We start from the raw sequence: 72,089 nt of genomic DNA, 5'->3' as shown, positions 1-72,089 counted from the left end.
TGTCCCCCTTTCCTCCTGCTGAGTTATAAGGAGTGTCCAATCCCATCATACAGGGTTTACTCTTCCCTTTATCATATACACTCCAGTTTTTCTTTGCATTTTATGATTTCATCTCTACATTTTACAGCCTGTTTATTTCACAGTTTGAAAGGAGCATGACCTTGAAGGCAAGCTAATATTTTGGCAGTTATCTAGGATAGATGTGGGTGGGGGTGGATAATTAGCAGAGTTTAAGTAATTGAGAAAATAAAGTAGCAGGCCTTAGCAGGGGTCCCTTGTTTCCTGCTCATTTACAGATAGAAATAAGCTGGCTTGTGGCATCTTTGAAAATAGTCATCAGATTTCATGAATAATAGGAAAAAAATCCTTCCTTTCTACCCATTTCATGCCTTTAAAAGTATCCCTCCCTACACAATGGAGTGGATATACACAGGCTTTACCCCAGACCATTATCTCTGGCTTTCAAATGCTACCCTTCAGAGTCATCGTGAGACATCTTCTACATAACCCTGTTGTGGGTACAAAATGATCTGCTCGAATTGTGTTGGTTATTCTTTATATATATATATATTGTATATATCTTTTCATCTTTTTTAATTTATTTTTTATTAGGTATTTTCCTCGTTTACACTTTCAATGCTATCCCAAAAGTCCCCCATACCCACCCACCCCCAATCCCCTACCCACCCACTCCCCCTTTTTGGCCCTGGGGTTCCCCTGTACTGGGGCATACAAAGTTTGCAAGTCCAATGGGCCTCTCTTTGCAGTGATGGCCGACTAGACCATCTTTTGATACATATGCAGCTAGAGACAAGAGCTCTGGGGGACTGGTTAGTTCATATTGTTGTTCCACCTATAGGGTTGCAGATCCCTTTAGCTCCTTGGGTAATTTCTCTAGCTCCTCCATTGGGGGCCCTGTGGTCCATACAATAGCTGACTGTGATCATCTACTTCTGTGTTTCCTAGGCCTCGGCATATTCTCACAAGAGACAGCTATATCTGGGTCCTTTCAGCAAAATCTTGCTAGTATATGCAATGGTGTCAGCGTTTGGAAGCTGATTATGGGATGGATCCCTGCATATGGCAATCAATAGATGGTCCACCCTTTCGTCACAGCTCCATACTTTGTCTCTGTAACTCCTTCCATGGGTGTTTTGTTCCCATTTCCAAGAAGGGGCAAAGTGTGCATTCATTCACATATGCGCATCTGCACACAGCATGTGGAAACCAGAAATAGATGGACATCATCACTCATATGCGATCCCTCTCCACTTTCTACTTTTTTTTCGTTTTATGCTTTTTTGTTTTTTTGCTTTTCGAGACAGGGTTTTTCCGTATACACCTGGCTGTCCTGTAACTCACTCTGTAGACCAGGCTGGCCTAGAACTCAGAAATTCGCCTGCCTCTGCCTCCCAAGTGCTGGGATTAAAGGCGTGCGCCACCACGCCCGGCTTCTACTTCTTTTTTTTTTTTTTTTTCTTTCCATTTTTTATTAGGTATTTAGCTCATTTACATTTCCAATGCTATACCAAAAGTCCCCCATACCCACCCACCCCCACTCCCCTACCCACCCACTCCCCCTTTTTGGCCCTGGCGTTCCCCTGTTCTGGGACATATAAAGTTTGTGTGTCCAATGGGCCTCTCTTTCCAGTGATGGCCGACTAGGCCATCTTTTGATATATATGCAGCTAGAGTCAAGAGCTCCGGGGTACTGGTTAGTTCATAATGTTGATCCACCTATAGGGTTGCAGATCCCTTTAGCTCCTTGGGTACTTTCTCTAGCTGCTCCATTGGGAGCCCTGTGATCCATCCATTAGCTGACTGTGGGCATCCACTTCTGTGTTTGCTAGGCCCCGGTATAGTCTCACAAGAGACAGCTACATCTGGGTCCTTTCGATAAAATCTTGCTAGTGTATGCAATGGTGTCAGCGTTTGGATGCTGATTATGGGGTGGATCCCTGGATAAGGCAGTCTCTACATGGTCCATCCTTTAATCTCAGCTCCAAACTTTGTCTCTGTAACTCCTTCCAAGGGTATTTTGTTCCCACTTCTAAGGAGGGGCATAGTGTCCACACTTCAGTCTTCATTTTTCTTGAGTTTCATGTGTTTAGGAAATTGTATCTTATATCTTGGGTATCCTAGGTTTTGGGCTAATATCCACTTATCAGTGAGTACATATTGTGTGAGTTCCTTTGTGAATGTGTTACCTCACTCAGGATAATGCCCTCCAGGTCCATCCATTTGACTAGGAATTTCATAAATTCATTCTTTTTAATAGCTGAGTAGTACTCCATTGTGTAGATGTACCACATTTTCTGTATCCATTCCTCTGTTGAGGGGCATCTGGGTTCTTTCCAGCTTCTGGCTATTATAAATAAGGCTGCTATGAACATAGTGGAGCATGTGTCCTTCTTACCAGTTGGGGCATCTTCTGGATATATGCCCAGGAGAGGTATTGCTGGATCCTCCGGTAGTACTATGTCCAATTTTCTGAGGAACTGCCAGACTGATTTCCAGAGTGGTTGTACAAGCTTGCAATCCCACCAACAATGGAGGAGTGTTCCTCTTTCTCCACATCCTCGCCAGCATCTGCTGTCACCTGAGTTTTTGATCTTAGCCATTCTGACTGGTGTGAGGTGGAATCTCAGGGTTGTTTTGATTTGCATTTCCCTGATGATTAAGGATGTTGAACATTTTTTCAGGTGCTTCTCTGCCATTCGGTATTCCTCAGGTGAGAATTCTTTGTTCAGTTCTGAGCCCCATTTTTTAATTGGGTTATCTGATTTTCTGAAGTCCACCTTCTTGAGTTCTTTATATATGTTGGATATTAGTCCCCTATCTGATTTAGGATAGGTAAAGATCCTTTCCCAATCTGTTGGTGGTCTCTTTGTCTTATTGACGGTGTCTTTTGCCTTGCAGAAACTTTGGAGTTTCATTAGGTCCCATTTGTCAATTCTCGATCTTACAGCACAAGCCATTGCTGTTCTGTTCAGGAATTTTTCCCCTGTGCCCATATCTTCAAGGCTTTTCCCCACTTTCTCCTCTATAAGTTTCAGTGTCTCTGGTTTTATGTGAAGTTCTTTGATCCATTTAGATTTGACCTTAGTACAAGGGGATAAGTATGGATCGATTCGCATTCTTCTACATGATAACAACCAGTTGTGCCAGCACCATTTGTTGAAAATGCTGTCTTTCTTCCACTGGATGGTTTTAGCTCCCTTGTCGAAGATCAAGTGACCATAGGTGTGTGGGTTCATTTCTGGGTCTTCAATTCTATTCCATTGGTCTACTTGTCTGTCTCTATACCAGTACCATGCAGTTTTTACCACAATTGCTCTGTAGTAAAGCTTTAGGTCAGGCATGGTGATTCCACCAGAGGTTCTTTTATCCTTGAGAAGAGTTTTTGCTATCCTAGGTTTTTTGTTATTCCAGATGAATTTGCAAATTGCTCCTTCTAATTCGTTGAAGAATTGAGTTGGAATTTTGATGGGGATTGCATTGAATCTGTAGATTGCTTTTGGCAAGATAGCCATTTTTACAATATTGATCCTGCCAATACATGAGCATGGGAGATCTTTCCATCTTCTGAGATCTTCTTTAATTTCTTTCTTCAGAGACTTGAAGTTTTTATCATACAGATCTTTCACTTCCTTAGTTAGAGTCACACCGAGATATTTTATATTATTTGTGACTATTGAGAAGGGTGTTGTTTCCCTAATTTCTTTCTCAGCCTGTTTATTCTTTGTGTAGAGAAAGGCCATTGACTTGCTTGAGTTAATTTTATATCCAGCTACTTCACCGAAGCTGTTTATCAGGTTTAGGAGTTCTCTGGTGGAATTTTTAGGGTCACTTATATATACTATCATATCATCTGCAAAAAGTGATATTTTGACTTCCTCCTTTCCAATTTGTATCCCCTTGATCTCCTTTTGTTGTCGAATTGCTCTGGCTAATACTTCAAGTACTATGTTGAAAAGGTAGGGAGAAAGTGGGCAGCCTTGTCTAGTCCCTGATTTTAGTGGGATTGCTTCCAGCTTCTCTCCATTTACTTTGATGTTGGCTACTGGTTTGCTGTATATTGCTTTTATCATGTTTAGGTATGGGCCTTGAATTCCTGATCTTTCCAGAACTTTTATCATGAATGGGTGTTGGATCTTGTCAAATGCTTTTTCTGCATCCAACGAGATGATCATGTGGTTTTTGTCTTTGAGTTTGTTTATATAGTGGATTACATTGATGGATTTTCGTATATTAAACCATCCCTGCATTCCTGGAATAAAACCTACTTGGTCAGGATGGATGATTGCTTTAATGTGTTCTTGGATTCGGTTAGAGAGAATTTTATTGAGGATTTTTGCATCAATATTCATAAGAGAAATTGGTCTGAAGTTCTCTATCTTTGTTGGATCTTTCTGAGGTTTAGGTATCAGAGTAATAGTGGCTTCATAAAATGAGTTGGGTAGAGTACTTTCTACTTCTATATTGTGAAAAAGTTTGTGCAGAACTGGAATTAGATCTTCTTTGAAGGTCTGATAGAACTCTGCACTAAACCCGTCTGGTCCTGGGCTTTTTTTGGCTGGGAGACTATTTATAACTGCTTCTATTTCTTTAGGGGATATGGGACTGTTTAGAAGGTCAACTTGATCCTGATTCAACTTTGGTACCTGGTATCTGTCCAGAAATTTGTCCATTTCGTCCAGGTTTTCCAGTTTTGTTGAGTATAGCCTTTTGTAGAAGGATCTGATGGTGTTTTGGATTTCTTCAGGATCTGTTGTTATGTCTCCCTTTTCAGTTCTGATTTTGTTAATTAGGATTTTGTCTCTGTGCCCTCTAGTGAGTCTAGCTAAGGGTTTATCTATCTTGTTGATTTTCTCAAAGAACCAACTCCTCGTTTGGTTAATTCTTTGAGTGGATCTTCTTGTTTCCACTTGGTTGATTTCACCCCTGAGTTTGATTATTTCCTGCCGTCTACTCCTCTTGGGTGAATTTCCTTCCTTTTTTTCTAGAGCTTTTAGATGTGTTGTCAAGCTGCTAGTATGTGCTCTCTCCCGTTTCTTCATGGAGGCACTCAGAGCTATGAGTTTCCCTCTTAGAAATGCTTTCATTGTGTCCCATAGGTTTGGGTACGTTGTGGCTTCATTTTCATTAAACTCTAAAAAGTCTTTAATTTCTTTCTTTATTCCTTCCTTGACCAAGGTATCATTGAGAAGAGTGTTGTTCAGTTTCCACGTGAGTGTTGGCTTTCTGTTATTTTTTTTGTTATTGAAGATCAGCCTTAGTGCATGGTGATCTGATAGGATACATGGGATAATTTCAATATTTTTGAATCTGTTGAGGCCTGTTTTGTGACCTATTATGTGGTCAATTTTGGAGAAGGTACCATGAGGTGCTGAGAAGAAGGTATATCCTTTTGTTTTAGGATAAAATGTTCTGTAGATATCTGTCAGATCCATTTGTTTCATCACTTCTGTTAGTTTCAGTGTGTCCCTGTTTAGTTTCTGTTTCCATGATCTGTCCATTGGTGAAAGTGGTGTGTTGAAGTCTCCCACTATTATTGTGTGAGGTGCAATGTGTGCTTTGAGCTTTACTAAAGTTTCTTTAATGAATGTGGCTGCCCTTGTATTTGGAGCATAGATATTCAGAATTGAGAGTTCCTCTTGGAGGATTTTACCTTTGATGAGAACAAAGTGCCCCTCCTTGTCTTTTTTGATGACTTTGGGTTGGAAGTCAATCTTATCAGATATTAGGATGGCTACTCCAGCTTGTTTCTTCATACCATTTGCTTGGAAAATTGTTTTCCAGCCTTTTATTCTGAGGTAGTGTCTATCTTTTTCTCTGAGATGTGTCTCCTGTAAACAGCAAAATGTTGGGTCTTGTTTGTGTAGCCAGTTTGTTAGTCTATGTCTTTTTATTGGGTAGTTGAGACCATTGATGTTAAGAGATATTAAGGAAAAGTAATTGTTGCTTCCTGTTATTTTTGTTGTTAAAGTTGGCATTCTGTTCTTCTGGCTGTCTTCTTTTAGGTTTGTTGAGGGATTACCTTCTTGTTTTTTCTAGGGCATTGTTCCCGTTCTTGTATTGGTTTTTTTTCTGTTATTAACCTTTGAAGGGCTGGATTCGTGGAGAGATACTGTGTGAATTTGGTTTTGTCGTGGAATACTTTGGTTTCTCCATCTATGGTAATTGAGAGTTTGGCTGGGTATAGTAGCCTGGGCTGGAATTTGTGTTCTCTTAGTGTCTGTATAACATCTGTCCAGGCTCTTCTGGCTTTCATAGTCTCTGGTGAAAAATCTGGTGTAATTCTGATAGGCTTGCCTTTGTATGTTACTTGACCTTTTTCCCTTACTGCTTTTAGTATTCTATCTTTATTTAGTGCATTTGTTGTTCTGATTATTATGTGTCGGGAGGAATTTCTTTTCTGGTCCAGTCTATTTGGAGTTCTGTAGGATTCTTGTATGTTCATAGGTATCTCTTTCTTTATATTTGGGAAGTTTTCTTCAATAATTTTGTTGAAGATGTTTGCTGGTCCTTTGAGTTGAAAATCTTCATTCTCATCCACTCCTATTATCCGTAGGTTTGGTCTTCTCATTGTGTCCTGGATTTCCTGGATATTTTGAGTTAGGATCTTTTTGCATTTTCCATTTTCTTTGATTGTTGTGCCGATGTTCTCTATGGAATCTTCTGCACCTGAGATTCTCTCTTCCATCTCTTGTATTCTGTTGCTGATGCTCAAATCTATGGTTCCAGATTTCTTTCCTAGGGTTTCTATCTCCAGTGTTGCCTCACTTTGAGTTTTCTTTATTGTTTCTACTTCCCCTTTTAGGTCTAGTATGGTTTTGTTCATTTCCATCACCTGTTTGTATGTTTTTTCCTCTTTTTCTGTAAGGACTTCTACCTGTTTGATTGTGTTTTCCTGTTTTTCTTTAAGGACTTGTAACTCTTTAGCAGTGTTCTCCTGTATTTCTTTAAGTGATTTATTAAAGTCCTTCTTGATGTCCTCTACCATCATCATGAGATATGCTTTTAAATCTAGGTCGAGGTTTTCGGGTGTGTTGGGGTGCCCTGGACTGGGCGAAGTGGGAGTGCTGGGTTCTGATAATGGTGAGTGGTCTTGGTTCCTGTTAGTAGGATTCCTACGTTTACCTTTCGCCATCTGGTAATCTCTGGAGTTAGTAGTTATAGTTGACTCTGTTTAGAGATTGTTCTTCTGGTGATTCTGTTACCGTCTCTCAGCAGACCTGGGAGACAGATTCTCTCCTCTGAGTTTCAGTGCTCAGAGCACTTTCTGCTGGCAAGCTCTCTTACAGGGAAGGTGCGCAGATACCTTGTTTTTGGACCTCCTCCTGGTCGAAGAAGGCCCAAAACAGGGCCTCTCTCAGAAGCTGTGTTGCTTTGGCAGTTCCCAGAAGCTGTCAGCTTCTGTGGTGCAGACTCTCACCTGTGCAGGCTAAAATCCTAAGTTCCAGGGAGTCCTGGAACCAAGATGGTGACCGCTGCTCCTGAGGCTGAGGCCGCCTCCCGAGCCAGGCGGACACCTGTCCTCTGGTCCGCATGGTGGCTGGCTGTCTGCGGCCCGCCAAGGGTGCTGCCTCAGCGGCTCTGTGCTTCTGCCCGTCCCAGCAGCTGTCCGGTTCTCTGGCGCACCCTCTAACCTGTTCAGACTAATTTCCTAAGTTCTACTGAGTCCCGGAACCAAGATGGCGACCGCTGCTGCTGAGGCTGAGGCCGCCTCCCAAGCCAGGCGGACACCTGTCGTCTGATCCGGATGGTGGCCGGCTGTCTGCGGCCCGCCAAGGGTGCTGCCTCAGCGGCTCTGTGCTTCCGCCCGTCCCAGAAGCTGTCCAGTTCTCTGGCGCACCCTCTAACCTGTTCAGACTAATTTCCTAGGTCCCGCGGAGTTCCGGAACCCAGATGGCGACCACTGTTGCTGAGGCTGAGGCCGCCTCCCAAGTCAGGCGGACACCTGTCCTCTGGTCCGGATGGTGGCCGGCTGTCTGCGGCCCGCCAAGGCTGCTGCCTCAGCGGCTCTGTGCTTCCGCCCGTCCCAGAAGCTGTCCGGTTCTATGGCGCACCCTCTAACCTGTTCAGACTAATTTCCTAGGTCCCGCGGAGTCCCGGAACCCAGATGGCGACCACTGCTGCTGAGGCTGAGGCCGCCTCCCAAGCCAGGTGGACACCTGTCCTCTGGTCCGGACGGTGGCCGGCTGTTTGCGGCCCGCCAAGGGTGCTGCCTCAGCGGCTCTGTGCTTCTGCCCGTCCCAGAAGCTGTCCGGTTCTCTGGTGCACCCTCTAACCTGTTCAGACTAATTTCCTAAGTTCTGCTGAGTCCCGGAACCAAGATGGCGACCCTTCTGCTTCTTTTTTTTTTTTTTTTTTTTTTTCCATTTTTTATTAGGTATTTAACTCATTTACATTTCCAATGCTATACCAAAAGTCCCCCATATCCACCCACCCCCACTCCCCTGCCCACCCACTCCCCCTTTTTGGCCCTGGTATTCCCCTGTACTGGGGCATATAAAGTTTGCAAGTCCAATGGGCCTCTCTTTCCAGTGATGGCCGACTAGGCCATCTTTTGATATATATGCAGCTAGAGTCAAGAGCTCCGGGGTACTGGTTAGCTCATAATGTTGTTCCACCTATAGGGTTGCAGATCCCTTTAGCTCCTTGGCTACTTTCTCTAGCTCCTCCATTGGGAGCCCTATGATCCATCCATTAGCTGACTGTGAGCATCCACTTCTGTGTTTGCTGGGCCCCGGCATAGTCTCACAAGAGACAGCTACATCTGCGTTCTTTCAATAAAATCTTGCTAGTGTATGCAATGGTGTCAGTGTTTGGATGCTGATTATGGGGTGGATCCCTGGCTATGGCAGTCTCTACAGAACATTTTATCCTAAAACAAAAGGATATACCTTCTTCTCAGCACCTCACGGGACCTTCTCCAAAATTGACCATATAATTGGTCACAAAACAGGCCTCAATAGATACAAAAATATTGAAATTGTCCCATGTATCCTATCAGACCACCATGGCCTAAGACTGATCTTCAATAACAACATAAATAATGGAAAGCCAACATTCACGTGGAAACTGAATAACACTCTTCTCAATGATACCTTGGTCAAGGAAGGAATAAAGAAAGAAATTAAAGACTTTTTAGAGTTTAATGAAAATGAAGCCACAACGTACCCAAACCTATGGGACACAATGAAAGCATTTCTAAGAGGGAAACTCATAGCGCTGAGTGCCTCCAAGAAGAAACGGGAGACAGCACATACTAGCAGCTTGACAACACATCTAAAAGGCCTAGAAAAAAAGGAAGCAAATTCACCCAAGAGGAGTAGACGGCAGGAAATAATCAAACTCAGGGGTGAAATCAACCAAGTGGAAACAAGAAGAACTATTCAAAGAATTAACCAAACGAGGAGTTGGTTCTTTGAGAAAATCAACAAGATAGATAAACCCTTAGCTAGACTCACTAAAGGGCACAGGGACAAAATCCTAATTAACAAAATCAGAAATGAAAAGGGAGACATAACAACAGATCCTGAAGAAATCCAAAACACCATCAGATCCTTCTACAAAAGGCTATACTCAACAAAACTGGAAAACCTGGACGAAATGGACAAATTTCTGGACAGATACCAGGTACCAAAGTTGAATCAGGATCAAGTTGACCATCTAAACAGTCCCATATCACCTAAAGAAATAGAAGCAGTTATTAATAGTCTCCCAACCAAAAAAAGCCCAGGACCTTCTGCTTCTTTTTAAAGACAGGATCATTCACTGAAACTGAAGCATGCCCACTGAGGTAAACTGGACAGGCTGCAAGCTATTCTAGTCACACAGGAGCTGAGATCAGTGTGCTATGGATCGCTGCCTCACAATTGCACAGCCAAAGCTAGCATCCCAGACTCGAAAACCCCAAGACTGTTCCCCTCTGACTCCTACATCAGCAGAGCCATTCTCTACTGACCACCAGGCTGGACCTCTTCCCTGATGCTTATAAAGCTTCTTACCTCCAATATTTACCCCAGCAAGTCTGTTCTCGGGGACCTTAAAGCACAGGCCACTGGGGTCCAGGAAGGACCTGAAATCACAAGGGCCAGCTACTACGAGGCTTAAACCTGTTTCCATCCCTTCAGAGGACAGGTCCAGCCAGCCTCCAGGCAGTGGACAATCACAAATGCTTGCTTTCATTTCCTCTCCATTAGGCTTCATAACTTGGGAGCACACGCTGTACCTTAAAACTTCTTTGTGTTTCTGGTTCTTGGCACCTGTCTACAGCGGCCCAGTTAGCTCTTTAAATGCAAACAGTGCTTCAGCTCACAGTAGAACAGGCATGCCTAGCAGATGAGTTTAAGAGGGCATCTCTGCAAACTATTAAGATGCCAGTAAATTGGGATGTCAATACGAACAAAGCAGGCTCGTCTCTCCAAAACTTTTCTTCCTGGAGAACAAGGACTGGGCTGCAGAGCTTTGCCACCACACAACACCCAGCAACAATTATAGCTGTGGAGATCGGGCCTTCCTCTGAAGGGGACATTTCTCAGTGGGGAAAGCTGCTACACTTCTACACTATGGCTCCTGCTCTACCAGGGAAGTACATACCGACCCTAAGAAAATGAGAACTGCCCTAAGATCACATACACTGGTCACTGAGACCTCTACTGAGATGACAGGGCAAGGAGATGCTTTCATTGAGAAGCTGACTGGAAATGTTGACTTAATCTCTCATTTAACCTAGATGAAATTTTCCTGCGGTGGTATCCCCTCAACAGACTCCTAATCTAACACTCACAGGAGGCTATGCTGTGTGTATGCAGCCAACACAGCAAAGCGCTACATCCTTTCCTGTATTTCCACATGGACTCTGCTTCCTTTGGCAAGGGATATGGAGAAGGCAAGTGAAAGATCTGGCCACTGAGGCCTGCTGTTCCCCCAATGGCAAGCTAATGAAACACTATGATCTCAAACCTACTAAGGGCACTGCCTCCTGATCAGCCACTGTCTCTGGATCCAGGGGACCCACCCCTCAGCAGGTCCTGTCATGAGACACCTGCCACACCTGACTCAGTCCCGCAGGCAAGACTCATAAAAGTGGCTCTCTTTCTTTAACAATTGGTAAGTTACATTCACACACAAAAGTACCTGTGGTGTCCCTAAAGGGATCTGAGACACCCCATCCTTACTCACCTTGGCTCCCCAAGACCATCTGACCTTTGTAACACTGGGTGTCTGGCTCCTTTCATTCCCAGCTACACCATTTCCTCCAAGCTCCACCCTTGCCCCCCCCCTGCCAACTCACCACACATGGACCCCTGGGAACCAATCCTATGCAATTGACTTCATGCTACCTTTTTTAATGGGTACATGGTACACCTCAGTAAAATCCTTACTATTATCTATTATCTCCTCTGCACCCCCCACAGCAGCACACACAGAGATGACTGACAGACTGTTCTCATGTGGACCGAAGGCTCTACACTGGTCCAGGCTCAGGGGAAAGGTGACCAACTCACCGGACAAAGGTAACACTTGCTGCTACTAAAAATAATTACAGAGCAGCTGTGCTCTGTCCCAGGCCCATTGAGGGCTAGCTTCTCTTCAGCCAGACTTCTCAGCTGTAAAGTGACACTAAGGCGTGCTCTGCTGCCCGAGAGGACTGGTATAACAAGCACATATGATAATGTAAAGGGGGCTGGAGAGATGGCTCAACAGTTAAGAGCACCAATTGCTCTTCTGAAGGTCCTGATTTCAAATCCCTGCAACCACAAAGTGGCTCAGGATCATCTGTAATGGTACCTGATGCCCTCTTCTGGTGCGTCTGAAGACAGATACAGTGTACTTAAGATATAATAATAAATAAATCTTCGGAGCGAGCAGAGGTCCTGAGGTCAATTTCAAGCAACCACATGATGGCTCACTACCATCTATTCAGATAGATAGATAGATAGATAGATAGATAGATAGATAGATAGATAGATATAGAGTAGAGAAATAGATAGATAGATGATAGATGATAGAGAGAGATGATAGATAGATAGATAGATAGATAGATAGATAGATAGATAGATAGAGATAGAGTAGAGAAATAGATAGATAGATAAATGATAGAGAGATGATAGATACATAGATAGATTGTAGATAGATAGATAGATAGATAGATAGATAGATACATACATACATACATACATACATACATACATACATACATACATACAAAGATACATAGATACATAGATAGATGATAGATAGACAGATAGATTACTCATATACAAAAAATAAATAAATCTTAAAAAATACACTACAGGGAAAACACACCATAAGCACTGGACAGAGAATAGTAATCATGTCTTCATTTCAAGTGGAAAACAGTTCACACAGGGCCTAGCTGTGGGGGGGGCCAAGGGTAAATGTGGCTTTTATTTCCTGTCAGGGAAAAAAGTAAAGGTGTGGCTTTCCCAGGTAATCCAACCTAAGGAAAGGTGGGTGTGCTCTGGAGGCTGGGGCTAGGATTGCCAGATCATTCTGACAGACTCCTCTGAGTCCACTTGCTGGAGCTCCATGCAGGGAGGGTGTGAGTGAGAGTCATTCCCCTGCAGTAGCAGCTCTGTATAGACAGAGGCACAAGGGGGTATGTCCTGGTGTTCACAAAATGGAAGGCAGAACTGGCACCCTGAGTGAGGAATACGACTGGGTGGCCGACCCACACCCAGTGTCTGCCTGGAATGAGGCCTGACTGCTGTGCAGCTCTCCTCCCAGGGCCCTGGGGGCCCAATGAGCATCATTGCGTCCTATGGCTGGTCCCTTAAATGTCCATCTCAACCTGTGACTATTCACCTGTGGAGAGGGGAGACAGACAGCCAATAAACAAGTGGCAAATGGAAGTGCTCCAGTCTTAGGAGGCCAGAGAGAAGGTGTCATCTTTTGTTATTCTCACAGGTCAACTGGAAAGAGCATGCTGAAGAAGAGAAACAGGAGAAGTTGACTGGGCTTGGGAATCAGCTTCCTCAGGAGGGCAGTGACACTGCTCAATTTCCCATGAATCCGATTTTTAATACGTGGTCCAAGGGGTGGAGCTTTGTGTCCTGTGTCCAGTTAAGGAAATTTAAAAGTACACCCACACCAACACCACTACCACGACCTAACTCTATGGAGAAACCAAGCCACTCTTTCAGGGTTAAGAGCTAAAATACCATCAGAATCTAGGAGCTGGCGTCAGTGTGCCAGCAAGGGTAAATGACAGCTGTAGTGGCTATTCCTGGTTGTCAACTTGACAATATTTGGAATGAACTACAATCCGGAATTGGAAGGCTCACCAGTGACCCTTATCTGGAGGCTTGGAGATCCTTATCTGGATCTTGGTTTGAAGATCTTGAGCCACAGTGGCTATGGATTCCAGAAGATTGAATCTCCCAGTTTAAGGAACACACCTTTAATCTGGGCTACACCTTCTGCTGGAGACAATATAAGGACATTGGAAGAAGGGAGTCTAGCTCTTGCTCTTGCTCCTTCGTCTGCTTGCTTCGTGAGACTGAGTAACTGCTAGATCCTTGGACTTCCATTCACAGCTGCGACTGAACAATTGTTGGGAATTGGGCTGCCGACTGTAAGTCATCAATAAATTCCTTTACTATCTAGAGACTGTCCATAAGTTCTGTGACTCTAGAGAACCCTGACTAATACAACAGCCTTCAGTTAACTGTCACAACACCATCATATATCATTTTTGATAAGAGGTGGGAAGGTAAAGGTGAGAGTTCTGTGCAAAGACTGGAGAATCCCTCCACCCTTGAACACGCTGCAGGGACCCACACATGTAGCTTAGCAACCGCTTGTCACATCGCTCTCTGCAGGCAGTCAAATCTGCTTTCTTATTGCTATTCACTTTCCCCGTGTCCATCTTAGTCTAACAGAGTAAATATTGTTTGTCTTGGGCTGCTGGATTCCTGGGGTAATTAGAAATCCCAGGGGCTGGAGAGATGTTTCAGCGGTTAAGAGCACTGACTGCTCTTCTGAAGGTCCTGACTTCAAATCCCAGCAAACACATGGTGGCTCACAACCATTAGTAATGAGATCTGAGGCCCTCTTCTGGAGTGTCTGAAGACAGCTACAGGAATCACATCCTACAGGGCCATGGGGGTGTCATCAGCTCCCTGTCTGAGACTTGAGCTCTGCCTTCAGGGTGGAGAGTCAGAGGTGGCCCCGAGATCAAGAGGATGTGAACATGCTTGTGCAACCCAGCCCCACAGTGGAGAGCTCAGCTGTTCTGCCACTACAACTCGCTCCCACTGGCTGGCAGGGTGGCTGTTTTGATTGTTTTGGGGAGGAGGGGGAACCAGGAAGGACCTAGATATAAATGTCAAAGCTTCCGTGACAATAGGAGGCATTGTCTATCTGTCTCCATCCACAATCCATTTAATGACCAGTAAACATGCCAGGACGTACCCTGGCTTATTTTTTTTTTCAGACATGTAATTTCCTAGAGGAGAAGGAAGTACACCGCAGGGTATTTGATAAATTGTCTCCTTGAATCAAGGACACAGTGATAGCTGCTGGGTTCCAAGAGTGGTACTTTGTGAATGGTGATACAGGGAGACGGGAGCAAAAAATGATGAGAAGTCAAGACACTCTTCAAACACACTGATGGAGAAGGCAGGTAGGCTGACTACAGCAAAACAGAGGAATCTCTACCCTAGTCCTCAGGATGCTGTATGATATTAGTTTCAGGGTTAGAGGAAGCCAGTTACCTACTAAGTTAATCACTATGAAAATTCACTTAAAAGTCACAGGAGAGTTTGTTCAGACACACAGCTGGGCAAGGAATGGTTAATGAGAGGGTGCAGGTAGCCCCCCATATAAACTGTAATTAGTTTCTGGATCTGCTGTCAGGCGGTTCTGATGAAGGGCCTGATCCCCAATTGGTTCTTGGTTTATCAATAAAGATGCTATGGGCCAATTAATGGGCAGAAGGAAGAGGGAGGACTTCTGCATCCACATAGGTGATCTAGCAGACCCAGGGAGAGGGGAAAGGAGATTAGCACTGAAAGACCCCCGAAGGGAGACCCTCACTTAGGCACTCAAGTCCCGGGACAGCCGCGTACCCAAGAAGACACTGAGACCATACATAAAATGTAGAAGGCAAGATTTAATAAAGCAGCAACATGAAAGCACACAGACCAGAGCTCTGGGGTCGAAACTCATACACCTAGTGGTGTAGAGGAGAATCGACGGTCAGCCAAAATTTTTCATAGGCTTATATAGTAAAACTCAAAGGGGGAGAACTGGGCAGGGAAAGTACAAGTTTACATCACTAGGGGGTTCTGCCAAGGGACAAGGGGTTCTGCCAAAGGAATCTACGTAACTAAGGGGTCATGTCCTATCATTTGGCAATGTACCCGGTTCATTTTGAGGTTGTTCCAGGAGGCCTTTATCTCAAAAATGTTCTTGGAACAGTTTTTAGTTGGGAGGGTTCGAATTTTAGGGTGAGGAGTTCAGGAATGCATTCTGGGGTGAAAAGTTTAGGAGTGTTCCGGGAACAATCTCTAGATGGGAGGGGTCGGGCTCTGGGGTGAAGAAGAGTTCAGTAAAAAATTTTTATTCTTCATTCCCCACTTCTTCTAGAAGATAGTTCTAATCTTAGAACGAGTTTTCAACCTCCTGAAGGACCCGATTTTGTTGTTTTAGTACCATAACTTGTACTGCGTTTATCCTTTCTCTAATAAAAGCTACTAGCTTATTAAGGATGCATGGGCCAAAAGTAAGCAAAAGCATAAGTGTAATTAAAGGTCCTGCTATAGTGGAGAGGAGAGTGGTGAGCCAAGGGGACTTATTAAACCAGCTTTCAAACCATCCTTGTTGGCTTTCTCTTTCTCTTTTACGTATATCTAGGCGTTCTCTAAGTTTAGCCATAGAATCTTTGATTACTCCTGAATGGTCAACATAAAAACAACATTCTTCTTTTAAGGCAGCACAGAGTCCTCCTTATTTAAGGAATAATAAGTCTAATCCCCTTCTATTTTGCAGCACCACTTCGGACAGGGAAGTTAAAGATTCTTCTAATTTGGTTATAGACTGTTCTATAGTTCTAAGATCAATATCCATAGCTGCACGTAGTTCTTCATAGTATTGGGGGGTCTTAATTAAGGCAGCGGTTCCTGTACCTACTCCAGCTGCTACTCCCAATCCTAATAGAACTGCCAAAGTTAAGGTAACGGGTTCTCTTTTCCAGCGGACCCGATGTTCAAATTTAGCTAAAAAAGAGCTATCATCATGATACAAGAGTCTGGGAATAAGCTGAACCAAAATGCAGAAATCTTTGGAACTATTAAAAACAGACATAGACACACAAGGAGTGAGACCGGTATTGCAAGCCCACACTGTGTCTAGGGGAGGTACCAAATACTGACCACTTTTGCTAGACTGGATGTTCTGGGTCTGATTACAGAGGTGCCCTTTATCCTGAGGTACCCGGCCCAGACAAAGCCCCCTTCCTGAAACTGCTGCTAGAGTCAGCTTTCTATTTTCTCCCCAAAGGCATTGAGAATGATCTGAAGTAGTATTATAAGTCCTGATCTGAGCTATTCCTTCATAATAAGGGGGGCTAGAGGCATAGCATAACCAGCATGATTGAGTCATATTAGGGTTAGTTCTATTCAGAACTAAAAAAGCTCCTTGGACTAGACTGACCAGACGGTCCTCTGTTCCTAGGGGCGGTGGGGAAGCCAAGGTAGGCTTTCCTAGGGAGGGTACCACTGTGTTGGGCTGTGGAGTTGGTGGAGCTGGTACAGTCGGGACCTTTGGGGGAGCCAGTACGACTGGGGGGCCCTGTTCTATAAGGACCTTGTTGGGCCCTATGAGTGTCACTGCCGGGTCTCTCACTGTCAGTCTGATCGTGAAAATGAACCCAGGATCTCTTAGTGGAATGTATACTCGCCAACCCCACCTATTTCCTTTAAGCCAACTTAGACGGTGTTGTTTTCTGTTCTCGGTGAACCTTATACGTAGGGGGTTGCAGTATTTACCTTTGCATGGTCCTGAGGGTGCTCTGTTTTTAAAAGCGCACCCACTCTCTTGATATTTATAGGGGTTTCTTTCTCCTTCGTTTGACTTATCATAGCCACTACCTCGTTTTACCGTGATTAGGTCCCATTTAGAGGAGGGCTTCCAGTAAGCATCCCCTCTCGTTTCACATGTCCATTTACCACAAAAGTAATCTGATGCCCCCCCGCATTCTTGTTGAAGCCTCTTGTTCTGACCCTGACCAGGGCAAACATAAAAATGTGCAGCTCTAAGATTAGCTCGGTAGAATTGCCCCGAACACCCATATGTGCTCCCTATCCCATTTGGGACACACCGCTCCTCAGGGGGTGGGTTGCTAAGATCAGTATGATCTGAGAGGTCCCAATTGGGGGATCCTGCCACTAACTTACAGACGTCAGGCGTGAGATCAGGCCACCAAGTCCAGAGGGGATGGACTGCAGTGGTTGCCCATACAATGTTTCCCTTTTCATTAAGCACCTCCCAGGACTGTTGAATTGGAGCATGAGGGTTAAGATTCCCTAGGTCTAGAGTGGCGCCTGCGACGCAGACGAAGCTTAAGAGGATTGTCAGTGGCTGCCACTGTCCAATTGTCGTCGTGGTTTTCTTCATCTTGGCTGGCGGTCCTCTTGACGTGGGAGGCGTGGATCCAGGAGGCGATTCCGTCAACTTTTACCGAAGTAGGGGTTGTCAGTAACACCAAATAGGGTCCCTTCCACCGTGGCTCAAGGCTGCCGGTTCGATGCCGCCTGACCAAGACTTTGTCTCCAACTCGGAACCCGTGGGGTACTGCGGTGGTCCCTGGGGTATAGGCTGCTTTCAGTTGGTCCCAAATCTGGGTCCTAATCACTTCTAGGGCCTTTAAATGAATAAGCAAAGAGGAGGGTAAGACAGGGTCAGAGTCGGAAACTAATGTTCCACCAGCTTCCATTAGGGGGGGAGGTCCTCCATACAGAACTTCAAAAGGAGTGAGCCCGAAACGTCCAGGAGTGTTCCGGGCTCGGAAGAGTGAAAGAGGGAGGAGAGCCACCCAGTCTTTCCCGCCGGTCTCAATGGCTAATTTAGTCAAGGTCTCTTTTAAGGTCCTATTCATCCTCTCTACCTGTCCTGAGCTTTGAGGGCGGTAAGCACAGTGTAATTTCCAATCGATGCCCAACTGAGTGGCCAAGCCCTGACTTACCTGGGCAACAAAGGCTGGTCCATTGTCGGACCCGATTACCTTAGGGATTCCAAATCTTGGCAGGATTTCTTCAAGGATCTTCTTGGCCACAATCTGGGCAGTCTCTGTTTTAGTGGGAAATGCCTCGACCCATCCTGAAAAGGTGTCTACAAATACTAACAGATACTTGTTACCATACATTCCAGGTTTAACTTCAGTAAAGTCTACCTCCCAATACACTCCAGGATGGTCTCCCCGTTGTCTCTTTCCAGGTTCTCTGTAGGCTTTAGTTGCATTAGTGAGTGCACATGGTTTGCAGGAGTCTATAATCTTTTGAGCCACTGACTTCAGGTTGGGGACTTGGTATCGGGAATTTTTAATTAGTCTCATCATTTTTTCAACTCCCAGGTGGGTGAATTGGTGTAGTCCTTTCACAAATTTTATTCCTTCTTCGGGAGTTAATTCTATTTTCCCTTCAAAAAAATATGGGAAGGGATCTCTGGTCCACCATAGCTCTTTTATGTTATATCTCTCGTCCTCAGTGCTTCTGGGCGGATCACCTTTTTCAGTTAAGATCATGGCCCCTTGAGCAACTTGTTTTGCTACTGAGTCTGCCATTCGGTTGCCCCTGGCCACCAAGTCTTCTCCTCTTTGGTGGCCGGGGCAGTGGATGATGGCTACCTTCTTAGGTGCATGTATGGCTTCCAACAGGGCCAGAATTTCTTCTTTGTTTTTAATGTCTTTACCAGCCGAGGTCAATAGCCCTCGCTGCCTGTAGATGGCCCCATGGATGTGTGCGGTAGCAAAAGCATAGCGGCTGTCAGTGTAGATGTTAATGATCTTACCTTTAGCCTCTCGGAGGGCTTGAATAAGCGCTATAAGTTCAGCCTTTTGTGCTGACGTTCCTTCAGGCAAAGCGCTTGCCCAAATTACCTTTTTCCCGTCTACCACCGCAGCTCCAGCCTTTCGCTTCCCCTCTATCAGGAAACTGCTGCCGTCCGTGTACCAACTGGGAGCTCCAGGCCAGGGTTGGTCAGTCAGGTCACTTCTGGTCCCAGTTTCTTCAGCGAGGATGTCCATACATTGATGTACTGGGACGGAATCATTTGTTAGAGGGAGAAGGGTAGCTGGGTTGAGGATGGCAGGGGGCGCAAAGGTTACACGCTCATTTAGCAGCAGGCTCTGATAGTGTGTCATTCGGGCATTTGTCATCCATCTGTCAGGTGGCTGCCGCACGATACTTTCTAAGGCATGAGGGGCCACAACAGTCACCTGTTGTCCCATTGTCCATTTGTCAGCATCTTTAATCAACAGGGCTACTGCTGCAATAGCTTTCAGACATGTGGGCCATCCACTAGCAACAGGATCTAATTTTTTTGACAAATAGGCTACAGGTCTCTTCCAGGGTCCCAGTGCTTGTGTCAACACTCCCCTGGCTACACCCGCTCTCTCGTCCACATATAGGACGAAAGGCTTAGTCAAGTCTGGTAATGCTAGCGCGGGGGCAGTCATTAGAGATGACTTGATAGCCTCAAAAGCTCTCTGGTGTTCTTCTTTCCACTCGAAAGGAACCCCTTCCTTAGTCAAAGGATATAGAGGTGCTGCTAGGGTTGCAAAGCCTGGAATCCAGAGTCTACAAAAGCCAGCAGTCCCCAGAAACTCACGTACCTGCCGTGGGGTAGTTGGCGATGGGATCATCATAACAGTCTTCTTCCGGGCCTCTGTGAGCCATCTTTTGCCCCCTCGGAGGGTATACCCCAGGTAGGTTACCTCAGTTTGACAGATTTGTGCCTTTTTAGCCGAAACTCGATACCCCAAGTCACTCAGTTCTGCAAGGAGCCCCTCAGTTCCCTGGTGACACAGCTCCTTCGAGGCTGCCGCAACCAAGAGATCATCCACATACTGTAGTAGGGTAAGCTGAGGGTTTCGAGCGCGAAAAGGCGCGAGATCCCGATGGAGGGCCTCGTCAAACAGGGTGGGGGAATTTTTGAACCCCTGTGGTAGCCTAGTCCAAGTTAGTTGACCAGTCTGTCCGCCCTCTGGGTCCCTCCATTCAAAAGCAAACAGGAGCTGACTCTTAGGGTGCAAACGCAGGCAAAAGAAGGCATCTTTTAAGTCCAGAACTGTATACCATGTTCTCTCAGGTGGGAGAGAGCTTAATAAATTGTACGGGTTCGGGACTGTGGGGTGAATGTCCAGGACCCTTTTGTTAACCTCCCGGAGGTCTTGTACCGGGCGATAGTCATTGGTCCCTGGTTTTCGAACCGGCAGAAGTGGTGTATTCCAGGGGGACTGACAGGCCACTAAAACTCCTTGGCCCAGCAACCTCTGGATATGAGGCCGGATGCCTTCTCTAGCTTCCTTGCTCATGGGGTATTGTTTCACCGAAATGGGGGTGGCATCAGCTTTAAGTTCTACCACAACCGGAGGCACTTGTTTAGCCAACCCCATTCCTGCTTGTTCTGCCCAGACATTGGGGAACGCAGTTAGCCAACCTGAAGAGACTGCATTTTTGGGTTGTTCTTCATGCAACCGGTACTCTTCCTCTGTGTTGAGGACAAGGCAGGCAACAGGGGCCTTTCCCCAGCTTACTTGTGGGCCTTCTGAAGTAAATTGGACTTGAGCCTTTAGTTTGGTTAGCAGATCGCGCCCCAAGAGGGGAGCAGGGCACTCAGGTATCACCAGAAAGGAGTGGGTCACTATATTCTTGTCTATCTGAAGAGCTCGTTTGGTCGTCGAGGGGTAAAATTTACTACCAGTGGCTCCAATTACCATGGTCTTTTTGGAGCCCAGCTTGCCTAGGGGGTTAGTGAGTACTGAATGCTCTGCTCCGGTGTCTATCAGGAAGTTGACAGGGGTCCCCTCCACGGACAAAGTTACCCTAGGCTCAGGGAGGGGGTCTGAGCCCCGACTTCCCTAATCATCTTCTAGGGTCAGGACCTTGGATCGCTCCCGCTTTTTAGGGCAATCTCTAGCCCAGTGTCCTTTCTCTTTGCAATAGGCGCATTGGTCTTTTTCCAGTGGTATCTTTCTGCCACCTAGCGGTTTCACTTCCCTGTTGCCCAGGAGCCCTATTTTACCTTTTCCTGACTGTCTTTCATTCACAACTGGGGCCAAAATTTTACTCAGATTTCTCTCCTGACGGCGATCCCGTCTATTTTCCCTCTCCTCTATTTCTTTCTTTTCTCTCTCTTGCCTCTCTTCTTCTGTTTCTCTCTTATGATAGACTTTCTCTGCTTCTTTTACTAAATCTTGGAGCGTATGATCTTGGAGCCCCTCCAGCCTTTGCAGCTTTTTCTTAATGTCGGGAGCGGACTGACCAATGAAGGCCATGGCTACAGCGGCTCTCTGCCCCTCTGACAAGGGGTCAAAAGGGGTGTATCTCCTATATGCCTCCATTAGACGCTCAAGAAAGACTGAGGGTGGTTCAGTCTGCCCCTGCAAGACCTCTCTTACCTTAGCCAAATTGGTGGGCCGTCTAGCGGCTCCTCTGAGACCTGCCACTAGAGTCCGGCGATAGACAAGGAGGCGTCCCCTACCTTCCGCGGTGTTGTAGTCCCAGTTGGGGCGGTTCAAGGGAAAAGCCTCGTCCACGAGGTTAGGGAGGGCAGTGGGTGTGCCGTCCTCTCCCAGAACATTTTTTCTCGCCTCCATCAGGATTCTTTCTCTTTCTTCTGTGGTAAAAAGAACCTGCAAAAGCTGCTGACAATCATCCCAAGTGGGTTGATGGGAGAACATAAGTGACTCAAGGAGCCCAGTAAGTCCAGAGGGGTTCTCTGAGAAGGGAGGGTGGTTAGTTTTCCAATTGTATAAATCAGAAGAGGAAAAAGGCCAATACTGTAAAGGAATGAGATCATTAGGTCCTGGTGCTGGCCCTCCCACATGTGCTCTGAGTGGCAGGGCAACTGTTGAGTCTGGCCCCCTTCCTCCCCGGGGCTTCGGCCTCGGCGACTCCGAGTCCCCCCCGCCGGTCCCTGAGCCCCTCTCGCTACTGGTCCCTGTGGTGGGGCAGCTGCAGGTGGCTGTTGGGGCAAGGGGTAAGGGGGAGGTTGGGAGTCCATCCAGAGGAGGTCGTCAATCTCTGGATAGATCTTGGGGGGTGCTGATGGGCCAGACTTTCCGGCTGCATCAGACTGGGCAACCGCTACCGTCAGCTTCGAAGAGTTTGGGGTCCAAGGCTTGACCCATGGAGGTGGGAATTGGACGAGATTCTGCCAGGTCACAATGTAGGGGATCTGATCAGGGTGACCTCCTTCCTCCTGAAAAACAATTCGCCTGACGGCGGCGATTAGTGACAAGTCAAAAGCACCCTCAGGTGGCCAGCCCACTCCAAACGTTGGCCACTCGGAGGCGCAAAAGGTCTGCCACGGACCCTTTCTGACCTCCACCGACTGGTTGTGGGCTCTGACCCGCACCTCCTTCCAATGCTCCAGAGTCAGAGAAAGGGGAGTGGACACAGATTGTCCCATTTCTAGAAAAACAGTAGTCACAACAAGAGCGGACACGAGACTAAGACAAAAAAGAAACCAGAAACGGCGGCGACTCCGCGTCGACCACAAGCAACTCAAAGAATCAGATGGCCTCTCTAAGGCCGGCCGATTGAGACCCTCTGCACGAGGTGGGACTCGAACCCACGATCCCGTGACCAAACGCGAGGTGGGACTCGAACCCACGGTCTCGCAACAAGGCGCGAGGTGGGACTCAAACCCACGATCTCACAACAAAACGCGAGGTGGGACTCGAACCCACGATCTCGCAACTGGGCATGAGGTGGGACTCAAACCCACAATCTCGCAACCCCAAATGGTCTCTTGGCCTTCAAAGGGGTCCACCAGGCGTCCCTGATCCTCCCCTGTTCCTCCTGGGACGTCTCCCAGGGTGAACGGACGGTGGACACCTGGACACGTCTATCCTTATCCACCCCGCGCTCCCTCTCGAGCGCGGTCTCACTGAGCGTCCGCAAAACTGAAACTGCGATTGCACCAAACTTAGAAACAGAACACAGACATCAGACCAAAACAGAACAAAGAATCTTACCTCTAAGTGGGTCTAGGACTTCTGGGTGGTCGCGCTGATTCCCGGCCAACGCACCAAATGAAAGACCCCCGAAGGGAGACCCTCACTTAGGCACTCAAGTCCCGGGACAGCCGCGTACCCAAGAAGACACTGAGACCATACATAAAATGTAGAAGGCAAGATTTAATAAAGCAGCAACATGAAAGCACACAGACCAGAGCTCTGGGGTCGAAACTCATACACCTAGTGGTGTAGAGGAGAATCGACGGTCAGCCAAAATTTTTCATAGGCTTATATAGTAAAACTCAAAGGGGGAGAACTGGGCAGGGAAAGTACAAGTTTACATCACTAGGGGGTTCTGCCAAGGGACAAGGGGTTCTGCCAAAGGAATCTACGTAACTAAGGGGTCATGTCCTATCATTTGGCAATGTACCCGGTTCATTTTGAGGTTGTTCCAGGAGGCCTTTATCTCAAAAATGTTCTTGGAACAGTTTTTAGTTGGGAGGGTTCGAATTTTAGGGTGAGGAGTTCAGGAATGCATTCTGGGGTGAAAAGTTTAGGAGTGTTCCGGGAACAATCTCTAGAAGGGAGGGGTCGGGCTCTGGGGTGAAGAAGAGTTCAGTAAAAAATTTTTATTCTTCAGCACCATTCTTCAGAGGGAGAAAAGCCAACCAGCCATGTGAGATCTCAAATGGAGTAGCTACACACTGCTTCTCCAGGAGGGAGGTTGGGGTGTCCAGCTAGGATTACTAGTAACAAGCTAGGGCAGGTTGAGAGCGATAAGCTAAGAGTGTTGGGAAGGGCACACTAGCCATGGTAGATTGGAGATTCCTAGCAATTGAGCCAATAAGGCAGATTGAAACTGATCAACATGTGTGTGTCTGTGTTCTTCATCCTTGGATCCAGTACTCTTTGGGCAGGGGCTGGTAGCATGGCTCTGTTCCCAGAGAGTGCATTAAAGCAGAGTAGCAAAAGATACACCCTACAACCTGGAACACTTCAACCTCCCCACTGCTAAAGGGTCAGTCAGCCTTGTGGAAGTTTCTGAGTAAGCTAGCTTTGTTCCAGAGTTTCTATGGAACCCCAGTCCCTACACCAGCTCTGTTAAGACTATATTCTTCACTATGTGCCTTGCCTCAGGACACACCCAGTATACATGACCATACTATGCTAAAACTGTCTTGCTGATAAAATTCCCAGCTTCTTTAAGGATCTGATCACTGTGGGGCTTGATAAAGTGCAAAGACAGAAGCAAGTGATGAGCTACCCAAGCATTATCCAGCTAAGGGCACTGAGCTTACAGCAGAAATATGTACAGTCATGCCAACTTTCATGAAGTTATTAGTGGAGGAGAGAGGAGAGAGACTCAGACACATGTATGTAAACTCACTAAAGAAGGCCTTCAGTAGAGGGTTTCTTCCATGGCCATCAGGTAAACGGGTGAGAAAGAACATGACATTTGCAGACAAAGGGAGGGATATTCTTGGGGCTCCATGTTTAGGAGCTGCCAGTTCACTGTAGCAGGCCTGAGTAATGAGAGGAAGAAGCTCACACCTTGTAGCCAGGGGGGAAAAAAAAGAGGCTAATGGCTCTTCCCCAGGCAACACTTTCAAATCTGTATTCACCAGGATTCTCCAGAGAAACAGAACTGATAGATTCATGTAGATTATAAGGAGTACTTATTAGCTTGGCTTATGTTGGATAGTTTAACAATGGCTGGCTGAACACTGGGAAGGCTGAGAACCCAGTAGTTGCTCAGTTCATGGAGTGGGGTTCCTTGGGGGACTTCAATCTGGTACTGTAGGTCTAGAGAATCCCTGGGAAGCCACTGGTCTTCAGTCCACACTGAAAGACCAGGAATCTGGAACCCAATCTCAGCAGAAAACGTCAGACTAAAGCACCAACAGAGTAAGATCACTGGCCAACAAGAGGGGGAGGTGGTCAGCAAAAGGTAAAAGTTTTTCCCTCCAACCTCCTTATAACCAAGTTATCTCCACCCGGGGCCTCTGGGAGAGGTCTTCCCTGTTCAGCGAGCTCCTCCAGAAACTACCTAAAGCATCCTCGCATGACAAGCCTCTCCTTTGATTGATTCCAGATCCAAACAACTTGATAACCAAGACTACACATCTCATCACTTTTAGGCTGAAGTGTAAATTGACTCGGGAAGCAAAGGCTGACTGCAGACCTCACCCTCATGAAAAAAGCATCACAGAGCACAGAAATCACATTTTTCTCTAGTTCTCTTCTGTTAACTCCAAACACAGGTTAGGATGCTAAATAGTCTGCCCCCTTCTGGGTAAATGATCCTCAGACCAGATGAGCCAAGAGTTTATGACAAACACAGGAAGGATATGCTCACTACAACAGATTCAAGAATACTTCTTGTGGGACTTCAACATACATGGTCATCAGGGACGCCTCGTTTTTATCCCAAACATTTTTAGACTTTTATCAGCAATGATGTACTTGCCAATTTATTATTCACATGATGTGTTGTAGGGAATGGTTAAAGTCAATGTCATGCCATCAGGATAGACTCCCTGCCCTGTGCTCATATTTTGATCGCCATGGTAACAAATCAAGAGCTGGACTTAGTAAATTGGGAGAAGTGATGTCTAATTCTGTCACAAAACTAATTCTCACAGTTTCCTCTTCCATTGACGCTCACACAAATTTCCACCTCTTTGGCTTCAGGTTACATTACCACCTCCTTATATAATGCTTTTGGTATAGTTCTATTTTGTGATGAATTGCATACGTGTAATGGGAGATAGTCCATAAGTCTCCTGATCACCCTGACCCACAGCACCCGAAGCAGGGTGAGTACCTTGAAGAAGGGTGATACAGTTACTTTGCTATCTAGAAATGAAGGCATTCTTTGCCTTTCTCTGAGTGTCTTCCTGGCCACTTATTGTGTAGTTAGATTTCTATAGTCTCTCCATTGGAGTTCCAGAGATTAACAGCAGTGGGAACGTCTACAACATCAGGGACTGCTGCCTCCAGAGAAAAGAACTGACTCATCCACAGAAAGCACAGATGCAGCCTACATAGCACCCAGCTGCAACTCAGAGCTGCAGAGATGAGTAGAGAGCCTGCTCGAGATGGCTCTTGAGGTCCGCCAAGGAGCTATCTGGAGTGGTAACCAAGAGATAGACAGCTACAGATGGCTATCTCCATGTGTGAGAAGAGCAGGCGAGAACGTGAGCCACACAATAAGGGTTACTGCTGCCTGTCACATGTGTTGCCACTCTAACTTCCCAGAACTGAAAGTTTAAAAGTCAATATGGTAAATACAGACTTGAATATGGTAAATACATCCTTAAAATGTGGCATTTAAATACACTGCTCCACAGTCTGGTCTGGGCTAACTAAATAACTATAAAACAGAGAACACTAGAAATAGACAACACTGTTAAAATCCTGCTGTGCTGTTTGCTGTTTCAATTTCCTACCCTCTTTCCTAAAGGATGTGTCAGAAAGCTGCAGGTGGCTATGGTCGCAGTGAGAGACATGCACACATCATAATGACATGAAGAAACCCATTATTTTTGTAAGAAAGACTGAAGAAAGATAGATAGATAGATAGATAGATAGATAGATAGATAGATAGATAGATAGATAGATAGATAGATAGATAGATGACAGAGAGGCAGGCAGGCAGACAGATAGAATTTTATTTGATACAGGGTTTTTCTGTGCAGCCCTAGCTGTCCTGGAATCTTCTCTGTAGACCAGGCTGGCCTCGAACTCACAGAGACTCATCTCTCTCTGTGTCCTGAGTGCATGTGCCATCAGGCCCAACTCAATATATTTTAGTACAAAGAACTCTTCAGTATTCCTCAAGCCATCATCATGTTTCTTAAACGCATAAATCTACCATCTCTTCAGCCAACTGCAAATCTATCTGTTTTTGTCAGGTCTATAAAGCTGGATACTTGCTTCTCATTTGAACTATAAAATGTCATCTGTGTGGAGACCTCCTCTTAGTACATCAGCTACAGGTCCAAGGCTGGGAACCCAGAAATACTGTATTGTTGACTCTTATCAAAGGAATTCCCATATCCTCCTTTGAGCGCTGTGTCTAGATTTTACCTTTAGTGTAGCTTTTTGAATTACATGTTGACAGGAAAGGAATGAAATTTCCTCTGTTGATCTAGGGTCCAAGAGTACTGTCCTCTGTGGTGACTTCAGGATCAGTTCGATAGCTCTGTATTGCTTTTTCAGATGGGATCCATTCTCCAAATCCATCTAGAACCAGCATGGAGTCAGAAATTATCAGATGTCAGCATCTTTTCCCTTTACAGGAAAAGCTACAATTTTCATCTTGATGACATTATTGAAATGGAAATTCTTGTATCACTCTTCTATTGAAAGCTGATTTGTTTGTTGGGTTGTGGGGGCAGGGCTTGGGTGACAGACTCTTTTTTACCTCAGATTCTAACTCACCTTACACACAGTGTAGGCTATTTCCTAGGGTTAGCTACAACCAACTTAGTAACTGCACTAAAGCAATCTGGGAGAAGTTATCATTGAAGTAACATATCCCCTCTCTGAAAGCAATATACTTTTAGCATATTAATTTTCAGTGTTTGTCCCAAGTAAGCATTTTAACCAACAGTCGTGGAATGATTTGCATTCTGCTTTTTTTTCCTCTAATGGATCATGGCTCTTCAGTTCTCACCAATGATTGTATGTTGTTTAGGGCAAAAACAAAGCAAAAAAAAAATCTGTTCATTCATATTACCACATTTCCCTCTTAACCATTTCTGTTGGGCTGATTTTGAATCATTTTATTATTTTTTTAATTGATTTTTTAAGGATTTCACATGAAAGGATTGTATTTACTTCACCATCACCACCAACCCCTGCCCCTTCTCCCTCTAATTCTTCCCATGCTCCTGGTGCACAGCATCTTTCTCTTAAATGATCATTGTTATGTAGGCATATATGGCTGACCACTTGGGATTGGCTAACCTGCCAACAGTCTTGTCCCTGGTGAAAAAAATACTTCTCCCTCTTTCAGCAACCATGAATTGCCTGTAGCTCTCCTTCCAAGGGCAATGCCTTGTGAGATTTCACACACACACACACACACACACACACACACACACACACACACACACATACACACACGATGCAGTCCCACTAATCTCAGGACCAAAATAAAAATATCCAACACTTTCTACTCCTTTTCAAGGTTTTGCTTAAAGTCTTACCTAATAATATTAGAGAAAACAAAAATCAAAAATAATCACACATAGAAAAATAAAATCAAGTATTCTTATTTGCAAATGATATAACTCTATACATTAAAGACCCTGACTCCACTAGAGAACTCATCCAGTTGAAAAACATTTTCAACATAGCAACAAGATGCGTTATTAACAGAACTTAAATAGTTATTAACATAACTTAAATAGTTATTAACAGAACTTAAATAGTTATTAACAGAACTTAAGTAGTAGTTTTCCTATAGGCAAAGGGCAAGTATACTGAAAATGAAATAACAGAAACGATCCTAATAACAGTTGCTTAAAAAAACACAACATGGAATAAACCCAACAAAGGTAATAAAAGGTCTATAGAATAAAAACTTTGGAAACACTGAAGAAGGAAATAGAGGAAAATAATAGAACATAGAAAGACCTCCCATGTTCATGGATGGACAAAATATTTTAAGTAATGGTCAGCCTACCTAATAAAATACACAGTTTCAATGCAGTCTCAAAACTTCAATGCTATTCTTCACAGAAACAGAAAAATCTAATAATTCATGTGTAGACACAAAATATCCCTCAGACCAGATAAATCATGGGCACATAAATAGTGCCCAAGTTGTTAACATACCTGTAGTACACTACAGAGACATAGTGATCCAAACACCATGGCACTAGCACAGAAACAGGCAGCAGCTCAATAAAATAGAATAGAGGATTCAGATATAAACCCATGAAAATAAAGTCATATTTTGAAAGAGTACCCAGATATAAGCCCACACCCCTATAGCCACCAGATTTTTTACAAGGATGCCAACAATCCATATTGAGGAGATAGCATCTATGACACATAATGTCTGAATTGGATAGCTACGCATAGATGGATGAACCTTGATCTGTACCTCTCAGCATGCATCCTTATATCATGGGTTCAGGTCTCCTTCCCTGTTTAGAACAATCCAACATTAGAATTTAAGATTTAATAAGAATTTAAGATATAATAAGAGTCTCAGTATGTTTTTAACTCTCATCTTGAACATTTATCATGAAATAAATACTTTTTCTTGAACATGCCCACTGTTATTGAAAGAGCAAGGAAGAGCGAGCTGCCCACATGTTAAAAATCTGAAGGAGCTTGCGATGGGAGGATGTGGCATGGGGAGGATGTGTAGCAGACTATAGATGCAAGGACCAGAGGAAGAAAGATCACAAAGGGTGTTGACAAACAAGCTTCTTCAATAAGATGAAGCACTAACGTGTGTTTTAAAGAAATCCTGATAGTAAAGGAGATATGCTATGGGGATTGAGCAAGGCAGACATGGGGACGAAAGCTCACTCAGGACACCCTCTAAGGTTACAAGATACCGTAATTAAACCTTGTTAATAGTTTTCCAGGTTACAAATACATGAGAAAATGAAAGTAAGAAACATCCATCTGCCTCAGTTTTCTCTGGGTCTTGGGAGGGAGCAGAGATGCTCACAAAGCAGGATGCAAAAGAAAGTGTATACTCTCTCTAGGCTCCTCCTCTGTTCACTTAAGTACATCGACCATCTCTAGAATGAAATATTTCAGCACAGCCCCATTGGTTCTGAGCCTGTAGAGAAAAAAGCAAAGCCTTTAAAAACTGTTGGCAGGGGTGGGGGTGGGCGGTTGGGGTTGGGCGCCATTACTTTCCAGATGCTGAATGGTCTCTATGAGGTCATCACATTTAGAAGAAATGAGTACCTTCAAGGCAAGGTTGCCTGCTCCTTCCTGTGGCATCCTAAAGTGTGGTGTCCACAGCCAGATGGTATCATTATGCAATGCCTGACAAACAGCTGCTGTGCCTGTGGTCCTCCCAAACCCACCTTGCCCTCAAGGGCTGGCCGGGTCTTTAGCCCCGCCTACTTATCGCATCAGTACTCACGCCTACTCATATATCATAGATTGCACAGCGCTTCTTCTTTTTTTTTTGCAATAAACCTTTCCTATATTTTATTTGCATAATCTTTATTATACAAAATAAGATTCTATGTTACACATTCATACTTCCCCTAAGGGTGCAGTCCTATTCTTTAACTTTCCTGTTGGCGACCTGCAATGATCCATGCCTCAAATGCAGCATCTTCTCAATGGGCAAAAGCTGATGCAGCCAATTCTAGAAAGCTCTATATGTCCTGCCCACAAAGAGGTTCTTGGCATTATTTGAACAAGGGCTGCTGGGGACAAAATGACAGCATGTCATTGCAGTCAACAGTGACATCCTCTGCGAGCACAACCAGTCCTCCGAGTAGAGACACGCCAACTTGGTGGAACAATACCCCAAGCCTCCGATCATCCTGGTCTTTGGTCCGGCCTCGGCCAGGGCCTTAGGGGACCTCTGTATCCATTGTATAAATCTGAATGAGATCAGACACAATACTGGTAAAGTCATCACTAAATACCTGCTACCAAGGCTTCTCGGCCTCACCCTCTGCAGGCACCTCGACCCCGTAAACCTGTTGGGCCAGGTAGAGCACAGCCAGGGCTAGGTGCTGAGCCTGGAAGCAGAGGCATAGCCCCCCGCCTCCCCCCCCCCCATGGTAGCTATCTCGTGGCAGAGCCCAAGCTGTAACAGAGATGGGGGTTCATTGCCAGCTGTAACGATTCAGCCAGTTCTTGAGGGAAATCAAGTAGTTCAGCAGGTACTTGTGTGGATGCTGGAAAGAGACTTGGAAGCTCAGAACTCGTAGCATAAGAAGTTCACATTGTACAATGCTGTCTCATAGCTCCCAGAAGCGGGAATCCAGCTCCAACGGCTCACTGCCCGGGGTAAAGGACCTGTGTGGTACGTTGATGATGTCACGAGTAAGCAAGTGTTGCTCCTCTACTTTTCCGGCCAAGTTAACTGAAGACATGGCGACCAGGTAGAGGCCATATGCATCCAGGTTGATCTCACAGGAGAACTTACAATAAATGGTGAACTTTGTGGAGATGGGGATGGACCGCATGCCTAGCTTGATGCCTGCCTCCAGATGGACCGGGTTACTCGGAAGTGCACCCTCGCCTAGGGAACCGGCCTCTCCTTGGCACTCCGCGGCGCCATCAACCGTTCGCAGCTGTCTGGCCGAACAGCCTTCATGAGACCCACGATTGCGTGGCACTTAAGTAATACTTCATTTTCTAAGAAAGTTCATCCCGTGCTTTGCAGCACTAGGATATTTTGACACCTGTGAATCATAACTATGGTCCAGAAGTGTAAGAACTACTGGAGTTCCCTGGACTGTGTGGTCCCAGCCTCCAGAATTGGCCTCGACTTAAGTTTTATGTTGTTTCTTTCCAGAGGGCTCTGATGAATGTCCTGAAGAGTCGAATGTACATTTCAGACATAACTATGGTCCCTAACTGTAAGAATTACTGGAGTTTCCTGGACAGTGTGGTCCCAGCCTTCAGCCTTTGGCCACGACTTGGGTGTTCTTTATTTCCGGAGCGCCCTGATAAAGGTCCTGAGGAGATGATTGTACTTGCTCTCTGCTGAGGAAGACTGACTTTTGTAGACAGAGTCCTCTGTCATGAGGTTTGGCGGACATCTCTGTGCCCTGCATCCTCCTCCTCTTCTTGAGGGGCTCGGGCTTGGCTTCTGCCTGCAGGAAAGTTACTTTCAACACGTGATAAGACTGTGCCTAATTTCCTTTGGAGACTTTGGTAGCTTTCAGTCCCTCTTGGCCTGAAGACACTGGTTTCTGCCCTTCTCCAGGACCCTGCTCTCCGACTAATAGGGGACACGCTATCTGGTCTGAACGCCTACAATAGGGCTTGATCTTCTTGCCCTGGGAAAAGGTGTTTTCTTCTAGGGAATGACTTTCGCAGCACTGAAAGGTTCTTCTGATTGTATGAGCCTTGTCTAGTATCCCCCTAGATGGCCACGGCTCTACTCCTCCAGGCTCCATGGTTGCTGTTTAGGGTGTTTCTTACATGGGTGTGTGTTGTTCACAAACACCTCTTGCTTCGGGAGCTATCTGATGTCTATTAGATTTGAGGCTTTTTCTGTTTGCTTTCTAGCCTTGTTAAGCAACTCCATTGTCCTCTTTTTCCCTTGGGCCTTGCCTGCATTTGCCTTGGGGCTATTCTTTGGCAAGCCACTGGGCCGAACAAATGTCCTCCTGTCCTTGGTACCTTTCACCACAGATTTGCCCAGAAAGAGTCTTTTGGACACTATAGACAAGCTTGGATTATGGTCAGGGGCATGGCCCTTGACAGCACTGCTTAAAGGCATGGAAGATGGCCTGGCTTCCTCTTGCCATGAGCAGTGCTAGGCAGCTCCGCCAGGCTGTACTGAGGCTTATGACCACCCAGATCCTGTCTACTTCCTGTGATGACCCTGAGGTCATTAACCCCTGGGTTAACAACCTGGACCCAGTGGCCAGTCCAGAGGTTTGCCCCCTTAGTCTTTCATTAATGGCGATAAATCGTAGTGTCCTGACTTTCAAAGGTGGAATTCAGCCTTTCAGAACACATGCCCTCTTTTTCTAGAAGGCTTTAGCCCTCTAAGTCCTACCCTGAAATCAATAAACCTCTTCTATTTACTATCTATTTTAAGCTATCTATACTTCTGTCTATCTATTAATCTAACTCTATCTATATGACTTTCACACACTCACACACACCTACACACTCACACACTATGGCTTTCTCTCACACTCTCCTCTCTCTCTCTCTCTCTCTCTCTCTCTCTCTCTCTCTCTCTCACACACACACAATCTCTCACCCACACTCTCCTTCTCCTCTTCCTGCTTTCTCTCTCTCTCTCTCTCTCTCTCTCTCTCTCTCTCTCTCTCTCTCTCTCTCTCTCTCTCTCCCTCTCTCCCTCCCTCCCTCCCTCCCTCTCTATAATACAATTCCAATGCAAGCAGGAAGTGTATACAGCTCCTCCAACATCTAGCACACAGCCTGTACTGTTTCTCCAGAGGTCTGAAGTGCCCCTTATACATCACAGTTCAAAATGTTGGAGCATATCTGTCTCTTTATAATGCAATGAGCATGGCTAGAGGGAAGATGGCTTCCCCTCAGGCTGAGCCCTAAGTATTCTGGTCTGAGGCTGCTGTCATTCAGAATGTTAAGAATGGCAACATCTAGGGAAACCATCCACAGATGGAAGGGGACAGGCATGTTAGGAGTGGGTGAGAGGTGGCCTACAAAAGACAGTCAGGGACTAGGAGGAGAGGTCTCTAGAGACTTAGAGGGCTGACTTCCTGGGACTTGCCATCCATTTTCTGCCCCCATATCATCCAGTTTCATAGCTCCATATCAAGGAATAAAACAATACTCACATCAAAGAATCAAAAGGCCTGGCTTATTCTAGAATCAAATACAAAGGATCATGGCCCAGAAACACTGATTCTGGTTTCCTCCAATATCATATTCCAATATTCATATTTCATGATGATTTTATGGAAACAGAGAAAAATTAATCAGAAGTCAAGACACTCTTCAACCACATTGATGGAGAGGGCAGGTAGGCTGACTACAGCAAAACAGAGGAATCTCTGCCCTAGACCTCGGGATGCTGTATGATATTAGTTTCAGGGTTAGAGGAAGCCAGTTACCTACTAAGTAAATCACTATGAAAATTCACTTAAAAGTCACAGGAGAGTTTGTTCAGACACACAGCTGGGCAAGGAATGGTTAATGAGAGGGTGCAGGTAGCCCCCCATATAAACTGTAATTAGTTTCTGGATCTGCTGTCAGGCGGTTCTGATGAAGGGCCTGATCCCCAATTGGTTCTTGGTTTATCAATAAAGATGCTATGGGCCAATTAATGGGCAGAAGGAAGAAGCAGGACTTCTGGATCCACACAGGTGATCTAGCAGAACCAGGGAGAGGGGAAAGGAGATTTTCACCATTCTTCAGAGGGAGAAAAGCCAACCAGCCTTGTGAGATCTCAGATGAAGTGACCACACACCTCTTCTCCAGGAGGGAGGTTGAGGTGTCCAGCTAGGACTAAAAGTAACAAGCTAGGGCAGGTTGAGAGTGATAAGCTAAAATTTTTGGGTGGGCACACTAGCCACAGTAGATTGGAGGTGCCTAGCAGTTGAGTCAATAAAGCAGATTGAAACTGATCAACATGTGTGTGTCTGTGTTCTTCATCCTTGGATCCAGTACTCTTTGGGCAGGTGCTGGTAGCATGGCTCTGTTCCCAAAGTGTGCATTAAAGCAGAGTAGCAAAAGCTACACCCTACAACCTGCAACACTTCAACATCCCCACTGCTAAAGGGTCAGTCAGCCTTGTGGAAGGTTCTGTGCAAGCTAGCTTTGTTCCAGAGCTTTCTATGGAACACCAGTCCCTACACCAGGTCAGTGAAGACTACATTCTTCACTATGTGCCTTGCCTCATGACACACCCAGTATACCAGACCATACTATACTAAAACTGCCTTGCTGATGAAATTCCCAGCTTCTTGAATGATGTGATCGCTGTAGGGCTTGATATAGTGCAAAGACTGAAGCAAGTGATGAGCCACCCAGGCATTATCCTGCTAAGTGCACTGCGGGTACAGCAGAAATGCATTCAGTCATGCCAACTTTCATGAAGGTATTAGTGGAGGAGAGAAGAGAGAGACTCAGACACATATATGTAAACTCAGTAAAGAAGGCCTTCAGTAGGAGGTTTCTTCCATGGACATTGGGTAAGCGGGTGAGAAAGAACATGACATTTACAAAGAAAGGGAGGAATATTCTTAGGGCTCCATTTGTAGGACCTGCCAGTTCACTGAAGCATGCCTGAATAATAAGAGGAAGCAGATCACACCTTGTTGTCAGGGAAAAAAAAAGGCTAGTGGCTCTTCCCCAGGCAACACTTTCAAATCTGTATTCACCAGGACTCTCCAGAGAAACAGAACTGATAGATTCATGTAGATTATAAGGAGTACTTATTAGCTTGGCTTACAGTGGATAGTCCAACAAAGGCTGGCTGAACACTGGGAAGGCTGAGAACCCAGTAGTTGCTCAGTTCATGGAGTGGGGTTCCTAGGGGGACTTCAATCTGGTACTGTGGTCTAGAGAATCCCTGGGAAGCCACTGGTCTTCAGTCCACACTGAAAGACCAGGAATCTGGAGCCCAATCTCAGCAGAAAACGTCAGACTAAAGCACCAACAGAGTAAGCTCACTGGCCAACAAGAGGGGGAGGTGGCCAGCAAAAGGTAAAAGTTTTTCCCTCCAACCTCCTTGTAACCAGGTACCTCCACCCGGGGTCTCTGGGAGAGGTCTTCCCTGTTCAGCCAGCTCCTCCAGAAACTACCTAAAGCATCCTCACCCGACAAGCCTCTCGACTGCTTGATTCCAAATCCAATCAACTTGACAACCAAGACTACACATCTCATCATCCTTTAGGCTGAAGTGTATATTGACTCTGGAAGCATAGGCTGACTCCAGACCTCACCCTCAGTAACAATGCATCACGGAGCACAGCTTTCACTTTTTCTCTCTTTCACTTTGTTCAAATCCAGTCATAGGTTAGAATGCTAAATACTCTGGCCCCTTCTCAGTAAATGATCCTCAGACCAGATGAGCCAAGAGTTTATGGCACATACAGGAAGGATGTGCTCACTACAACGGATTCAAGAATACTTCTTTTTTTTTTTTTCTATCTTTTTTTTTCCATTTTTTATTAGGTATTTCGCTCATTTACATTTGCAATGCTATACCAAAAGTCCCCCATAGCCACCCACCCCCTCTCCCCTACCCACCCAGTCCCCCTTTATGGCCCTGGCGTTCCCCTGTACTGGGGCATATAAAGTTTGCAAGTCCAATGGGCCTCTCTTTCCAGTGATGGCCGACTAGGCCATCTTTTGATGCATATGCAGCTAGAGTCAAGAGCTCCGGGGTACTGGTTAGTTCATAATGTTGTTCCACCTATAGGGTTGCAGATCTCTTTAGCTTCTTTGGTACTTTCTCTAGCTCCTTCATTGGGGGCCATGTGATCCATCCAATAGCCGACTGTGAGCATCCACTTCTATGTTTGCTAGGCCCAGGCATACTCTGACAAGAGACAGCTATATCAGGGTCCTTTCAGCATAATCTTGCTAGTGTATGCAATGGTGTCAGCATTTGGAAGCTGATTATGGGATGGATCCCCGGATATGCTAGTGTCTACATGGTCCATCCTTTTATCTCAGCTCCAAACTTTGTCTCTGTAACTCCTTCCAAGGGTGTTTTGTTCCCACTTCTAAGGAGGGGCATAGTGTCCACACTTCAGTCTTCATTTTTCTTGAGTTTCATGTGTTTAGGAAATTGTATCTTATATCTTGGGTATCTTAGGTTTTGGGCTAATATCCACTTATCAGTGAGTACATATTGTGTGAGTTCCTTTGTGAATGTGTTACCTCACTCAGGATGATGCCCTCCAGGTCCATCCATTTGGCTAGGAATTTCATAAATTCATTCTTTTTAATAGCTGAGTAGTACTCCATTGTGTAGATGTACCACATTTTCTGTATCCATTCCTCTGTTGAGGGGTATCTGGGTTCCTTCCAGCTTCTGGCTATTATAAATAAGGCTGCTATGAACATAGTGGAGCATGTGTCCTTCTTACCAGTTGGGGCATCTTCTGGATATATGCCCAGGAGAGGTATTGCTGGATCCTCTGGTAGTACTATGTCCAGTTTTCTGAGGAACCGTCAGACTGATTTCCATAGTGGTTGTACAAGCCTGCAATCCCACCAACAATGGAGGAGTGTTCCTCTTTCTCCACATCCACGCCAGCATCTGCTGTCACCTGAATTTTTGATCTTAGCCATTCAAGAATACTTCTTGTGGGACTTCAACGTACATGGTCATCAGGGGCCGACTTGTTTTTTTATCACAAACATTCTTAGACTTTCATCAGCATGTACTTGCCATTTTTTTGTTCATGAGATATGTTGTAGGAAATGGTTAAAGTCTATGTCCTGCCATCAGCATAGACTCCCTGCCCTGTGCTCATATATTAATAACCATGGTTACAAATCAAGAGCTGGACCTAGTAAATTGGGAGAAGTGATCTCTAAATCTGTCACATGACTAATTTTCTCAGTTTCCACTTCCATCAACACTCACACAAATGTCCACCTCTTTGGATTCAGGCTACATTACCACCTCCTTATATAATGCTTTTGGTATAGTTCTATTTTCTGATGAATTGCATACGTGTAATGGGAGATAGTCCATAAGTCTCCTGATCACCCTGACCCACAGCACCTGAAGCAGGGTGAGTACCTTGATGAAGGGTGATACAGTTACTTTGCTATCTAGAAATGAGGGCATTCTTTGCCTTTCTCTGAGTGTCTTCCTGGCCACTTAGTGTGTAGTTAGATTTCTATAGTCTCTCCATTGGAGTTCCAGAGATTAACAGCAGTGGGAATGTCTACAACATCAGGGACTGCTGCCTCCAGAGAAAAGAACTGACTCATCCACAGAAAGCACAGATGCAGCCTACATAGCACCCAGCTGCAACTCAGAGCTGCAGAGATGAGCAGAGAGCCTGCTCGAGATGGCTCTTGAGGTTGGCCAAGGGGCTGTCTGGGAGTGGTAACCAAGAGATAGACAGCTACAAATGGCTCTCTCCATGTGTGAGAAGAGCAGGCGAGAACTTGAGCCACACAGTAAGGGTTATGGCTGCCTATCATGTGTATGTCCACTCAAACTTCCCAGAACTGATAATTTAAAAGTCAATATGGTAAATACAGATTTGAAGTTCCCATCCTTAAAATATGTGGCATTTAAATACACTGCTCCACAGTCTGGTCTGGGCTAACTAAATAACAAAAAGCAGAGAACACTAGAAATGGACACTGTTAATATCCTGCTGTTCTGTTTCTGTTTCTATTACCTACCCTCTTTCCTAAAGGATGTGTCAGAAAGCTGCTGGTGGCTATGGTCACAGTGAGTGACATACACACATCATGATGACATGAAGAAACCCACTATTTTGTAAGATAGACATAAGACAGACTGATAGATAGATAGATAGATAGATAGATAGATAGATAGATAGATAGACAGACAGACACATATATGGATGGATATAAATGGATAGATAGAGAGATAGAGAGACAGAGAGAAAGATAGATAGATAGATAGATAGATAGATAGATAGATAGATAGATAGATAGACGACAAACAGACAGACAGACAGGCAGACAGGCAGACAGACAGGCAGATAGACAGACAGACAAATGGATATTTTTACAGGGTTTTTCTGTGCAGTCCCAGCTGTCCTGGAATCTTCTCTATAGACCAGGCTGGCCTCGAACTCACAGAGACTCATCTCCCTCGGTGTCCTGAGTGCATGTGCCACCAGGCCCAACTCAATATATTTTAGTACAAAGAAATCTTCTGTATTCCTCAAGCCATCATTATGTTTGTTAAATGCATAAATCTACCATCTCTTCAGCCAACTGCAAATCTATCTGTTTTCGACAGGTCTATAAAGCTGGATACTTGCTTGTCATTTGAACTATGAAATGTCATCTGGGTGGAGACCTCCCCTAGTACACCAGCTACAGGTCCAAGGCTCTGAACCCAGGGATACTGTATTGTTGACACTTATCAAAGGAATTCCCATATCCTCCTTTGAGCACTGTGTCAATATTTTACCTTTTAGTGTAGCTTTTTGGATCATGTGTTTGACAGGAAAGGCATGCAATTTCCTCTGTTGCTCTAGGGTCCAAGGTTACTGTCCTCTGTGGTGAGTTCAGGATCAGTTCAATAGCTCTGTATTGCTCTCTCAAATGGGATCCATTCACCAAATCCTTCTAGAACCAGCATGAAGTCAGAGATTATCAGATGTCAGCATCTTTTCCCTTTACAGGAAAAGCTATAATTTTCATCTTGACGGCATTACTGAAAGGGAAATTCTTGTATCATTTTTCTATTGAAAGAGGATTTGATTGTTGTATTGTGGGGGCGGGGACTTGGGTGACAGACTCTTTTTCCCTCAGATTCTAACTCACCTTACACACAGGGTAGCTTATTTCCTAGGGTTAGCTTCAACCATAATTGAAGTAACATATCCCCTCTCTGAAAGCAATATACTTTTAGCATATTAATCCTCAGTGTTTGTCCCAAGTAAGCATTTTAACCAACAATCATGGTATGATTTGCAGTCTCCTTTTTTTTCCTCCAATGGATCATGGCTCTTCAGTTCTCACCAATGATTGTATGTTGTTTAGGGCAAAAACAAAGCAAAAAAAAAATCTGTTCATTCATATTACCACGTTTTCCTCTTGACCATTTCTGTTGGGCTGATTTTGTATCATTTTATTACTATTATAATTGATTTTTTTTAGAATTTCACACGGAAGGATTGTTTTTACTTCACCACCACCACCACCCACTGCCCCTTCTCCCTCTAATTCTTCCCATGCTCCAAATACACAGCATGTTTCTCTTTAATAATAATTGTTACGTAGGCATATATGGCTGACCTCTTGGGATTGGCTAACCTGCCAGCAGTCTTGTCCCTGGTGAAAAAATACTTCTCCCTCTTTCAGCAACCATGAATTGCCTATAACTCTTCTTCCGAGGGTAATGCCTTGTGAGATTTCACACACACACACACACACACACACACACACACATCCACTTTGGCATGTCAAATGATGTTGTTGGTTAGGTGGTACTTGGGTTGAGATTTCCTGGGTCCGGTTCCCTGCTGTATATGCATGAGACACCATCTCCAAGCTGATCCTCTGTGCTGTCTCTGTCCTCTGGCTCTTACAGTCTTCCAGCCCCTCTGCTACAATGTTTCTCTGCGCCTTGAGTGTATATGTGGTTTATAAATATATGGATTGGTGTGGGGCACCTCACAGCCCATTGCCCTCTGCATTTTGACCAACTGTGGTTTTCTGTAACGAACTCTGCCGCAAGAGAAGCTTCATAGATGGTGGTGTGTTTTTGTTGATGTTATCTCCTGTATATTCTTCTTGGTATTTATGGGCTATGCCATGGCACATGTGTTGTCTGAGAATAACTTCTGCTGGACCATCAGCCTTGGTGGCACCTACCTGTCTCAGCTGAACCAGCTCTCCAACCATTCTTTGTATTTATGCATTCCTGAAATTAACTTTCTGTCAGAAGAACAGTTAGAAGCCTTTTTTCTCTCCTATTCTGCTCACTGTCTCATTTTCTTTGCAAAAATTTCTCAATTTGTTAAGGTCTAATTTTTTCTTTAACCCAAATAGGATATAGGTAGATAGATGATAGATAGATAGATAGATAGATAGATAGATAGATAGATAGATAGACAGAAAGATAGATAGATACATAGATACATATATAGATACATAGATAAATTGAGGTGTATATATATATATGCCTATATATATGTATATGTGTATATATGTATATATTAAACCTGTGACCCCTCAAATGTGTGAGCTGGACTATCAAAAAATAGAACAAGGGCAAGCAAAGGTCTGGGTTTGGGACACAATGCCAGGGTCTAGAATGATGTACTACTGAGTCACGTTCGTTCCCCACTGAAAGTGACACTTGTTAATTTCCCGGTTTTATTTTTGATAATTTCCATAACTTCTATCCAGTGTATTCTAAACATGCCCCCCAATTATTCTCTCTTATCCCTAACTCCTACATTCATGGTGTGTGTGTGTGTGTGTCTGTCTGTCTGTCTGTCTGTCTGTGAGTGTATAGGTCTGTATGTGTCTGTGAGTGTGTATCTGTGTGTTACTATGAGTGTGTGTATCTGTAGGTGTGTGTGTATGAGTGTGTTTATATGTGTAAGTGTGTGAGAGTTTGTGTGTGTCTGTGTCTGAGAGTGTGTGTCTAAGTGCTGTAAGTGTGTATTTGTAATTGTGTCTATGAGTGTATCCATGAGTGTGTAAGTGCTGTAAGTGTGTCTGTGTTTGTGTGTGTGATTTTGTGTGTGTATGTGTCCATGAGTGTCTGTGTGTGCATGTGACCAGCACTATGTGGATAGGCATTTGTCTATTTAATTCAATGACTTCTAGAATAGTTCTTGGCTGTGTTTTCTCAGTAAATGATATTACATTTCTCAAGTTGGATACAGTGGCATACACCTTTATTCTCAGCATTCAGGAGGCATGGAGAGGTAGAAAGTTTACCACAAGTAGGCGGCCAGCCTGGACTACATAGTGAGTTTCAGGCCAGCCAGTGCTGATTACTATAGTGAGTTCCTATCTCAAACAGCTAAGACCAAACCTAAAGGCCAAGGATGCAAACTCCCCAGCTGAGAAAAGTAGTCCTCTGCTGAGTCACAGGAAACAACTTACTTTTGTCTACCCAAACATACAAAGGCACTGGATGCCTGGCCCTTGAGAAAGGCTTGTGGGTTCCCTAGCCTGGAAGAGCTGGCATTTCCAGCGGAAGTTGTGTGCTTTTAGCAGTTCTATGAGACTCTGCCCTGAACCACTTAATCAGAAATCTCCAGGTGTTTATTCCAGCAAGGAGTTTTAACAAGTTTTCCAACTCATCCTGTTGCACACCACAGCTTATGTAAGAAGCACTTATGCAGTAGGAGAGACAGAGAGGGTAAGCTTCTGCAGCCAGTCCCACAACACCCAGAGGCAGCTCCACTCCTAGGTGAGGTAGAGGTGCAGAGGAGGTGAGGAGGAAACAACATCTGTCCCTTACACCAGGAGTAACTAGGATCGGTGAGACCCAGGTATTCAGAAACTCTGCCAGACAAGTGGCACGGGTTCCTTTCAGTCGGTGTGTTGGCTTCCTGAGCAGATCTTGGGTGCAAACTCCAAAGCCAGGCCCACAGCACCCAGAGGTAGCTCCACTCCCAGGCACTCTAACATGCCCAGGATCAGTGGATCCCAGGATCCTAGGAGCTTGGTCACACTAGGATCTCAAGATCCCAAAGGCAGCTTGACCCTCAGGAGCTTGGACACAGTCAGGATCACAGGATCACAGAGACAGCTGGAATCTGAGGAGTTCTGACACAACAAGGATCACAGGAAGGACAGGCTCCAGTCAGCTATAGCCAGAGCAGGTAGCACTAGAAATAACCAGATAGCAGGAGGTAAGAACATAAACAACAGAAACCAAGGTTACTTGGCATCATCAGAACCCAATTCTCCCACCATAGCAAGCCCGGGATACCCTAACACACTGGAAAAGCAAGATTCAGATCTAAAATCACTTCTCATGAGGATGACAGAGGACATTAAGAAGGACATAAATAACTCCCTTAAAGAAATACAGGAGAACACAGGTACGCAGCTGGAAGCCCTCAAAGAGGAAGCACAAAAACCCCTTAAAGAATTACAGGAAAACACAATCAAACAGGCAAAGGTAAGGAACAAAACCATCCAGGAACTAAAAATGGAAATAGAAACAATAAAGAAATCACAAAGGGAGACAACCCTAGAGTTAGAAAACCTAGGAAAGAGATGAGGAGTCATAGATGCAAGCATCACCAACAGAATACAAGAGATAGAAGAGAGAATGTCAGGTGCAGAAGATACCATAGAAAACATGGAAACAACAGTGAAAGAAAATGGAAAAGCAAAAAGTTCCTAACCCAAAACATCCAGGAAATCCAGGACACAATGAGAAGACCAAACCTAAGGATAATAGGTATAGATGAGAATGAAGGTTTTTCAACTTACAGGGCCAGTAAATATCTTCAACAAAATTATAGAAGAAAACATCCCTAACCTAAAGAGAGAGATGCCCATAGAAATCCTAATAGACTGAACGAGAAAAGAAATTCCTCCCGACTCATAATAATCAAAACACCAAATGCACTAAACAAAGGAAGAATGTTAAAGGCAGTAAGGGAAAGAAGTCAAGTAACATATAAAGGCAAACCTATCAGAGTTACACCAGACTTCTCCCCTGAGACTATGAAAACTATAAGACTCTCTGCAGATGTCACATAGATCCTAAGAGAACACAAATGCCAGCCTAAGCTACTATACCCAGCAAAACTCTCAATCACCATACACGGAAAAAAACAAGATATTCCATGACAAAACCAAATTTACACGATATCTTCCACAAATCCAGCCCTACAAAGGATAATTGATGGAAAACACCAACACAAGGTTTTGAAACTACATCCTAGAAGAATTAAGAAAGTAATCTTTCAAAAAAAACCCACACAAACATAATTCCTACTCTAACAAGAACATTAACAGAAAGTAACAATCACTTTTCCTTAATATCAGTTAATATGAGAATTAATATTACCAACATATTCTAATTGATTCAAAAATATGAGGAATTAGAAATTTGTCAGCTGTCAAGCTATGGTCTCTCTAATGTAGTAATGGGAGAAATAGGTCCAATATTGTACAATCCATATACACTGTCTGCTTGTTTGTACATGACAGGGTCTTGCTTTGTGCCACATGATGGTCTTGAAATCATGACTCTCCTATCTCAGCCTCTCTATTAGTAGGATGGTTTATTTGATGTTTTTTACACTGTACTATGGTTTTCAGAACAGCTTACATAATTCAAAATTATTTATCCAGCCAAAAGAAATGTAGACAATTAATTTGGGATGGGGCTTGTAAGAGAATAGCAAAGAGTGAGGCTGAAGGTTTTGCTTCATATTTATAGTTACTGTATCAATTTCAAAGAAGAGGACTTTATAAGTTACTCTTATTCTGAGATGAATGGTTTTCAAAATCATCACAGCCAATGAACCAGAATCTTACCCTCACCTAACGTCTGTGCCACCTTCCAAGCAGAACCACTGATCCCTGAAACAGTTGATGAATGACTTCATGGATAGACCATCTTAATACACACACCATTTCTTAAATGAATGTAACCAGTTCCCTGTGAGCTGAGAATGACGATAATCACTCAATTCAAATAGCTTTGACTGTAGCAGGAAATCTGTATCCAAAAATTGTGCCTACAGTTAATTCCTTGGTGCAGCAGAACTGTCAACTCTTAGCTTAGGTACTATGGAGGTAAAATCTGTTGGTGATATGAGGGACATTCAAGTACAGCCTTAATACAATCAATTCCAATGTTCAAAATCTGTTCTTATTTTGAGTTTGTATCACAGTAAGAGCCAAGATTTTAAGATCTACAAAAACCAAACAAACAAACAAACAAAAAGACTTAATCTATTTATGTTCATTTAAAACAACTAATAGTGATGTATTATTTTAAAGCATCATACAGTTAATATATTTGGAGTTATTTGAAATTTATACTGATAATTATATATGTATTTTCAGCATTGCTGTAGACAAACATCTACATAAGACTGTTCAATTGAATGTTGTTTTATATCAAACAACTTTTAAAATATTCATTTTTATTGTTACAATATTTTATACATTTTAAAGAATATGATAAAAAACATAAGGTATTGTAGATTTTGAAGGGGGAGGGCCTCTCCTGGAGGAGTTGAGGTACAAAGGGAAAGAAGAATGTGATGTAAGTCTATTTACTGAAACTGTTTTTAAATGTTAAGAAATTCAGATAAATTGGAATTATGTATATTTTCTCATCATAATGCAATAAAACTTAAATCAAAAAAATTAAATTGCAGAAGAAGAAGAAGAAGAAGAATTGCAGAAGAAGAAGAAGAAGAAGAAGAAGAAGAAGAAGAAGAAGAAGAAGAAGAAGAAGAAGAAGAAGAAGAAGAAGAGTACTACAACGACGAAGATGAAGTCAACGACTACAGAAGGTAAGCGGACACCTCATGGTCCACAGTGAGGGCCAGTGGGGTCTGAAGTGCAAGAAGATGCATCCTAGTCTGTATGCGTTCTTCAGGAAGCTAATAAAGACTGTTTGGGGTGCACAGGTTAAGCCACAGAAGATATGTTAGAGGCTCTGAAGAATATCAGACACCAGAAAGGGGTCAGAGTGAGACTACCTCCCTTTGATCCCTGCTTTCTGTCTGGATGTTGCAGGAGGTTCTGTGAAAACCGTAGAGGATACGAGGTAGAGTGAATGGCACTGTTTGGATCTGGTGCATCATCCATCCTCCCAGGGCCCAAGTGCCTTGGTCACCTGCACATGGGGGAAACTGTAAGTGATGCTGCCTCGTAGGGCACATGTCCTTCCCCACGCCCTTCCTCTTCCTCTCTTGGTTCCTTTTATTACTTTGTGACAACATTCCTGACAAAGCAAATGATGGAAGGGTTTAGTCTCCTTTATAATCTGAACACTTACAGTCATCCTAATTAGTGTCAGCTCTCAGCTTGACACAGCCTAGTTATCTAAAAGAGTCTCAATGAGGGACGGCCTCAACTAGATTGGTCTACAGGCAGGTCTATAATCATTTTTTTCTTAACTGTTAATTGATGTAGGAGAGCCCAGCCCATGTGGGCTCGCCATCCCCACATGGGTGGGCCTGGCCTGTATAAGAATCCTAGTTGAGTAAGCCAGACAGACCCTCTTCTCTGCGGTTCCTGCCTCTGCTCCTGATTGAGGTCCTGCCCTGACTTTTGCTGAATGGCGGCTCTGTCAGGAAGAATAAGCCAAACAAACCTGTTCCTCCTCATCAGTGTTTCCTGCTGCAACAGAAAGCAAAGCAGAACAGCCCACCATGATAGGGGAGATATATGGGAGCAGAGGTGTGCTGTCTGGTACACTGTGTGCGCTCAGGGAAACAAAGGTGAATGGTGGTGCACCACCGGCTTTCTTCTCTTTTTCCAGTCAGCCCAGGACCCCAAGCCCATTGGGAGCAGCAGGATGCTTCTGCGCCCTACATGGTGCTGCCTGCATCCAGAGTGGATCTTTCCTCTTCAATGGAAGTTCTCTAGAAACTCCTCAAAGACACACACCCAGAGGTGTCTCCTAGATGACTCTCTGTTCAGTCAAGTTTATCACGAAAATTTATCTTTATTTACATTTCAAATAGTATCCCCTTTTCTAGTTTCCCCTCAGAAAATCCCTTACCCCCTTTCCTCTCCCTTGCCCCCCCAACCCACCACTCTCGCTCCCTGGCCCTGGCTTTCACACACACACACATGCACACACACACACACACACACACACACAGAGAGAGAGAGAGAGAGAGAGAGAGAAACACACGGCCTCTGATCTAGTTCCTGCCTCCATGTTCCTGCCCTGCTGATGGACTTAAAAGCTGTAAGTTAAAACAAACTCTTTCCTCCCCAAATTGCTTTTGGTCATTAGTATTTTATCGCAGCGGCAGAAACCCTAATACAGTAAGTAACCCAAAAATGCATACTATACGTTGGTTTAAATCTCTGTGTAAATTTTTGGATATTGATGCTGATAGGACACTTGAGCTTTCTAGTATGCTAGAAACGTCATGGAGAATCAAGAGGTTCAGCTGGAAAGCCAGAAAACAGACCTGATTGGGGATCTGGGTTAGTTTTTTTAAGACTCAGAACATGAAACTGGGCTAGACAGTCCCCGCAATTGGGAAATAGAGGCAGCAAAATCAGGAATTCAAGGATACTCTGAGCTATATGGGACTCTGCTGAAAGACGAGAGAGAGACAAAGAGAGGGAGAGAGAGAGAGAGAGAGAGAGAGAGAGAGAGAGAGAGAGAGAGAGAGAGAGAGAATGTTCCCGATTCCAGTGCAAATCTGAGCCATCCTATAAGGCTCTAGAACGCAGTCTTTCTTCTCTGGTTTGACCACGAAATGCCTAGGAAAATGTTTAAATACTCAGCTTGCTAAAAGCTGCACATAAACATTGTTAAGACCTGCAATGGAAGGAATCAGTTGGCTATTGAAGGGCCCAGTGGTGGGCCAATCAGAAGGCAGTTTGTCCACAGGCCCGTCTTGCTTGGTCCAATGAATAAAGAAGATCTTGACAAGCTTGTCCCAAGCCTAGGTGGGGATCAGAGGGTAGCATAGCCATCTTCAGAAACCCCTCCCCTTATTGCGGGAAGTGAGGGTCCGGTGGCATTTTAACAGAGAACCTGCAGAATCCTTAGGTCTTCAACACATACAACACCCTCACTTACTCCTGAATGGAGTCTAAATGAAGTAGCCTTATCTGAGAAACTTATGTATTCCTTACTTTAATAAACTCTTCCAGCAGGGGGCAGCATTGACCACAGTACCGAGTGACATCAAAATCTGCTCTGGAGTTTGAGGATCAGAGAATGTCTAGAACAGAGTTCTCTATTGCCTTCACTGGGGTGCTGGCTCGTGCTAGGTTTAACTGTCTGTCCTACAACAAAAGGGTGTATGTCCTGAGGGAGTGGAGACACTTGGCCTCCAGGAGGCCAGGTTTGACTTTCCAATGAGAATCCACAAAAGGAATCACAGCATACATGCCTAATGGGATTCCGAACCTACTAAGTGCTTAGTACACAGCAGGCACTCACTACTCAGGAGCCTTCGATCCCTGCTATCCCTGGTTCAAACCCAAGAGACCACCAAACACCTGCATGGCTCTAGGTCCCTCAACACCAGTCTCAACTCTAACCAACAGCTGTCTGCTAAGAGTTCCGAGCCTGAAAAACTCAGGCTTCACGTCCGTTCAGCGTGGTACCTATGTGGACCCTAGCTTTGAGGCTGAACCAACAGGAACTGGAATTCTAATTCTAATATTCACTCCCCATGGACATATGTAAAACACTAATAAAACAGTGACCTGCCAAGTGCTTCAAGTTTCAGGTGTATAGAAATTATTCTTACAGCTATTCTGCTGTTCCAGCAATTGAACTCCATTGTCATCTCAATTTCCAGGACAACCAACACACCAACTGGCACAGTTTACAGTCCACAGAAACATGTTCCAGGTACACCTTTTCTGATTGCTTTGGTTTATATGTGAGTGCCCCATCCCCCACCCCAATCCGACCCCCACTTTCACCCCCCTCCCCCCAACCCCCACCATGAGCTCATATATTTGAATGATCAGTCATCAGGGAATGGCACAACTTGGAAAGGATTGGGCGGTGTGGCTTTGTTGGTGGGAGTGTGTCACTGAGGGTGGACATTGAGGTTTCAAAAGCCCATGATGGGCCTAAGTATGTGATCTCTCACCCTCCCTCTCTTCTCCAGTCCTGATGGTCTCTTTCTGCAGACCTGAACATAGCTCTTCACTACTGCTGAAACACCGTGCCTGCCATGCTGGCTGTCATAACAGACCATGCTTCTGAAGTGGTAAGCCAGCTCCAGCTAAACGCTCTCCTTTATAAAGAGCTGTGGTGCCCACGGTGTCGTCTCACAGCAATAGGACAGTGACTAAGACACATGCACACTCTTCTCCAGTCTCCACATCCTTCCGTCTGTCCCTACTCTGTTACCTTGTCCTGTTTCTGTGTGTACACTTAGTCAGGCTTCCTTGGGTTAACGTTTTTCTCGGGTGTTTGTTTTAGGTTCTCCAGGATGAAGGCATTGGATGTAGGGAAGACTTGGCACACATTTCTTAATGGAGGCAGGAATCTTCTGCAGGTCACTTACTGAATCTCACCCTGCCTGAGACACCTTCCAAGTGCAAAACAGACTTATCTGTTGGTCTTGTCTCTGGCCTTTCCTCCAGTTGCCTAAACAGCACACTAAAAGATACCAGGAAGGAGGAGGTACCAGCTGGGATGTCTGGCAACCTGGGAGACAAAGGAGCCAATAGCTTCCTAGTTGGATAACTACCACTTCAGTCCCTACACTGCACCCAGGCTAACTAGGCACATTCCCCAAGGTTATTTTTGCTCTCCTTGCCATGTAATTTCTAACAGTGTGCCCTCTGTGTGTTCATTATCATGTGACCTGTGCAAATGCACGCAGCATGTAGAAACCAGAAATGGAACAACAACATCACCCACATGCAATCCCTCTCCACTTTCTACTGTTTTTGGGTTTTTGGTTTTTTGTTTTGGTTTTTTGTTTTTCGAGACAGGGTTTCTCTGTGTAGCCCTGGCTGTCCTGGAACTCACTCTGTAGACCAGGCAGGCCTCAAACTCAGAAATTTGCCTGCCTCTGCATCACAAGTGCTGGGATTAAAGGCCACCACCACGCCTGGCTTCTGCTTCTTTTTAGAGAGGATCATTCACTGAAAATGAAGCATGCCCACTGAGGTAAAGTGGACAGGCTGCCAGCTCTTCTCTGTCACACAGGAGCTAAGATCAGTGTGCTATGGATCGCTGCCTCACCATTGCACAGCCAAAGCTAGCATCCCAGACTTGAAAACCCCAAGACTGTTCCCCTCTGACTCCTACATCAGCACAGCCATTCTCTACTGACCACCAGGCTGGGCCTCTTCACTGATGCTTAAAAAGCTTCTTACCTCCAATATTTACCCCAGCAAGCCTGTTCTCAGGGACCTGAAAGCACAGGCCACTGGGGTCCAGGAAGGACCTGAAATCACAAGGGCCAGCTACTACGAGGCTTAAACCTGTTTCCATTCCTTCAGAGGACAGGTCCACCCAACCTCCAGGCAGTGGACAATCACAAATGCTTGCTTTCATTTCCTCTCCGTTAGGCTTCAAAACTTGGGAGCACACGCTGTACCTTAAAGCTTCTTTGTGTTTCTGGTTCTTGGCACCTGTCTACAGCGGCCCAGTTACCTCTTCAAATGCAAACAGTGCTTCAGGCCACAGTGGAACAGGCATGCCTAGCAGATGGGTTTAAGAGGGCATCTCTGCAAACTATTAAGATGCCAGCAATGGGGATGTCAAGACGAACAAAGCAGGCTCGTCTCTCCAAAACTTTTCTTCCTGGAGAACAAGGACTGGGCTGCAGAGCTTTGCCACCGCACAGCACCCAGCAACAATTATAGCTGTGGAGATCGGGCCTTCCTCTGAAGAGGACATTTATCAGTGGGGAAAGCTGCTAACTTCTACACTGTGTTATGGCTCCTGCTCTACTTGGGAAGTGCATGCCAACCCCTAGAAAATGAGAACTGCCCTAAGATTACATACACTGGTGACCAAGACCTCTACTGAGATGCCAGGGCAATGAGACTCTGTCATTGAGAAGCTGACAGGAAATGTTGACTTAATCTCTCATTTAACCTAGATGAAATTTTCCTGCGGTGGTATCCCCTCAACAGACTCCTAATCTCACACTCAGAGGAGGATAGGCTGTGTGTATGCAGCCAACACAGCAAAGTGCTACATCCTTTCCTGTATTTCCACATGGACTCTGCTTCCTTTGGCAAGGGCTGTGGAGAAGGCAAGTGAAAGATCTGGCCGCTGAGGCCTGCCACTCCTCCAATGGCAAGCTAATGAAACACTATCATCCCAAACCTACAAAGGGCACTGCCTCCTGATCAGCCACTGTCTCTGGATCCAGGGGACCCACCCCTCAGCAGGTCCTGTCATGAGACACCTGCCACACCAGACTCAGTCCCGCAGGCAAGACTCATAAAAGTGGCTCTCTTTCTTTAACAATTGTAAGTCACATTCACACACAAAAGTACCTGTGGTGTCCCTAAAGGGATCTGAGACACCCCAACCTTACTCACCTTGGCTCCACAAGACAATCTGACTTTTGTAACACTGGGTGTCTGCCTCCTCTCATTCCTAGCTAAACCATTTCCCCCAAGCTCCACCCTCTTCCCCCCCAACTCACCACACATGGACCACTGGGAACCAATCCTATGCAATTGACTTCATGCTACCTTTTTTAATGGGTACATGGTATACCTCAGTAAAATCCTATTATCTATTATCTCCTCTGCACCCCCCACAGCAGCACACACAGAGATGATTGACATACTGTTCTGATGTGGACCGAAGGCTCTACACTGGCCCAGGCTCAGAGGAAAGGTGACCATCTCACTGGACAAAGGTAACACTTGCTGCTACTAAAAATAATTACAGACCTGCAGCGTTCTGGTCCAGGCCCATAGAGGGCTAGCTTCAGCCAGACCTCTCAGCTGTAAATTGACAGTAAGGCATGCTCTGCTGACCCAGAGTGCTGGTATAACAAGCACATATGATAATGTAAAGGGGGCTGGAGAGATGGCTCAACAGTTAAGAGCACTGACTGCTCTTCTGAAGGTTCTGAGTACAAATCCCAGCAACCACAAAGTGGCTCACAACCATCTGTAATGGGACCTGATGCCCTCTTCTGGTGCATCTGAAGACAGCTACAGTCTACCTAACATATAATAATAAATAAATTTTCGGAGCGAGCAGAGGTCCTGAGGTCAGTTCCCAGCAACCACATGATGGCTCACTACCATCTATATAGATAGATAGTAGATAGATAGATAGATAGATAGATAGATAGATAGATAGATAGATAGATAGATAGATAGATAGATAGATAGACAGACAGACAGACAGACAAGACAGATGATAGATAGATAGATAGATAGATAGATAGATAGATAGATAGATAGATAGATAGATAGACAGACAGACAGACAAGACAGATGATTGATAGATAGATAGATAGATAGATAGATAGATAGATAGATAGATAGATAGATAGATAGATAGATAGATAGATAGAGACAGATGATAGATAGATAGATAGATAGATAGATAGATAGATAGATAGATAGATAGACAGACAGACAGATGATAGAAAGACAGATAGATAGATAGATAGATAGATAGATAAATAGATGATAGAAAGATGATAGACAGACAGACAGGCAGACAGATAGATAGATTACTCATATACATAAAATAAATCTTTTTAAAAAATATTGTACAGGGAAATCACACCATAAACACTGGACAGAGAATAGTAATCATGTCGTCATTTCGAGTGGAAAACAGTTCAGACAGGGCCCAGCTGTGGGCGGGCCTAGGGTAAATGTGGCTTTTATTTCCTGTCAGGGAAAGAAGTAAAAGTGTGGCTTTCCCAGGTAACCCAGCCTAAGGAAAGATGGGTGTGCTCCGGAGGCTGGGGCTAGGATTGCCAGATCATTCTGATAGACTCCTCTGAGTCCACTCGCTGGAGCTCCATGCAGGGAGGGTGTGAGTGAGAGTCATTCCCCTGCAGTAGCAGCTCGGTATAGACAGAGGCACAAGGAGGTATGTGCTGGTGTTCACAAAATTCAAGGCAGAGCTGGCACCCTGAGTGAGGAGCAGGACTGGGTGGCCGACCCACACCCAGTGTCTGCCTGGTATGAGGCCTGAATGCTGTGCAGCTCTCCTCCCAAGGGCCTTGGGGGACATAGAAGCATCATTGCGTCCTACGGCTGGTCCCTTAAATGTCCATCTCAAATTGTGACTCTTCACCTGTGGAGAGAGGAGACAGACAGCCAATAAACAAGTGGCAAATGGAACCGCTCCAGTCTTAGGAGTCCAGAGAGAGGTGTCATCTTTTGTTATTCTCACAGGTCAACTGGAAAGAGCATGCTGAGGAAGAGAAACAAGAGAAGTTGACTGGGCTTAGGAATCAGCTTCCTCAGGAGGGCAGTGACACTGCTCAATTTCCCATGAATCCGATTTTTAATACGTGGTCCAAGGGGTGGAGCTTTGTGTCCTGTGTCCAGTTAAGGAAATTTAAAAGTACACCCACACCAACACCACTACCACCACCTAACTCTATGGGGCAACCAAGCCACTCTTGAGGGTTGAGAGCTAAAATACCATCAGAATCTAGGAGCTGTCGTCAGTGTGCCAGCAAGGGTAAATGACAGCCTTCAGTTAGCGGTCACAACTCCATCCTCTATCATCTTTGGTTTGAGGTGGGAAGGTAAAGGTGAGAGTTCTGTGCAAAGACTGGGGAATCCCTCCACCCTTGAAGACACTGCAGGGACCCACACGTGTAGCTTGGCAACCGCTTGTCACATCGCTCTCTGCAGGCAGTCAAATCTGCCTTCTTATTGCTATTCACTTTCCCCATGTCCATCTCAGTCTAACAGAATAAATATTGTTTGTCTTGGGCTGCTGAACTCCTGGGGTAATTAGAAATCCCAGGGGCTGGAGAGATGGCTCAGCGGTTAAGATCACTGACTGCTCTTCTGAAGTTCCTGACTTCAAATCCCAGCAAACACATGGTGGCTCACAACCATTAGTAATGAGATCTGAGGCCCTCTTCTGGAGTGTCTGAAGACAGCTACAGGAATCACAACCTACAGGGCCATGGGGGGTGTCATCAGCTCCCTGTCTGAGACTTGAGCTCTGCCTTCAGGGTGGAGAGTCAGAGGTGGCCCCCAGACCAAGAGGATGTGAACATGCTTGTGCAACCCAGTCCCACAGTGGAGAGCTCAGGTGTTCTGCCACTACAACTCGCTCCCACTGCCTGGCAGGGTGGCTGTTTTGATTGTTTTTGGGAGGAGGGGAAACCAGGAAAGACCTAGATATAAATGTCAAAGCTTCCGTGACAATAGGAGCCATTGTCTGCCTGTCTCCATCCACAATCCATTTAATGACCAGTAAACGTGCCAGGAGGTACCCAGGTTTATTGTTTTTATCTTGCAGACATGTAATTTCCTAGAGGGGAAGGAAGTACACCGCATGATATCTGATAAATTGTCTCCTTGCATCAAGAACTCAGGGATAGCTGCTGGGTTCTAAGAGTGGTACTTTGTGAGCGATGATACAGGGAGAGGGGCCGATGGAAGGTGCTGGAGAAAGCCACTGTCATTTTAGATCTCCTCCTAATTACCTGATGCATGAGATCTTTGAGTTCCTTGGAGCTTGTAGACCCTCCACCAAAGAGAGTCCCACTTCCCACCCGCCCCCCACCCTCTTGTCTCTCTACAGCTGCTCCTCAAAAGGTGGACAGCCACCATCACCCTCTCCCTGAAATGTGGAATTCCTGAGAACAGACAATCCTCCTTCCAGTTCAGGACCTGGACAGGACTCACCGCCTGCCCGCTTATCTTCCGGGCTGCTGGGCAGTTGGCTCTGGCTGGCTTGCATGGGAGGCTCATCGCTGGTAGGGCTAGTGACCCCAGGAATGGCTGGCAGGTCCTTTGGGGGTGTTTTGGCCACAGGTGAGTTCCGACACTCCATCAGAAATTTCCGGTCATAGATAATCCTGGTTCCTGGTGGGGAAGGTGTAATAAGGGAGCCGGTAAGACTTCCTGGAACCCCAAGCCTGTTGTGTTTCCCACTTCCTGTGAAGGAGTGGCCACAACCGATGCAGCAGGGTCCTTTATAGAATCTAGACCAAAGGGGGATTAGGCTGACCGAGGGACCTGGCCAACCTGACCACATCCCTGCTCCACTGCCTAACCCCCAACACCACGTGGGGAGCCCCCTCCCCCATGGAGGTGTTTGTTGCCCACTAAGATGCATCTTTGTTTTCTCGGAGCTCTGAACACCCTATGCTATAGTCCCTCAACCTCTCATCCCTCAGTTCTCCTTGTCAATTACACAGGGACAAGCACGGCACACAGAAAAGGTGGTCACCCTGTCACCGCATCATCCCATCCTACAGAACTCCGGTAGGTCGACCATCTACACAACAGAAAGACAGTGGGTCCCTCTCTGCAGAGGAGACTTTCTTCCTGCCGGGTCTTCGCCGAAACAGGAAACGTTCTATCCAATCCAAAAAGGACTTAGGCTGAGCCTTTCTCCAAACCTCACTACATCGGTCTGCCTGCATCACCCTTTAAGGGCTGGCATGAAATGAACGCCAGTCCCATTCCTCCTGACCTCCTACACCATGTTCATCTTATGCCCAGGGTGAGGGTCAGACTCAGTGACCTCTTCTCCAGCAGTAAACCACACTCAGGACCCTCCACCCTGACAGCCGCCTGAACACCACCATATAAAGGAGCGATTCCCAATGTAAGGAGGGAGCAGGAACGTCGAGGGAGACCCATCAGGTGACAGTGAGCAGATGAGCTTATCCGCAGGTCCCCCACCCCGGGGCCTCGAACACAGTGCAGCACTGATGATCTATTTTTAACCCCTCACTAGCACTTACTGAAGGCTTTCTTCCCAACAAACCTCAAGCCTTAGTTAGGCCCCAAGCCTCCAGCAGACAATGGCAGCCAGCTGGAATTTTAAAACCGCCTTTGCCTTTCTATTTATAGCTATCCCTTTGCAGATGACAAATAACTCTGGTTTCTCAAACACAACGGCAGTTTCTTTTTTTATAGAGAGACTATACAGCATTAGCTACGTATTATATAATGTTCTATACCACGCGTACTGAAAATAAATTAAGGGCTGGCTAGATGGCTCGGCTGGCAAAGGCACCTACCTGCCACCAAGCCTGGGGCCCTGAGTTCACAACCGGAAACCTGCATGGTAGGCGAGAATCAGTTCTCACAAGATGCCTTCTGGCCACCATATGCAAGATGTGGCATGCATGCCCCCACACCTATACCTACTCTTATTCATATATTCTCTCTTTCTCTCTCTCTCTCTCTCTTCCCCCACTCCTTCTCCCTCCCTCTCAATAAGTATATAAATACATGTTTTAAAAATGAATCAGCCGGGTGATGGTGGAGCACACCTTTAATCCCAGCACTTGGGAGGCAGAGGCAGGAGGATGGAGGATTTCTGAGTTCAAGGCCAGCCTGGTCTACAGAATGAGTCCAGGACAGACAGGGCTATACAGAGAAACCCTGTCTCAAATAAAAATAAATAAATAAGTAAGTCTTGGGATTAGGACAGAATTGCTGACAGCTTCTGAAATGTCACTGTCACTGTCTTCTACTTATTTATTTAAACGAACGGCTTTTCCTGGTGCTGATGATGGTTTTGTACCACCTGGGAGGATGACCTACGAAAACTTTCCATTGTAAATAAGTGCATAGTAAAGCCGAATTAAAAGAATAGATAGCTAGCGAGAGATGGGTAGGCAGACAGGTCAGACAAACAGTATTAAACCAGCCAAACATTCAGCAGAGAAGGACTCTAAGGCAGCCAGCTGGAGTCAATGGTCCCCTCGGGGCAAGGCTTCAAACAGGTGAGCCTAGCCAACCGGAAACGAACGTCATTCAGCTGTAGGTCCACAGCATCCGGCAGAATCTGAGTAAGGGAAACCGAGGCAGGCAGCTGGAGCCCCGACTGAGCGAGGGTCTATCCTCAGCTAACCTGCGCTGCAAATGACCTTAGGCACTCCCACAGCTGTGTTGTGCCTTCCCAGGGTCCTACGCAGGGTCTTTCTATCTGGAGCTTGCCATGTAGATCAAGTTTCCAACTAAGGCACTTCCATAGCGTGGCACAAACAATAAGGACCCTGGTTGTCAGTGGTTCCCCCCCCAGCTGTTCTCAAGGGCATTTTCACCCTGTCGTTATGCCCGCTCTCTTCCCTCTGGTCACACAGGGGGCAGACACTGAGATAAACACACTTGGGTCTGAAGCGAGAGGCGGGGCGGTAACTCTGTGCATACAGCCAGCTTATCAGTCATCCCAAACAGCGCAATACAATTTACCAACATAATGCACATCACAGATTGTTATAAAAACAAAACGCCAACCAACTGAAAAACGAATATGCCCTGTGTCCTATGGTTCGAGACTTTCAGCCGGGACACTATTCTTCGTAAACAAGAAGGTCATCTTAGTATGCAAACTGGCTTTTGTCAGTTAATAGACAGTCAAATTATATGTATGCCCCCCAAAAAATGGTTTTTTTTAAAATAAATTTACAACTTTATCAGTGAATGTTTGATATGCATACCTACTTTATATACCTACATACCTTGGGTTATATAAAAACTCATGCTAGATAGAAGAGGTCAACAAAAAAGGTTTAAGAGGTCCTGCTGGCCAGGTGTGGTGCCACTACCCAGCACTCAGGAGGCAAAGGCAGGAGGATCTGAGTTCGAGGCCAGCATGGTCTACATGGCAATTTCCAGAATAGACGGGGCTAAATAAGAGAGGCGCTATTTCCAAAAAAATATGTAGGACCCTGGGAAGGTGCAGCTGTGGAGTGCCTGAGGTCATTTGCAGGGAGGATTAACTAAGGATAGACCATGTTCCATGCAGGTAGCACCATCTCACTGTTTAGAAGCCAGCCAGGCGCCAGCATCTCCCTTCTCTCTGCTTCCTGCCCACCCTAAAGTCAAGACCCATCTCTAACACAAGCTCCTGCCGCCATGATGTTCTGATCGAGCAATGAATCAACTGACTGGACTGAACTGAGAAGTCAGGAGCCAAAATAAATATTCCGCCTTCAAGTTTCCCCGTCAGGGATCCGGTCGCAGTGGAGAAAAGAAGGTACAAAATAAATAAACATATAAATAATGTTGAGGTAGGTAGTAAACACACACACACCGTGAATCACAGATCAGTTGTGGAGCTGGAATCGAGAGCCTACTGGGTGCTAAGGTGAAAGTTCCAAGTTCAGATTTGAACTGCCTGTGGACCAACGTTCTTTCTCGCTGACTCTCGACAGACAATTGTCTCATTTGCCAGCTCTACTCTATGGACAAGGTACTACTTCCTCTACCTGTGCCTCAGTGGCCTCTCCAAGGCCTCAAAATGGGCCTGCTCATTTATTATCATGGCAACTTCATCAACCTCTGGTGTGCATCAGAACTGTGGCCCTGGGCTGGCGAGATGGCTCAGCAGTTAAGAGCACTGACTGCTCTTCCGAAGGTCCTGAGTTCAAATCTCAGCAACCACATGGTGGCTCACAACCATCCATAACGAAATCTGATGCCCTCTTCTGGAGTAGCTGAGGACAGCTACAGTGTACTTACATATAATAAATAAATAAATCCTTTAAAAAAAAAAAAAAAAGAACTGTGGCCCTCCCAAGGGACCCCTGCACAAACGCTAACAATTATTCTGTCCCATCAAGGTTTAAGGTGACCAGCTGCCACCAGTTGCTCAGTCCCACCCACAGCAGGACCCAATTCCAAGGACCCAAAGTGGGGACTCTTCAGAAGGAAGGTAAGCAACCAAGAAAGAGACTTGGGGTGCGGAAACGGGCGTCCTCCATCTCTCTCAGACACACAGAATATGGGAACCATCATGAATTGAGGTATGCCTGGTAGCCTTTGGAACTTTTAATTCCTGGAATGCACGAAGTATAGATCAGTGCTTACTCCCCAGGAAGGCGTGGTTTAACACTCGTGCCAGTTTTCCTGGACACACTAGTGAGGACACATTCCCCCAAGGATCTAGTTTTCTCACCTGCCAACCAAGGGTGTCACCCTGGGCTCACGGACACTATATTTAAAGCACTGGCCATCACCACCTATTTTTAGGATCCTTAATGTGCAAACCACATGGGACTTTGTGCACAAGTCCTGGACTCAAACCGGGAATCACCTACCTAGAAAACTCAATTTCTGGGTCCCAGCTCTTTCTGAGCCACACGAAGAAGGTAAGAAAAGACTCACACCCCAAAGGAGTATCATCAAGACTAAATAAATAAGCCCGGCGTGGTGGCGCACACCTTTAATCCCAGCACTTGGGAGGCAGAGGCAGGCGGATTTCTGAGTTCTAGGCCAGCCTGGTCTCCAGGACAGCTAAGGCTACACAGAGAAACCCTGTCTCAAAAAAAAAAAAAAAAAAGACTAAATAAATAACACATACCAATGTTCCCGAGGCTAGAGTTATCATTCCATGGAAGAACATCTTCCTTACATTACATGCACAAGGGTTTGGGGATCAAAAAATAAATAAATGGGGCTGGCGAGATGGCTCAGTGGTTAAGAGCGCCAACTGCTCTTCCGAAGGTCCCGAGTTCAAATCCCAGCAACCACATGGTGACTCACAACCATCCGTAATGAAATCTGATGCACTCTTCTGGAATATCTGAGGACAGCTACAGTGTACTTACACATAATAAATAAATCTAAAATAAATAAACAAACATAAGCCAGCCATGGTGGTATATGCCTCTCTAATACAAGTGCTCCGTAGATAGAGCCAATTGGATCTCTGTAAGTTCAAGGCCAGTCCCCTACAGAGTGAGTTCTGAGACAGCCAGGACTATGTAGAGACACCGTTTCATAAGTAGACAGACATAGAGATAGTAGACACAAGGATGGAAGGTTGGATGGATGGATGGATGGATGGATAGATAGATAGATAGATAGATAGAGACAGACAGACAGACAGACAGACAGACAAATAGACACAAGCACACACACAGATGATATATAGATGGATGGATGGATAGATAGATGTCCAGTCTCAAGCAAGCAGAGTAAACTTATCAGAAAGAAGACTTTTATGAAGGAATAGGAAGAGAGGCACGGTGATGCACACCTACCTCTCTCGGGGGTCCTATGAAGCTACCAGACACCAACTGTGGGCAATCTGTCGGGGGCAACAAGCCACCCTTCTTCCCTAAGAGGCTCTGACAAGAGCAAGGCTTTTTACAGAGACTTTAGAACAAAATGGCTGAAATCTTTCTAAGGCTGGCCCAGCGTCTCCCCCTTTGCAGACCTCTCCCCAAATGCTTCAGAATGCACCAGTGCAGAGTGTGAGTGCCACAAGCTCTCCAGGTGTCTCCCAAAACACAGCAAGGGCTAGTCCAGAGGGAGTGGGTGGGAGCTGTTATGGACTGTACTGTGTTCCTTCAAACTCAGGTGTTGAAGCCTAAACCCCAGCACCTCACAATATGGTGTCTTTATAGAGAAGGTCAATATGAACCCTTTAGACTGGATCCTGATCTGGCGTCACCAGAGCATCCTCAGAAGAGGAAATGCATGCATAGACCCACAGACGAAAGACCATAAGCTGGCTCTCTTGCCTTCTTGCTCTGGTTCTGTCCTCTCACCCCTCCCCCTCTCTCCCCATTCCCCTCCCCCCTCTCGCTCCACATGCTCATGGCGGCATCTACTCTCTCCCTCTCTGCCTTTCTCTGTCTCTACTACCCTCCCCATGCCCTGAATAAACTCTATTCTATACTATTAAGAGGAGGAGGAGGAGGAGGAGGACCATAAGCTGACAAGAGAGAAGATAGGCAAGCTAGGAAGAGAGGCCTCAGAAAGAACCAACCTCACTCTGGTCTTAAACTTCCAGTTACCAAACAGTAAGAAAATAAGTTTTGCCGCTTAAGCTAGGATTAAAGCAGTATTTTCATATGGCAGCTGTAGCACACTAAGATAGACTGGCCGGGTTTTCCCTTTTCTGGTGCTTGGGATTAAACCCAGGTTCCAAACACACTTGTTCCTCCACTGAGCGACAACTCCAGTCCAAACACACATTCTCTTCAAGTAGGACGACCGCTCTGATCATTTCTTGGAGTGTTTTGTGACAAGGTTTCATGTGAGCTGAGCCTGCCCGGTCCACCCTCAAATGCAATATGTAGCTAAGGCTGTCTCGGTTACTTCTCTATTGTTGTGATAAGACAACTTACAAAATGAAGCATTTAACGTGGAGCTTAGAGTCCATGACCATCGCAGCGGGAAGCATGGCATCTGGTAGGCAGGCATGGTGCTGAGTGGAGCCATAGCTGTTAGCTTTCATATTCATCTACACGTATGAGACAGAGAGAGCTAACAGGGAATGGTGTGGACATTTTCCTTTTTCCTTTTCTTGAAACCTCAAAGCCCATCCCAATGCCACACCTCCTCCAACAAGGCCACACCTCCTAATCCTTCCCAAACAGGTCCACCGAATGGGGACAGAGCATTCAAATGCATGCATCTCTGGGAGCCATTCTCAAAGCACCCACATTGGCCTTGAACATCTGATCCTCCTGTTGACGAACTCCTCATTCCCAGATTACTGACATCATAAACATGTGCCCCCGAAGCTCTAAACGGACTGTGCCTCTTTTCTCATCCACATTCTGGGCTGCCGGGCACACCTGACTCAAGCCAATTGCTAGTGCCCAGAAAACCCAGGCCTTCCAAGTGACAATAAGAGGGGTGTGTTTGGACAGTAAGCATAAGCCCTACAAAGCAATGGCCCTAAAGTCTGCCGTTCAGAAGAAGCAGGGAAAAAAAAAATCAAACAAAACAAAAAACATACAACAAACAACAACAAAAACCAGTGAGTGGTTCATACGCTTGAGAAGTTATCAGTAGATTGATCAGGACTTTAAGGTCATCCTCAAATGTTTGGAGATCCTGTCTCAAAACAAAGAAGGCCACCCCATCTTCCTCTCACCCCCACTTAAAGCTGGACTGCCCCCTAAGAACACACGAATACTTTTAAAGTGATGGGGCAAAGCTCCCATGCCTCTGCCCTGGGCTAACAGAGAAGTTCAAGCTAAACTAAATGATTTGAGCCCCAAGACGGGAGCGTTCCCAGCCTCCCACCAGGGGCCAGCAAGTGATAGACTCACACGTGGATAAGGCCACCTTGGACCTTGCAGCCCAGGGCAATCCAGCTGCAGCCTTGAGTCAACTCTGCCAAAATCAGCAAAGGACAGACGTGAGCAATAAACCGTTGTTTACGTTATCAAGTCTGGTGATGGCTTGTTAAAGGCTAGTGGCAACCTGGTACAACCATCTCCACCCTGGAGTTCTCAGGGGAGACCCAGGCCTCAGGAAGGAACCTACATATCCTAAGAGGATGCTTCACTCTGGGTTCCTTGTAGGCCCCCTTCATCTTCATCTCCTCCCTAGTGCTAAAAATCAGCCCAGGGCATCCCACATGCTAGCAGGGCACTGTGCCACTAAGCCACACGCAGCATGACTCGTCACCTTCTGAACACCGGACCTGGCCTTAGGTCCTGGGGTCACAACGACTGCTCTGGAAGAACATCCTGTCTAACCCGAGAAACAAGCACGCCAACAGACTCGTGGCTATGATTCACCACGGAGAAAGACAGCTGAGGTAAGACTCGCTCGGGCCAGAAAGTAATGGATGTTTTTGTTTGTTTGCCTGAACATATGGGGATCCATACACAGAAATGATCGCTAAGGGGAGGGGAGAAAAAAAAAACAAAAAAAAATGGTCGCGTTAAGCAATCCTCATTTTCAATATTGCTACTCCCTTCTAACTCGTTTTCGTGAACATCAAATAAAGGCTCATTTGGAAAAATGCTTCAGTGTTTTGTACCACTAAGTGAAATGAAATCAGCACCATGCTCTCTGCCTCCCTTCACCTGAGTCGGTAATGACTTTTGCTGATAGTGGTGGGTGAGAATCCAGCTCACCTTGTAAATAATGACTACCTGCCACTTTGGGGGGATGCTGGAAAGAAAAAGGCAACCTCTGAAGGCCACCAAAATCTAGAGGATCACGTCCTCAGACTGCCATGGATCATGGGGACAAGTTCTGTGGCCCTGGGGCCCACGTACAAAACCACAAAGGGAAATCACTATGGATGAGGCTGGAGAGATGGCTCAGTGGTTAAGAGTACTGGCTGCTCTTCCAGAGGTCCTGAGTTCAAATCCCACAACCACATGGTGGCTCACAATCATCTGTGTAATGGGATCTGACGCCCTTTTCTGATGTGTCTGAAGACAGCAACAGTGTACTCATATAATTAAATAAAACTTTAAAAAAAAAATCACTATGGGTTATAGAACTGAAGGGCAGGGGGTGTCTATGGAATCGCTGCATTCTATAGATGTGCCCCTGGTTCTTAGAATCATGTCTCCCCTCAGCATCACTGAACTATTAAGTAAAACTGGCAAATAAAAATCTTACGCACTTAAGCAAGATGCCACATGCCTATTATCCCAGCCCTCAGGAGGCTGAGACAGGAGATCACCAGTATTGAGGCTAGCCGGGGCTATATACAGTAAGATCCTATCTTAAAGAAGAGGAGGAAGAGAGAAAAAGGAAAGGAGAGGGAGACATAGAGAGAGAAGAAAGGAGGCAGAAGCACCTAGTCGGAGTACACAGAATGTGATGATCTGCTGTCACACTAGGAAATGTAAAATAAATCCCACAATTAGAGCAACCAGCCTACGTCTCTCGGATGTCTGCCTGTGTACGGAAGGATATGGCTACAGTTGCCCTGAGCTGATTTCTAGTAAACACTGCAGAGTTAATTATAGCCACTGATGAGTACACCCCTGGAATTTACCCCTCTCATAACTGAAAGTCTGTGCCAAACCTCTAGTCCCCTAACTCCCAACATAGCCACTCTCTCTTACACCTGAAAGTCACCCTCCAGCCTCCGCCCCTCCTCCCCCTCCTTTGTGATGTCAGATCCTCTTGCAGAGTTCCCCTTCACTGAGCTTCCCCCTCCGAGCCTCTAGGCTTTTATTTTAATTTAGGGAGAGGTTCCTGTGGAAGCAAGGAAAGGCCACCCCTTCAGCTAGAATGATGGTGGAATGATGACGGACAGAGGTCCAGGGGCTAAAGAACAGACCTTTCCAAGTGCAGCAAGCACTTTTTTTTTGCTGTTTTGGTTTTTTGTTTTGCACTACCACGCCTGGCTAGCAAGCATGTTTTAACCTCGGAACCATCTCTTAAGCCCCATGCTTGTATCCCACCGTCAGCTGTATCGTCACCTGAATCCCATCCTTCCAAGTCACACTATCTTCCTAGTTGCAGGGCATGCCTTAAATAAAAACCAAGAGGCTGCAAAGGTAGCTTGGAGTGCTCTACCCAACCCCCTTCCAATTCAGTCGTATGTCCTGGAACCTACTATATATTGTTTCAAACACTTTAAATGGAAGCTCGGGTGCATGTCAGACGGGGACCATTATCTCCTTGCCACCTCGATATCCAAGCTCTCTCATTCGGCCCTTAATAATATCCTCAGCTGTAACTTCTCCCCTCTGTGTGACTAAGACCTCGGGACATCAAGTCACCGGCATCAGCGTCCAGCCCACCTCCCCTCTTCCCAGCACTGACGGAGTTAAACACTTGGCAGCCACCTCAAGGTCAGCTTCCCAGACAGAGACTTTTTTTTTAATTTCTCTGATAGGGTCTCGCTATGTAGGTCTGACTGACCTGGAACTTATTATGTAGACTGTAGACCAGGCTGGCTTCAAACTCACAAAGATTCTCCTGTCTCTGCACCATTACATTCAACTTTACCCCTTACAAAACAGTGTCATTTACACCTGCCACCCTACCTACCTGCCTGCCTGATTATTAATTAACCTTACCCAGGTACTATGAGGTATGACCACCCAAACAACTTCTGTAGGTTTAGAAGTCAAACATCCATCCTTGGTGGGTGTTCACTAGATCCTGTTTATGACATTGCTAGCAATCTTAAAGACTCCCAGGTTCAAATCTTCTTGTGGGACACTCCCTTCAGAAATGTCCTAGGTTACCAAAGGCTTAATGACCACTGACCAGAGTCCCAGGAATGGAGATGGTTCAGGCCACCTGTTGTGCCCTGGTCTCCAGAGGCAGCTGCTTCAAAGCCATTCTCAGCTGAAGTAGCTTCCTGTAGTATTTCTTCATGTAGAGCTTGCAGCCCCTTACAGGTCAAGTCACATGCCAAGGAGTATAGGAAGCTTAAGTTCAAGAAACCTGACTTTATGCCTGGATATGAGATCTACTTTGCCAGACTCCTAAAGATCTGGAAAGGCAAGGAAAAAAGCCGTGTGTGTGTGTGTGTGTGTGTGTGTGTGTGTGTGTGTATACATATATGTGTATATATGTGTGTGTGTGTGTGTGTGTGTGTATACATATATGTGTATATATGTGTGTGTGTGTGTATACATATATGTGTATATATGTGTGTGTGTGTGTGTATACATATATGTGTATATGTGTGTGTGTGTGTGTGTGTGTGTGTGTGCGTGTATGGGCTTTGTTTGTGTGTTGTTTATCCCTTTCCCTTGTAACTCCTGAGTACTCAAAATGGAATGTGAGCCAATCAAGCATATAATGGTTAGGCAGATGACTCAGTCCTGATTCAAGCTCATGGGCTTTATACGCCCATAGATCCAGAGGACAGAGTAGACCTCAGGGTGATTCACTTGACCTTGAACTCCCAGCTGGCCCCTGATACAAGTAAGAAAATTCAAAAGTTAGATGGATTTGCAGAGAATAGATGAGAGCAAAGAGAAATAGCCCAAAGGGTATTCAACAGCTGTTAACCCCGGAATTACCAACACTCAGTAAGGTGAGGCAGGAGGATCTCTGTGTAGCCCTGGCTCTCCCGTAACTCACCCTGTAGACCTCTGCACTCGGATTCCGTATCTCGTTGGGGTGCTAAGTGATGAGAAACATTCTGGAGCAAATGGGTCAAGCTTCTGCCCTTTAGCAGAGGCGACCTGGAATGAATGGCCTTTGGGAAAAGATCCCACTCCTTAAATTAACTGGCTTTGGCAGAAACAAGCAAGTCTTTCCTCGAGCTATGGACTGTGTGACACACAAACAACAACAACAGCAACAAAAATCTGACAAGGGCCAGCTGGCTTTGGGGACCTGACACTGCTTTCTTTCAGTTAAGAAGCAAATGCTACACTCTAAGGAAACCCCTTCCTCTTCAAAGACAACGGGAACTACCTGGTCTGCCAACGGACACTTCGCAGACCACAGTGAGAAGTGGATCAGAGTGCATTACAAACAGTACTGGCTATTGCTACCCAGCTAACCTGTTCATCCAGAAAGGGACGGGCAAGAGAGAAAATAAACGTTTCCCAGAGCCTTTAGGTCTGTATCGGTGCCTATAAAAAATAAAAATAAAAAATACACCCTGATTCACACCTCGCCTAAAAGGACTCAACTCTCTGTGAAACTTTGTGCTCAACACAAAGTTCTGCGAAAAGACAAAGGGGCAACAGCGTGAACTAAAAAGTGGCCAGCGGGGTTGAAGAACTCCAGTAACGGGAGGCCAGAAGCCTGCAGAAAACTTTTCCTTTGGGCCGTTTCTAATAAGAGGGAGCCGGCTTTCTCCCCCTGCCCTGCTTGCTACTTCTTGCTGAGTGTAGGAACTCAGCATGACGATGCACAACAGACACGTGCTCAAGCAGCGAGGCCTTGGTGCTGTGTCCTGAAGATCACAGAACCCAGTGGACACTGACTGAGCTCCAAGATCCCTTCATCGGTGCCTTGGTTCTGGGATCTGGCTGTGCTCCCTGGTGCAGGGACAGCTGCCCGAGAAAATAGGCATGTGGCCCGGCTGCGCCAGCAGTAGCCCAAGGTTCATCACCGCGCCAGGATTCCTCTTGTTTTTGAGTTGTAAGAGGAGTAGTTGGGGGAGGAGACCGGGGAGGGGAGAAGCGCAAAAGTGGGTGGGAGCGGCGCGAGGATTGGGAGGGAAGTAGTGAGCCACGAGGATTTCATCATGCAAACAGGCGGGTAGGTTTCATCAGCGTCTATACTGGGGCTCCAGGGCAAGCTGGGAATGCCTGGTTCCCGGAGGCCGGCCCCCACCCGCGCCAACTCAGCTTCCTCTTCCTCATCCTCCGCCACTTGGGCCAGTTCAACGCTGTGCCCTGCCCCCCAGGCCCGAGGAACGTGTTGTTCTGCACTACACCAGACGCCGCCCCTGCAGGAATCTCTCTCTTAACACAAGCCACAGGTGGCAGAGAAGCACCCTCAGCGTCCAGCCTCCATTAATGAGCGAGTGTCCAAAGCAAAGAGGGCTGCCTCCGGAAAGGTTAAAAAAAAAAAAAGTGTGCAGGCGTCACTTATTCCAAGGGAGATCAACTAAACTTAATCTCCAGGCCAGCCTCTTTCCCTGATCTTGTCCCACCCCAAACTGCCCTGACACCCACAGAGGTCGCCCTTAAGCACATGGTGGTCCTGGCAGAGTGCCTATCTGTATGCTCAGGGCACTCTGCCGTATCTCCCAGGAAAAGGCTAATAATGCAGGCAGTTTGCAGCCGGGTTCCAGACCACGCTCCACCACACCCAGAAGGCGAGCAACCGAGACGGTGACCCTTCTGCTTTCCCGACGCCCCTCGTCCGTTCTGGCCAGCTACCGAACCCCTCGAATGCCGCCCTCCCCGTCGCACGTGAGACTCCGGATCCCGACGTATCCTCCAGCCCCCCGAGGTCGCCCGTGACCCCGGCCAGCGCCTACCTCCCGGGGTGGTGCTGAAGAGCGTGCCGCCCGGAGTGGTGCTGTAGTCCCCGGGCGGGAGCTGCACGCCATCGCCGAGGGCTACGCGGCGAGTGGGGATGGCCCGGCTGGGAGTCTGGCTGCAGCTGCTGCCCGCCGACATGTCTCCTGCACGCCGCCCACGACCCTCCAGCAACCCCGCGGCACCTCGGCCCAGCCCTTCTCGTGCCCGGCCCGCCCCTTCCGCCTGGGCTCCACGCCCCCTGAGACTTGCGGTCCGCCCGGCCCCACCCAGCCCCAGCCCGCTGCCTGCAAGTGGTTCCCCAGCTGCTGACCTAGGCAGCTTCTGTCCTCTCCAGTGCAGGAACCCCAGTGTGGGCCCCTTGGGTTCCCTGGTTCCTCCCCGAGACTCTGGGAAGATCTAGGTAGGGATGACGGTGGCAGAACTCTCCGATTTGGTGGCAGCGTCTCAGCGCACCAGACCGCCTGCTTTCTATATTAGGATGTGACCTCTCGATCCCAGGCCGATCCTCAGAGAAGAAAGGGTGGGCTGATCCTTCGCCATTCTTAACGTTTCTACAGCTTTTACAGTTTTACAGTTTTTAGGAGTCAGAGCAGCGGCTGCACAGCGCACATTCCTGGACTTGGAAGGAGTAGTGGAAGAGTAAGAGGGACCTAGCCAGCCAGCTAGGAACCGAATATAAATCTGATGAGGAATGGGCAGGATCGAAGCTCTGCGTACTGTGGGCTGGGAGGATTAGAGTTAACCGGTCAAAGATCCGCATAGTACTTGGACTGGGTTCCACTCCAGCACTTTGTCTGGTAGTCACTAGGGAGGGAAGGGAAAATGCATGTCCAATCGGTTACAGTGTCTGTGTCAATCAATCTCCATATGGTAGGAAATGCCTATAATCCCGACCGTGAGGAGGCTGAAGCCCTAGGAGGATCCCAAGTTGACAGCCGAGGGAGGGCCAGAACCCTGTTCTCACTGTTGTCCGGGCTGGCCTGAGAGAACACACTGGGCCACCTTCCTCCCTTTGGGAGAAGCATGTTGAAAGGGGTTTTGCTTTTTGCCTTGTTTGGTTGTTCTAGAGGCCCCAGATTTCCTGGAACTACGATTTCAGGGAAGGGCCTGTTTATAAAGTCCAACATCCAAGTTCAGCATTCAAGTGGTCCACACTTGTCCCAGCAATGAGGAGACTGAAGCAGGAGGATTCTAGCCTGTGCTACCCAGCAAAACCCTGTCTCAGACACAGAAAGAAGAGAGAGAGACTTAAGCTGGGCATGCTAGCTCAGAGAAACTGAGACAGGAGCATTACAGAAAAGCTGAGGGCAGACATGGTTGTGGCGAGTTTGATGCACAGCCTGGGCCAGACATGTTAAGACGCTGTCTTAAACCGTGAAAGAGAGAGAGAAAAAAAAACACGGGGAAGGGGAAGCTTGGAACACAGCTCACTTGGTAGACAGTTTACCACGTATACACTAAGTCCACGGTTAAATCCGAAGCATCAACATAAAAACTGAACGTGGTGGCACTTTGTAAGCTTATAATCCTAGAACTCGGGAAGGGAAGGTTGGGGGATCAGCACTCGGGAGGCAGAGGCAGGCAGATTTCTGAGTTCGAGGCCAGCCTGGTCTACAAAGTGAGTTCCAGGACTGCCAGAGCTACACAGAGAAACCCTGTCTCAAAAAAACAAAAACAAAAAAACAAAAACAAAAACAAAAAAAAAACAAAAAAAAATTGGCCAAGCCAAGCCCAGTGGCTCTCTCTTACAGCTGCCTACAGACCCAAATAAGAAACTCTCATCTACATCTCCAGCACCATGTCTGCCTGTGTGCCACCATGCTCCCTGCCATGATGACAATGGACTAAACCTCTGAAACAGCAAGAAACCTCAATTGAATGTGCTCTTTTATAAGAGTTGCAGTGGTCATGGTATCTCGTCACAGCAATAGAACACTGACTAAGACAGTGTTCTATTACCCCTAAGGCACTTGGATAAGTTGAGGAGTTAAAGATGATTGCCCACAAGCCTACAGCCACAGCTAGGAGGGACCTGAGCCTGAGGGTAAGCACCGTTTCCCTGCCTTGGTAGCTCCATTGAGTAGCTTTCCAGGGAAGATAAGCTTCCCTCCTGGGCTTTGCGAACCACATGGCCCTGAGAATGATCGTTTTAGAGTTTTCTTACAAATTCCCTGCTCAATTCTTTCTCTTGCAGACCCATTTTGCCTATGGTGATTTCTGCCTCTCTCAGAGCAGGCACTCATTCATATCAAGTCTTCTAATGGAATATAAAAGGATATGGGGGATTGAGATGACCAAGCAGATAAAGGTACTTATTGCCAAATCTAACCTGAGTTTCATCCCTATGAGAGCTCGGGAACAGATTCCCATAAAATTACCTCTTCCCTCTACATGAGCTCCATAACATGTTTTTACATGCACCGTATGTACACACACAAAATAAAGGAGTGTAAAATATTTAATGGATGTAAGAAGCTAGGTACGGTGGCCAATACTGGTTCTCCCTGTACTTGGGAGATATAAGCAGGAAGATCAGAAGTTTAAGGTCATCCTGCGCTATAAAACACAATTTAAGTGCAGCCTGGAACATATGACCCTGTCTGAAAGAGGAGGGGGTGGGGGGAGACCCCCCTCACAGACAAGGTCGCACATACTTCTCATGTCAGATGTGGAAGAGGAGATTTCTCACAAGAGCAAAGTTATCCTACTGCAAGGGCTCTACCAGACCAGGTCTGACACTGCCTGTCTGGAGCCAGTGTTCTCAGAAGACTTCAGATTCCAATTCCCAGTGGAGACTGTGTCCTGTGTGTTTTGAAGTGCCGGCTGTCAGTTGACTGCCCACAACACTGCTTCTCTGGCCTGAAGAATATGCCATAGCAGTTCCTCGAACTCAGGGAAGATAATTACGTTCCCCACTTTATTATAAAGAATGTTACAAAGTCTGCAGTGATCCGCCAGACTGGAAGACTCACAGGGCCAAGTCTGAGAGGAATCTTCCTACCTTTCTGGTGTTGTGTAACACTCTACCCCTAATTAAAACATTCCCTGCCTGAGGGAGAAGGGAGACAGGAAAAACTCAGAAAATAAACTTACCTGACTCCGGACGTTCAGGGAAGATTCTTTTCTCTCTTCCTTTCTCTCTCTCTCTCTTCCTTCCTTCCTTCCTTCCTTCCTTCCTTCCTTCCTTCCTTCCTTCCTTCCTTCCTTTCTTTCTTCTCTCTCTCTCTCTCTCTCTCTCCCCTTCTTTCTTTCTCTCTCTCTCTCTTTCTTTCTTTCTTTCTTTCTTTCCTTCTTCCTTTTTTATTTGTTTTATGTACGTAAGTACACTGTCACTGTCTTCAGACGCACCAGAAGAGGTCATCAGATCCCATTACAGATGGTTGTGAGCCACCATGTGGTTGCTGGGAATTGAACTCAGGACCTCTGGAAGGGGGCAGCCAGTGCTTTTAACTGCTGAGTCATCTCTCCAACCCTCAGGGAAGTTTCAAAACACTAAGAAGAAAGTTACAAGTCAAGGGTGGCCACTCCCCTCCAAGTCCTCCCATGTCCCCTCTACCACCTTCCCTCTGAAGTTTCTGTATTCTGGGGTTTGTTTGTTTGTTTTTTTTTTTTTTGGTTGTTTTGTTTTGTTTTAAAGATTTATTTATTTATTATATGTAAGTACACTGTAGCTGTCCTCAGAGACTCCAGAAGAGGGCATCAGATTTCGTTACGGATGTTTGTGAGCCACCATGTGGTTGCTGGGATTTGAACTCGGGACCTTCAGAAAAGCAGTCAGTGCTCTTAACCACTGAGCCATCTCACCAGCCCCCTGTATTCTGTTGTAAACCCAGAGAGTACTGTCAGAATGTGCCTAGCAATAGGTTACCCACTGGAGCATGTGCAACCCATACCTGAGCACATCCCTGAAGGACATTGGCGCACTCCCGCCCCTGAATCCATCAATTCCTGGTAGCTCCGCAGCTAGGGGTAGATTTTCTAACCCCTTCATCCATGCTGGGACTTTGGCTGACTTGATCTTGTGCACATGATGTGATTGCAGACAGAGGTGTTGTGTGTGCACTCCTGTGAGCTCTGGGCCTCCCATGCCCAGAAAATACTATTCCATAGTAGTTGTTCCCTACCTCTGGCTCTTTTGGTCTTTCTGCTCTCTCCAAGATGGATCCCAAGCCTGGGGTAAACAGAGCTAATACAAACCCCCATTTAGTGCTGAGCACTCTATAATCTCTGAGATCCATCTATCTAATCTGTTGTGTTGTTGTTGTTGTTGTTGTTGTTGTTGTTGTTGTTGTTGTTGAAATGATTCTCCCCAGGTAGCCTTGTCTGGCTTGGAACTCACCGTGTAGACCAAGTTGGCCTTGAACTCATGGAGTTCTGCTTGCCTCTGCTCCCAGAATACAGAGAATAAAAGCATGTGCCACCACACCTGGACCACAATCTGTTATTCTCTGCACACTGACCAGTTGTATATCGCTTTGTCCACCATGATCCAGTGAGAAAATACGCTTATCTGGTAAGAATCGTCTCTGATAAGGATCTAGAAATGTCCTAGACTGTGGGATAAAGGTATGTTTGTAGGGGCAGTTTGATACTATGTATTTTTAACAGGATAACAATAATAGGTTTTCCCCTAGGGCCCATGACCTTCCCAGCCAGAGGTTCTGATCCCAGTTAACAGTACCAGGCAGGAATTTCATTTCTGGAATGGGCTTCAATCAAGCCAACAGTAACAGGGAAAAAGTGGAGGGAAGCTTCTGCTGACCTCCTACCCAGCACCCCCTCTAATGGAGCCTCTGCAAGCAACTCCACAACCATTTAACATCACCCTCACTTCACACATAAGGAAAAGGAGATATAAGTTTGGGGGTGAGGGTTAGTCTGCCTATGCCCAAAACCCAAGTTCAAGTATCTTTATTCCCTACTTGATATCCACCACTCCAGTGAGTTCTACATTATGGTATATAATTATGCTGAATAACAGCCATGGTGCTCGTGAAATGAATGACATCTCTACCTGGAAATGGCTATATTTATTTTATTTATTTATTTGT

The 72,089-nt window shown here is 45.8% G+C and overlaps 1 protein-coding gene and 2 pseudogenes across 2 annotated transcripts; all 3 read right to left on the bottom strand.

Annotated features, from left to right (window-relative positions):
- Positions 1-30,384: 30,384 nt before the first annotated feature.
- On the bottom strand, positions 30,385-31,540 carry Gm9731 (predicted gene 9731; annotated as a pseudogene). The gene has a single exon (NR_003107.1). The product of NR_003107.1 is annotated as a predicted gene 9731 (transcript).
- Gm18266 (predicted gene, 18266) lies at positions 31,770-32,908 on the bottom strand (annotated as a pseudogene).
- Positions 51,929-67,258, bottom strand: Eif4ebp1 (eukaryotic translation initiation factor 4E binding protein 1). Its single transcript, NM_007918.3, has 3 exons — positions 67,035-67,258; positions 54,083-54,262; positions 51,929-52,505 (listed from the first exon to the last, which is right to left on the bottom strand). Exons 1-3 carry the CDS (start codon positions 67,174-67,176, stop codon positions 52,474-52,476), a joined length of 354 nt encoding a protein of 117 aa, NP_031944.3. The 5' UTR covers positions 67,177-67,258; the 3' UTR covers positions 51,929-52,473.
- Between the last annotated feature and the right edge of the window lie 4,831 nt (positions 67,259-72,089).

Source organism: Mus musculus, chromosome 8 (assembly GCF_000001635.26).
Source record: "Mus musculus strain C57BL/6J chromosome 8, GRCm38.p6 C57BL/6J".
Lineage (NCBI taxonomy): Eukaryota > Metazoa > Chordata > Mammalia > Rodentia > Muridae > Mus > Mus musculus.
This window is presented reverse-complemented; position numbering and strand designations above follow the sequence as displayed.

Bases quoted from the DNA above. Each gene is read 5' to 3' on its own strand.
- Eif4ebp1 (NM_007918.3), bottom strand. From the start codon at position 67,176: ATGTCGGCGGGCAGCAGCTGCAGCCAGACTCCCAGCCGGGCCATCCCC. The intron at 54,263-67,034 runs GTAGGCGCTGGC...CTTCCCCACCAG, and splicing joins CTTCAGCACCACCCCGGGAG to GAACCAGGATTATCTATGAC. The intron at 52,506-54,082 runs GTGAGTCCTGTC...CTCTCTCCACAG, and splicing joins GGAAGATAAGCGGGCAGGCG to GTGAAGAGTCACAATTTGAG.